Source organism: Acinonyx jubatus, chromosome B2 (assembly GCF_027475565.1).
Source record: "Acinonyx jubatus isolate Ajub_Pintada_27869175 chromosome B2, VMU_Ajub_asm_v1.0, whole genome shotgun sequence".
Classification (NCBI taxonomy): domain Eukaryota; kingdom Metazoa; phylum Chordata; class Mammalia; order Carnivora; family Felidae; genus Acinonyx; species Acinonyx jubatus.
The window spans coordinates 93,973,185-94,038,188 of record NC_069385.1 but is presented as its reverse complement, the minus strand read 5'-3'; the positions used below and the strand labels follow the sequence as shown (position 1 = coordinate 94,038,188).

The 65,004-nt window shown below is 35.9% G+C and overlaps 1 long non-coding RNA gene and 1 pseudogene across 1 annotated transcript; both read right to left on the bottom strand.

The window, feature by feature from the left end:
- Positions 1-4,934: 4,934 nt before the first annotated feature.
- LOC113598513 (uncharacterized) lies at positions 4,935-30,547 on the bottom strand. The gene is made up of 3 exons (XR_003419138.2): positions 30,425-30,547; positions 23,662-23,764; positions 4,935-5,016 (listed from the first exon to the last, which is right to left on the bottom strand). It is a non-coding gene; the product is annotated as an uncharacterized LOC113598513 (long non-coding RNA).
- Positions 30,548-53,846: 23,299 nt separating this feature from the next.
- On the bottom strand, positions 53,847-55,501 carry LOC106984240 (transmembrane protein 184C-like; annotated as a pseudogene).
- Positions 55,502-65,004: the final 9,503 nt, after the last annotated feature.

Sequence of the window (65,004 nt, the reverse complement as noted above, 5' to 3'; positions counted from 1 at the left end):
ATTTTTATTTAAAGTGAAAATATTACTACCCTATACTTCTAATCCTAACAAAAGGAATCAGGTATCTTTTTGGTGTTCTTGGATGAATTCGACCATGACGATGTGTTCCCCACCCTACTCCAAGCAATTTTCAAACGCCAGTAGGTATTCAAGAATTCAACTCATTTCTGGCACAGTCTACTAGGAAATAACATCAAATTCCACAGGTTAAGGGTTCAGTCCTACAAGACTTGCCTCTACTTCCCGTTTTCAGATACCAGTTGCAATTGCAGGTAGTTACCCACACTTCTGACTGATTAGCTGTAAATCAGAGGTTCCCATGATCCCCTCTTTGGGTTCAATTAATTTGCTAGAGTGGCTCACAAACTCAAGAGACTTGCTTACTCACTAAGTTACTGGTTCATTATGAAAGAATATCACTCAGGAATAGATGTATAGGGCATGGCAAGAGGAAAGGGCTCTAGGCTTCCATACCTTCTCCAGGTGCACAACTCTCCCAGCATCTCCACGTGTTTACCTACCCAGAAGCTCTCCGAACCCAGTCCTTTTGAGGATTTATGCAGGCTTCATTACATAGTCAAGATTAATTAAATCGCTGACCATTGATGATTGATTCAATTTTCAGGCCCTCTTTTTGGCGGTCAAGGAGATGGGACTGAAAGTTCCAACCCTTGAATCACATGGTTGGTTCTCCTGAAGATCAGCCCCATCCTTAAGTGACCTAGAAGCATTCTGAAACTCACTCATCAACATAACAAAAGACACCTTTATCAGTCTCATCACTTAAGAAATTCAGGGGTTTTGGGAGCTCTGTATCAGAAATGGGAATGAAGGAAATATATATAATTCTAATGAATCACAATATCCCAAATTATCTTATATAAAGTGTTATTCAAGTGTAAATATGAATAAAGAATACAGATGATAAAATACATAAATGCCAGATCAAATACTTTTCTTAATGTTTACTAAGAAATACATTTAATTCTCCTGTTTTTAAATGATCAGTGTTCATATTTGTTTTTAAAGATATGAAGTCGACATCATAACTATGAAGATGAATAAAGCAGTACCTTGTCCTCAAAGAACTCACTTCTAAGGACAAAAAATGCATTTAGGTGGTAGGCTGAACTTTAAAATTCAAACATGTCTAGTTAAACAGGTCAAGGAGAAAGAAGTTCCTCTGTCCTTCAAGGTCCTTCTAGTTGGACTAAGAATCAAATTGACAAGAGACGGATAAATAGGAGAAAACAAAATTTAATTTTGTCCACACAGGGAATCCACACAGAAATCCCAAAGTTAGTCAGTCAAAATGAGGTATTTTGATCTAAGGAGGAGGACTTCAAAAGGAAGCTATGCAATTTACAGGAAGTGGAAAAAGAGTAAATGTTTGGCAAACAAATGTTTGCTGCCATTCAGAAACAATAGGACATAGAAGACTGATCAGATAGGCTTTGCTAGGTTCCTCTGTGTTTACCATACCTAGTTCTTATCATAATGTAGTTATTTCTGGTAATAACTGATCTCTTTCTGATCAGGTCCCCTGTCTAAATTATTTTTAGGTGTGGAGGGGGAAGTAAGGAGCTTTTCCTAAATCTACTGAGTTTTGATTGCCTTAATTCAAAATAATAATCTTCATGCCAAAGTGACCCATCTTGGGGCAGCCTGACCTTGTTGCCTACACATTCAAAGTAGATTTTTTCCCCAAAAACCTTATCATTGATATTTTGAATGGATATTTAAACTTAAAAGCATACTTTAAAAGAGAAAATTAATGAAAGTTCATCTCTAGCATGGCCTATATTCTTAATGAATAGAAATTAAGAATTGTTATGGAAAGGAGACATATAAATACTCAATCCTAAATGCTAAAAGAAAGTAACTATATTGTAAAAGTGCTGATGGTAAGATAGTAAAATGGAAACTAATTTTTATTAACTAAAACATTGACTTCATTTCAGTAGCTTCTATACCTTGAATCTAATGCATGAACAGAGAAAGAGTTATAAGCATAAATGTATTAGCAAATAAAACTATGCATGGTTTAAATGATTTTTAGCATTTCTTTACTGAGACTGGCCCATATGTTCCAAAGATAGATCAGCCTTATTGTTTTAATCACTACTAGAATATCCTCACAGAGCAAGGACTCAAACTTGAATGGATACTTGCAGCACTCTAGTGGCCACTCTTTATAAGTGCAAAGACACTTTGTAGCAAAATAAATCACAGTGGATGACACAGATGTTCTTGAAAAGACAGTCTATGCTCATAAACCAGCATTGAAATTAAATCTGTTATTCTTACACTGTACATAATTAAATTTAAATTAGCAAATTTATCCTGTTAATTTTCCTCTTTTCTCCATGCTACACATTTTGGAGAATAACACTTGAGGGATGCCGAAGTGCAAAGTGATTAAGGAGGTGAGGAAATACAAAGGCTCAGGAGCTCATTCAAGTCAAAGACCATAGAGGGATCAGTCTGGAAATATTTTGTGGAGAATAATATTAATTAGAGTTGCAAATGAAGGTAGATTAATAACTTCACATGCTTAGAGTGTAAATCAATTTTGTGTCTGTAACAAATAATTTTGTTTAGCTAAGGTAGAGGTCCTCAAACTTATAAGAGAAAAAGTGAGTTGGCGGGAATACCACCTATCAGTTCAAACTGTTTACCAAAGTTTTTATTTGGCATAATGTGTGAGCATTATAAGGACAGGGAAGGACAAGCAGGGGTTTTGGGGAATAAATTATACAAGGAACCAATTGGGGAGAAGTCGTATTGAACATGATAATGAATTAAATAAAAAGAATTCAGACTTAGAGATGTGAATGCAAGTCCAGCTACAAGATAAATCAACATAAATCTTTGAAGTCATGTATTTATCTATTAAAATGATGTTTTTGGTTAACTTGTAATTATTTTCTTCCATTTTATCAATGACTGACTTTAGAATTCCCGAAAAATAATAATTCTAGAAAAATATGTTTTAAATAATTCATCATCTGAACATAAAAATGTCACTCTTGCCATTTGATAAAAATTTGGTAATAAAATGTAAGCTGACAGTTGGGTAAACGAAATAGTGTTTAGATAAGCTTATCTGTTCTTCAGCAGAAATATATGCATAGAGTTGTCTTTACTTCATAAATGATATACATGTCTTTTAAAAATTCACTTAGCTGAAAAAGAGCTTCATAGATACCAGAAAAAATAAGATAGCATTTTATTTTAAATAGTTTTGTTTTCAGTCTATTCATGAAAATTTTTAAAAATAGAGTTTAAAAAGATTATTTTACCCTTAAGAATTCCCTTTATTAGCATCTGCATGTGTATACATGCACAATTCAAATGTTGAAAACAATAATTCTAATGCCAAGGCATTTAAAAAAAATGAATCAAAGGTCTTCATCTGACATATACAAACACAGTTCAGATGAGATAATACTGAACTGATCCTCTACCTAAACAGTTTCCGAGATGTTTTTTTAATACAATAAGAGAAAAAGATGTAATGTTAAAATCTTTCCAAATAGTTGCCAAGATATAAATAAGTGGTTAAGGGAGTAAAATGTTGAAGTAAATGTGACTATATTCACGCTCAGTAATATATTCATTATTTTTGACATTTAGGTAAGCCTTGTCTGTATATGATCAGATAAATGGAACAGTAGTCAGAACATGTGTTAAAAAATAATTTCTCAATTTGATTTCAGCACTCAGAAACAGGGAATTGGTTAGATTCAGTGGTTCATACTTTATCTATTACAAATTGTTGAGTTCAGATTAAATATGGACACACAAATCATATATGATGTGTTTTAAAGCCACTTGTATTAGGTATTTACCTTATGTTACATTAATTTTCATAGTAATAGAAAATATGCTATTTAAAACAAAGGAAATATTTTGTAATCTTAAATCTCATGATTTGGATTATTAAACCCTCTACATTTTCAAGGGAGAGAATGGAAATGAAGCAGTAGGTAGAAGAGTTGCTGAAAGGCAATCGCTCATGTTAAAGAAAAAATTATTCTGACACTTATTAAAATGGCAAAAAAAGACCTCATTCACAACTATTGCAATAGGTGTCAAGGCTATTGCAATAAAGGTGAGAAATAGGGCTCAACTCCAAATGCAACAAAGTCAGCTGGGGATTATAGCTAAAGAGCATAACGGGATCATTGGATAAAAAAATTACTAAGAGGAGACATCAAAGGTACAGGTACTCTTTATTATTATTATTATTATTATTATTATTATTATTTAGTATTTATTTGCTTTTTAAAAAAAATTTTTTTAACGTTTATTTATTTTGAAAAAAGAGGGAGACAGAGCATGAATGGGGAAGGGTCAGAGAGAGGGAGACACAGAATCTGAAACAGGCTCCAGGCTCTGAGTTGTCAGCACAGAGCCCGACGCGGGGCTCGAACTCACGGACCATAAGATCATGACCTGAGCCGAAGTCGGATGCTTAACCGACTGAGCCACCCAGGCACCCCTTTATTTACTTTTGAGAAAGAGACAGAGAGAGTGACAGAGCATGAGCTGGGGAGGCAGAGAGAGAAGCAGGCTCCAGGTTCCGAGGGAGCTATCAGCACAGAGCCTAACACAGGACTTGAACCCAAGAACCACAAGATCATGACCTGAGCAAAAGTCTGATGCTTACCACTGAAGCACCTGAACCACCCAGGCGCCCAAAAGGTATGGGTATTCTTGATAAGCTCACTTCACAGGATTCCTGCTGAAGGCAGGCCAGGGTGATCAGCTATCAAGAGTGTGAGATTCTTGCTAAACTGACTAGAAGCATTCTTGATACACTGAGCTAGGCAGGCTGAAGACAGGGCCCAGTGATGAAGAAGAACAAATGGACTTGGGAGCAACACTTTGACTAACACATGGAAGAAAACAAAGACGACTGCTGACAGAAGGCCCCACTTACCTCAAAATGCTGAATTCCTGATGTCACTTTACTTCAGCCATCCAAATCTCTTGAGATATGAGAAGAGGATCCTAAAAGCATGCAGAGGGACACTCTTAGAATTCAAGAAAATACCAATAGACATCTTACCATTCAAGGCATGGACAATAGAAAGGAGAGGTTATTAGGGAAAAAAATAAACAACAATAAAAATAACATTTGAAATAGAAGACAAGCACAGTTTTGATAAGCCTTAATAAAATAAGAAATCCATTTCAAGTATTATGTGCTATGTGATCTCTGTCAAATTAAAAAAACATGGATTTTATGAAGAATGCAATGAAAGGATGATAAAATATTTTACCTAGATAAAATGTCATTTAAAAGGAAAACTGAATGACATAAGAAAAATTGTAACCACAAGTTATAGTGGTCCAATGCAAAACTTCTTTTTGTACTAATAAAGACAGAGCCGACACTGTGAAAAATAAAATACTTTATATGGGAATAAAACTGAGCAAATGACTGAAAGAAAATGACAAATAGATGAAAACAGTTGAAGGTGATAGCTGTGAAGAAGGGGGGAGAAAAAACCTAATGAAGTGTTAACTAAGAACCTAAATTATCTAAGTTATCTAAGAAAGAAAAAATGGGATAGAAATGGAAAGTTTTTATAACGAGAAAAGTAATTTTTCCTTACTAAAGACTTAATTCTATACATCTGAAAAAAATCCCTCAAATACTACAAAGTTCCAAAAAGAATATAAACTCTTAATTAAATCCTGCTGAAACTATTCATTTATAAGGTAGAAGAAAATATACTGCATAAGCATATAGATAGAATTTTTCATTAAAGAAAAATGTTACTGACTTGCTTTCCTTTCTTCTTATTATTCAACAGTAGAAGATAATGGAGAGATTAGTGGTGGAAACAAATTCACACCTCCCAAGACACGTAGGAATGCCAAGAGGGTTTAAGATGTGTGGTATCTATTCAGTCTATTCAAATGACAAATGAATTAAAAAAATTTCAAGAATGTAAATTTGTGGTCTAAAAAGATGGGGAATGTAATCATTACCTAAATAAGTGTTAAAAATATGCTTACACATTGGATGAAATTAATTGTTGCAAAGTAAGGAATATACAACAACAAAAAAAAAAAAGAAAGGGAAACAAATCAGTTCTAAAAGACTGGGATGTGTAAAGTAGGCAATGGGGATTAAGGAGTGTACTTGTCATGATGAGCACTGGGTGATGTATGGAATTGTTCAATCACTATATTGTATACCTGAAACTAATATAATACTGTATGCTAACTATATTGGAATTTAAAATAAAATACAAATATCAAACTATACAAGCACAAATTTAAAAATTTTAATTATAAGTATTAATCCTTAGAAACTAACCAGATTCACATATAAAAATGTTTTATAAAACTATTTATTGCAAATTTATCATAATAATAAAAGAAAAACAAATGAAATGTTCTATTATATATTGATTAAATTGTCTTATCAAAATATTTAATAAAATGTGAATATATTCATAATATTTGTTTATGACAAAGGTCGTAATACTAGTAACACTCTATTACAGTAGAGTATACCTGAAATTATTTCACTGACGAGTAAATGGCAAATTTCATACAGAGTCCATAAATATATTTTCACAGATAAACCTGGAAACATTTACATTGGTAAATATGATTTTCTTGAGGACTGAAAATATATTAAGTTTTCCCCAGAGGAGTTAAAAAGGTAATGATGAGGGGTGTGTGGGTGGCTCAGTTGGTTAACCATTAGACTTGGTTTCGGCTCAGGTCACGATCTCACAGTTCTTGAGTTTAAGCCCCACATCCATTTCTGCACTGACAGTGCAGAGCCTGCTTGGGATTCTCTCTCTCTCTCTCTCTCTCTCTCTCTCTCTCTCTCTGCCCCTCCCCTGCTCATGCTTTCTCTCTCCCTCTCTCTCTCTCTCTCTCTCAAAATAAATATATAAAACTTTTTTTAAAAAGGTAATATTGAAAAACATAGGTGCAAGTATATATAGCTAAAGTCAGAAATCAAGTAAGTTTTCATATTGTAAATCAATATTTAATTTTCCCCTTAGATTGAGCTTACCTACTGTTGATGAATAACTATTATTGTTAATATTTATAATATTGTACCAGAATTCTATTGTAATGATTAATAAGAAATATTATAAATCCATCAACTAGGTAATTAGCTCACCTATAAATATTTTAACCAAATAAGGAGTTCAAGAAAAATAAGATTATGTATTCACTCTAATAGTTGCTGTTTGTTTGCTATTATATGCATATTATATTAGGGAAAATGGTTAATCTTCTAAATGAATAAATATTTAACCTTGAGGTTCACCTTTTTCCACTTAAATTTATATTTTTAGTCTTGTAGCAAATTTATTTTTTGATAATGACTTTACAGTTTATTTGTTTTATTTTTTTAACCATGAAAAATGATTTCTATAGAGAAATACTAATGTGTTTTTCTTCCAATGGAAACATAACACTTAAATAGAAAGGCTACAAATGTGAAGCTATATCTACTACAATCATAAAGGCAGATGTTTTAACATCACATAATCTTCAATTATCTCTTAGCTATACCTATGCTCTAAGTATGTGATATTGAAGTGTTGAGTGCCTTTTATTCATTTCATATAAGTTTAATGGCATCATAATTGCTTCACCTTTTTTGATTCATATCATGTTAGTTTTGATGATGTTAGCATTCTACTGAATAAAAAAAATTCTTTTGTTTGTACAACAGGTTCTCCAGGAAGAATGAAAACTGCTGATGCAGCCTGTTAGCTCTCTCTGCTTTCTTGGGGGCTTTCACTGTGAGTTCATGTGTATCTAGCTATGCAACCAAATTAAACTATAATTCTCCATAAAATCTCAAAAATTTCACCTAGCAAGAAACATGAAGAGCATGCTAGGGCTTTCCACAATGCTAACTAAAATAAGCACCTAACTGCTAGACTCATCCCAATCTTTCCTTATGGTCCTATTTATCTCAGTTTGCAATTAACTGATTTTTGTGATTATGTGATAAACATCTGCCTTGAGTATTTTGAGTATGAGGAGAACAAAGACCACATTTGTTTTCTTCACCATACTACCCCCAACGCATAGGATAGGGCTTGACTGCAGAAAATACAGAAAACAGAGCTGCAACAGGAAAAGATAGGGTGTTGGATGAATGGGAATTTTTTGGCGGGGGGGTGGGGGGGAGGGTCTTGTTGCAGTGGACAAATCAGCTCAACTAATCGGTGTTTTTATGTCCTTTGACTATAGATTAAAATGCCCAGGAAAGAGAATCAAATCATTCTGGTCTGTGTCCTTTGCCTATTTCTTGGAAAATGAACACAGGCGTCTTGATTGATAACTACTGAAGTTGTGCAGCATGGAAGAGTAGAAATTCCCCATGGAAAATTCAGGTGACACTACCAGACCATGGTAAGGATAAATACAATGAAGGCAAAACTAAAAGATTTTCAGTATAAGGAATAAACAGATAGTCTATACTTGTCACAGTTTCTTATAACAGAAACACCAGAAGATATTAAAGAAGTTACTAAATTCCTTTTAATGCCTGTCCTTAGAATAACCAACAGCAAATTAATCTTCTATTAAGAGTTATTTTGCCAACACACATTTTGGAAGAGTTATTTTGGACTATATATCAAGAAGGCACATAGCTATAACTTTTTTTTTTTTTTTAAACATTAATTGTGAAGTGTTTTTTTTCAACTTAGATCGCTACTCCAAGAAGGCAGGAACTATGTCTGTTGTACATTTCTGTATTCCTGGCATATGCAAGAATCTGATACAAAATAGGTACTCAAGGGGTGCCTGGATGTCAGACTCTTGATTTTGGCTCAGGTCATGATCTCACATTTTGTGAGTTCAAGCTCCATGTTGGGCTCCACGCTGACCTACTTACTTGGGTTTCCCTGTTTCTTTCTCTCTCTCTGCCCTTCCCCTGTACTCTCTGTCTCAAAAATAAATAAATAAATAAATAAATAAATAAATAAATAAATAAATAAATAAACTTTAAAAAATAGGTACTCAAAAATTATCGAATAATAAACCAAGAAAGGACTATAACAGGTTTCTCATTTCTTTCTCTTATGAGAACTAAAAACAAGGCTGAAACTATTTTAAGAAGTGTTTACATACAAATATGGAATCCAAGAAAGCCAATCCTAGAGTTTCAAAAAGAAAATATCTCTATCACTTTTGGCTCAATTTGTGACTGTCACAAAAACATTTTAAAAACGCAGAAAATGATGTAAATTGAACTTGTGCTAGTTTATCCACGATCTAAAGCAGAAAAAGGAAACTCTGTGGATGGGTTTGAAGGCTTCAATTCCCACAAAATAATTCTAAAAGTATGAGGACTAGATCTTGACACTAATTCATCCAGTACAGTATTATTTTCCTGAAATAATCCTCTCTGGCAACCCGTCATTGGAATCTATCAGATGGACATATATCCTCATCTATTAAATCTTTCCCATTGACATCTCCATTAAGTGATATTATTCATTCTGTTCAAAAGTGTAATTCCTTCTTTGTTGTCCTATCTACTGAGGGCTGAGATATTCATACTGAATTTGGCTCACATTTATTTTCTGCTAACTATAGGATACAGTTTTCTTGAAAGCAAATAAGCTTTCCTGGCCTAATGCCTTGATGCACTGGTTTACTACTCTACAGATACTTCTTCAGCCAGGAATTGTTTGACTGCACTGTGTCCTTGGTCAGATGAAAACATGTTCAACCTTAGTGTTGTTAATCATATAGCACCTAGGTAATAAAAAGAGCACGGTCCGGAATTAAAATTCTGACCTGATATTTATTGGATGTGTGCCCTTTGGAAAAAAATATTATCTTTTCTAAATATTTGAACTTTTGTCTGTAAATGAGTGTAAAAATATAAATAGCAAGTCTGGTATGTGAAATGGGATAGCACATGAGAATGACTAGCATACTGACTCATGGCATTATTTGGAAAGGGTTCTTTTCTTCTTTATTTCTAAACAAGAGATGCCTACATTTTTTTTCTGACCTAGTATATCTACTAGTAACTGAAAAGTTTCCTTTCACTATAAGGTGCATATATGTTTTCTAATAAAGACACTGAGTGGTTAACCATTCATATAGAACATAAATGGAATGTTATATAGAAACCTAATGGAAATTTTACTTGTAGCTTCAATCAGGTGTTAACACATTAGTATGTCTTTGTTAATTCTATATCTGTAAATGGCTGCATTAGATCAGAAGAATTTTCTTTATCCTTATCTGGTATATATTGCCACTTGTAACTTGAATGGCAAGTTTAAAAACTATAAATATCATAAAGTCAGAAACATAACTATTTATGTAACTAGCATATAACCAGCAAGTAACACAGTGCCCAGCACCTACTGGATGTTCCATAAACATATATTGAATGAATTAATAATGAATGAGTAAATGAATGAACAAAAATATCACAAATTATGGGGATTTTTCTGTGTCCATAACAAAATATCTAAACATACTTTTAAAACCATTCTTTAGACAGGTTCTCACTGCTAACTAACCACATGCCAAAAGATTGTAGTCCCTTAAACCCAGGATTAAATCACTAGTACTAAGTATTTTGTTCAATATTGCCTACTTTTTAATAAAGTACGCCAATCATAAAATATAAATGTCACTTTATGGCATGTGGTATAAAATGCTATTATTCATTTTGTCTGATGTGTTAAAGATGTACGGTAAGATAACTAGCTTTATGTAAGATGTCTAAGACAAAACAAAACAAAATAGATCATTTTTATAGTTATCAATAAACTAATTTTGGAGAAATAAGGTTTGAATTTAACTTTAATGTGATCTTGTGAAAATGAACCTATCATCACATTTGCATTTGCCGACAGGCAAATGCAAAGGGCAGTGTGTAAGCCCAATGCTACAGAGCACAGAGAAGGGTATGAGACCCAAGATAGTCAACAAGAGGGTTGGAATAGGGTTATCCAGGCAAATGTTATAGATCAGGCAAAGCTGAATTACATACAAGAATTTTTCCAGGTAGAAAACATTTCAGACAGAGGAAGCCACATATACAAAAGCAAAAATGAAAAGAAAAACACACAGAAACAAATACAAGAGAATGTAAGACATATGAGAATTGTAAGGAGTTCAGTGTGGCTGGAGGGAAATTGAGTGATGAGCCAGACTCACAATAAGTCTGAACAGAGAAGCTAAGACATTTGGTTGCAAACAAATTAAAGAGAAGACATTGAGAATTTTGAGCAAAGAATGACATATTAGATCTATATTTTAGAAAGATCACTTTGGTAATGATACAGACAATGAATTTGGTTGGTAGTGGGGATAAAACACTAGGTATAGGGAAAGTACCCTCAAAGGCTAAAAATGATGAACTTGTGTAGTAAAAGAGAAGATGGGACAGGTGAGAGGGATTAGAATGATATTAAAAAGCTATTATCTGGAGATGAATTTGTCAAATTGAAGACAAGAAGGGGTGTCTTTTTCTTAGAGACTAAACAAAACAAAGGAATATTGTGACAAATTTGTTAACTTTGTTATTATGATTTTGAACTTGAAGGAGTTCACTGCTAATAAATTCAATTTAACCCATTCATTGAGAGTCAGAGAAAAAGCCAGAAAGTCTATCAAACATGAATGTAGTGTATGCTGTGAAACAGGCTTAAGAAAAGGGCAAAGTTTGCAGAGATGACTGAAGAATGACTGCAGCAAGCTAGGTAAGACATATAGGAATTTTCAAAGGTCACTGAGGATGCAGCTGAGGTTGAAGTCCAGATGTGCAATGGCATTGATCTACATGGCTATGCAATTCTCGGGCAGTTACTTAATCTTTTAGGTACAGTACCACCCCTACCCCATTTCTGGGGGTGATACATTTCAAGACCTGAGTGAATGCGTGAAACCAGAGATTGTTCTAAACCCTATATATCTAAACACATATATCTAAAATAAAGTTAATTTATAAATGAGGCACAGTAAGATATTAACAACAATAACTGATAATAAAATAGAACAATCATAACAATGCACTGCAGTAAAGTTATGTAAATAAGGTCTCTCTAAGTATCTTAGGGCACTGTATTCATCCTTCTCTGAATGATGTAAGATGATCAATGCCTACTCGAAGTGAAATGAGGTGAAAGACACAGGCATCGTGACAATGTTAGGCTTCTACTGACCTTCTGATGATATGTTAGAAGGAGGATCATCTGCTCTGGACTGCAGTTGACCATGGATCATTGAGACTGTGGGTAACTGAAACCGCAGAAAGTGAAACCGTGAATAAGAGGAGACTACCATACTGTATGTGTTGAAGGCAGACTATCAAGTCAATCCAGGCAGATTTTTCAAGTGAGTGCAGCAAGGTGAAGTGTGTGAGGTAGGTAGGTTTGAAGCACGAAAAAGAGCTGTGAAAGTGATCCAGGCAATGAAGGCAGGAAGAGAGGTAGGCAAGGTGAATAAACTAAGGGAAGATAACTAGGTTTATCAGAGAGAGAGCTAGTGATGGTGTAGGAGAGGTCAAATACAGAAGATAGCGATTCGAGTGCAAAATATTTGAGTGTACTCTTTCAGACATGAAGAAGTGTGAAGCCATATGGAACACTAAAGAATCAGGATACGGGGGCGCCTGGGTGGCTCAGTCGGTTAAGCATCCGACTTCGGCTCAGGTCATGATCTCACGGTCCGTGATTTCGAGCCCCGTGTCAGGCTCTGTGCTGACACCTCAGAGCCTGGAGCCTGTTTCGGATTCTGTGTCTCCCTCTCTCTCTGACCCTCCCCCGTTCATGCTGTCTCTCCCTGTCTCAAAAATAAATAAATATTTTTTAAAAAATTTAAAGAAAATAATAAATAAATAAATAAATAAATAAGAATCAGGAAACGATTCATTTATACAGGAGTGGTTAAAGTGGTTAAATAAGTGTTCAGAAGGGGAAGAGAGATTCATGTGGACTGAAAAAGTCTTGGAAGTCCTGGTGGAGAAGAGAAACCTGAGCCGGAAGGAAAAACTTAAAATTAACTTGGGCAGAAAAACAAACTGAGAGAATATCTCCCCCCTCCTTTTTCCCCACAGAACTTCAAGAAACAGCGGTGACAGCACATTTGTAAGACTAGAAGTTTTTGTTAAAGCAAAGGAATTCATGAGAGACAAATGGAAGAAAATGAAACAGGAAACATTGTTAAAGGCAGAATTCAAGAATTTGATTGCCAAGACAAAGAGTTTAGTCTTTGTTGCTTAGGCAGTGCTGTTAAGTTAAAGTCGTTTAGATTGATTAATAAAATATTTAACAAAAGCTGCTCAAATATTTTATCTGGCCTTTAATAAACCTATTTCTAAAAATATACAACAAAGTTGTCAATTCAAATATAAGATTTCCCTGAGTCTCTCAGGAACTAATTTCACTGTCAGTTGGATTACTTTGTGCTATTTATGTTAGACTCAGCATCAATGTGGCCTAAGGGCCAATTCATTGTTAGTAAATTGAGTACAAATTTATATTCATTATGATATTTCAATTGGAAAATTTTCCTAAGAAGATATTATCCATCTCATCCATCTAATTCTCTGGATGAATGTGCAGCTAAAGTGGTAATATTCTACAGGAATATCACATTATCTGATGGTATCTAATATAACTTTGCCAGTTGCTTTAAAGTTAAATATTTTTATTTTCTTGTTATAGATTATACCGCTATTTTGTAATATTTTACCAAGATTACATCTAATTAAAATTTATTTATAAAATAATATTTTAATTCATTTGGTAAATGATGTCTATTGAAGTTAAATATCATAAAGGTGTCATTTCTTTTGGTAAATATTGTAGTAGAAAGATATTAGATCATATTTATTATTTTGTCCTCTGTCTTAACTTAAAAGTACCAATATATCTTAATAATGTTTGAAGCAGACAAAAAACTAAAAACATAAAGATAACTTTAAATCTTTAAAATTAAAACAGAGATTCAAAACTAGAATAAATATCCACAGGGCAAAAGTAATAATTCAATAAAACTATGAAACCAACATTTTCTCAAATCACATGTAATGATATAATCAACACCAAGTAACCAAAGATTAATTACTATCATACTACTCTGAATCTAACTACACAAACATTGAGAATGCTCAAATTATACTGTATCTTAATAAATACTTTTGCTCTTATTTTTTGTGACGAATTTGGTATTCTCTCTGTCCTCAATTACTTTATACACTAGTTGGATAATTTTGTCAACTTGACTTAAAACAAAAATATTAGACAGAAATCTAGGTATAGTATGAGAAACATATTAAGTAATTTCTAATAGCACTGATGGCACTACTTTTTTCTAGGAGAAAAGGCACCATATAAAAAGGGGGAAAGGTGAGTTTTCTGAAGAAGAATTAGAAAATATGTCTTTCATTTTGCCTTATTTGGGGAAATTTCATATTAGGTAAGTACAAGTATATACCCTTGAATTCCCTTTGCTAGAGAAGGGGAACATTGACTTTCTGCTGTCCATGACTTCTAAATTAGCTAGAGTAATTAGGATAAGGGGGAAGCGGTTAATAAAAAAAATTCTTACCCATCTGAATAATTTCACTTTAATTCCAGGTATATGGATGGGGTGGGATTTAATACTGAACATCCAGTGTGACCCCAACTGCCCATCCTAGTTAATCATTCCTGGTCCCAGAGGAAAACTACTTCATAATCTGAGCCTTCTACTACAGGAATTTCTAGAGTTAGTGGATTCTTCTGTGTTTGAAATTATCCTCATTCGACCCCAGAGCTTCTGTTTGGGAGTGACAAGGTAGGGGAAGTTGTTCAGAGAAGAGTTAGAAAGATGTCACAGAAGATGATCAGTTAGCAGCAAATCTAGGTTTTGCGAAGCATGAAACTCCTACGATTTCCCATACTCTATTTAAGCAAAAGAACACATTAGGCACACGACTAAATATTTATTTACAATGAAAAAGAAGTCACAAATATAACAAATTTTAAAACTCACATGCATCAAAATCATTACGAAATTTAGAAAAAAGTTTAGTTTTAATATTTAACTGCCTAACCCATCCTATTAATCACACCTAATTTTTCTACATTTTGTTGGCTGCAAACTCTGATAGCTTGTTTGTAAGGTAACAAGTTGAGAGAATAAAAAAAAATAATTTTTCTCTAGCATAATGGGTCAAAATTTGTTGATTATTGATAGTTTAGAAAGTTACTTTAGCTTTACACGTCATTATCAATTATATTAGGTAAATACTTAGAATTGTCATCAAAATTACTTTCGCACATGATTCAGAAGGTGTTCTGATGATCCACTCCAGCTCCAAGCATTTCAAACTTGTTTCTCTTCTACTGCCTACATAATGAAAATAAGCATCTTTCTCTTGTAACGGACATAGATTATAATCATTTATACCTTTAGAAGAGAAAAAAAATTAAATGTTTACTTATTTATTTTGTGAAATACAGAGAGAAAGAGAGAGAGTCCCAAACAGGCTCTGCATTGTTAGCAGGGAACCAAACGTGGGGCACAAACTCACAAACCATGAGATCATGACCTGACCCAAAGTCAAGACTCAGATGCTCAACTGACTGTGAGCCACCCAGAAGCCACAGAAAAGTAAAATTTTTATCAATTACCTTGTACAGTAGGATATTAATTGAATTTTTTCAAAATAATATCACTTTTAAATAATTAAGACCAATAGAACTGGGTTTTCAAACTAATGTTTTGAATGAAGAATAAACAAACTTTAAGAAATGTTTTTTCTATTTATTTATCACAGGAAAATGAGAAAAACTAAAGGCAATATATACTAACCTTTGATTTAATTGAGGGAAAACATCCATGGACCATACTGTATACTCTTAATGTATGTTGAAAAGAAGCAGAATATAGCACCACAAAATATGCCATTTTGGCATATTGATTATCTTTTTTCCTTTAATTTATTTTAAAAAATTTAATGTTCATTTACTTTTGAGAGAAAGAGAGAGAAAGAGCACAAACAGGGTAGGGACAGAGAGAGAGGGAGACAGAATCTGAAACAGGCTCCATGCTCTGAGCTGTCAGCACAGAGCCTGATGTGGGGCTCAAACTCACAAACCATGAGATCATGACCTGAGCCAAAGTCAGACACTTAACCGACTGACCTACCCAGGCACCCCAACATATTGATTGTTTTGAATTAAAGTTAGCTAAGAAATGGCCAGTACAAGAAGGACACTCTGACCCTCCTTTCTCCCCTTGAAAGCAGAAAATAAATCTCCTTGTGAAAAGTATCCTTTCTGTACCAGCAGGACGGAAGGCATCCTTATCACCAGAAATATGAAATGTAGGGCTGAAAAAACTGGATAAACAAAACTTGTTACTTCCTCACTAATTACTTCCCCAAGCCCAAATTTCTTTGTCTTATCAATTCTTCACAAATATATAGTTTCTTTGTGTAAAAGGTATAAGAGGTGCCTGCTTTGTTCGCTTCTTTGTCTCATATTTTTCTGGGGTTCTGTAAATATAAAATTAAAAATTTATTTTCATTCTCTTAATCTGTTTTATATTAATTTATTAGAGCAGCCAAAGGAAAGTTTTCCACCCCATAATATCTTAGACTTCAGAGTACTTAACGCACTGCTATTGCTAACATAAAATGAGAATAATTTCATTTCAGACACTCAATATTGAAATGTATCAAATAGTATCTTAAGACATACTCCTTAAATTGTCTTCATTTTGACAATTTAATGAATGAATTAGATGAATTCATTGAATTAGATGAATTTCCTCTTTCTCAGCAAACAAAAAAAAATGTTTTTCTCCATGTCATCTATATAAATTTATTATATCAGATAAAAAATAGTTTAAAACATTTGGCTCTATTGGATTACTTTTTTAAAAAAAATTTTTTTTAACGTTTATCTATTTTTGAGACAGAGAGAGAGCATGAACAGGGGAGGGGCAGAGAGAGAAGGAGACACAGAATCTGAAACGGGCTCCAGGCTCTGAGCTGTCAGCACAGAGCCTGATGTGGGGCTCACACTCACAAACCATGAGATCATGACCTGAGCCGAAGTCGGCCGCTTAACCAACTGAGCCACCCAGGCGCCCCTGGATTACTGTATTTAAAAAAGAGAAAGTTATCATTAACTTTACTAAATTTAAATTATTGTCTTGTTAGTAGCAAAGCTTTCTTTAACATATAAATAACCTCAAGACTGAAATTCATGTTCTGTCTAGAAGCACATTTGGTAGCCAGGTTATCCTTAGATGTAATGAAAATACATACTTTGCAAGGGACAGGTCATACAACTGTAAAGAAAGGAATGCTTAGAGCCTCTTTAGCAGGCTGGTAGGGATGATGAGGACCAAAAATTAAAACTAGGGTAATAAGCCTTGCCGAGTGCAAATGGTAAATAATAGGATGTAAAGCTAAATTACAATCTCAATCTGGATGCATAGTAACAAAAAATATCTAAATGAGTCAGCTATAGTAATGGACACAGAGTAGCAGACTATGGTAATCTTTATTATCAAATTTAAAGTAATTGGGCTTTGGGGCTCCTAGATGGCTGAGTCAGTTAAGCGTCTGACTTTTGGTTTCGGCTTAGGTCATGATCTCACGATTCGTGAGATCAAGCCCCTGCTCGGGATTCTGTCTTCTTTCCCTACCCCTCCCTCTCATATTCTCTCTCTCTCTCTCTTTCTCTCAATAGATAAATAAACATTAAAATAATTACAGCAATTGGGTTTTTTAGTTTTTAATTGTCCTTCCAAATCCATTCTCTCCCTTTCCTCGTTTTGTTATGCGTAAGAGATGACTTCTATAAGCTGTATCACTCAGGCTCCATTCCCCTCTGTCTTCTCATGGGGAATGCCCAATAGAAAGCACCAACAGGAGATGGACATGTGGAAGTAGAGATATTGGAGTTTCTTTAACTCTCTCCGTGCATCTGAATTGTGTTGTCTGAGGGGAAAAGACCAGTGGAGGATCAGTGATTAAAGACTCAGGAGAGAGAGGAAATAATAGTGTAGGATCTACAGATGCATCCCATTGGATGGTCCCATTTCCAGGGCTTTTAGTTTTCTATAGGTTCCATTAAACAATTTCTTCTCTCGCTTCTTTTGTTTCATATTGTAATGGCTTCCTAATATTCTCATTCCAGTGTCCTTAAATTTATTAAAATTGGTTGTTTCTTAAAACTCTCCATACATTCATTATACTCTCCTCGGTTAATATCCTAGTTAATACCCTAGGATTAAGGGCACACTAAAATGTGCCATCTATCTCCTGCCAGAACCCTGCCTGAAACTTGGCAATCTGCCTGGTTTGAAGAGCCCACATGACCTAAGGGTGATTGAGCAGAGACTGACTTCTGGAGTAGAGTGAAGGGTATAGTGGTCTTATTCCCTAACAAAAACATTTAACTGGAGAAAATTATAAAACAAAAATAAAACAATTTGAAGTCTTTGAAATTTGAAAAAAAAAAAAGGACATTCAGATCATTAAGGGAAGATAAAAAATTATCTCTATATCCCTATATGCAAGTGACACAATTTCATATACAGAAAATCCGAAGGTGTCCCCTAAAAAATTATTGGCCCTAATAAATGAGTCCAAAAAGGTAGCAGAATAAAGGATCAATATACAATCAATTGCATCTGTATGCACTGGAAATGAACATTACAACTATAATATTTTTTAAACTGCTGTAACAATATCAAAAAAAGGATAAAATACACGTAAATCTAACAAAAGAAGTGCAAAACTTGTACAATGAAAATTTGGAAGAGATTTAAAAAGATGTAAATATATGGAAAGATACAAGCTCATGGATCAAAAAAATTGTGAAAATGGCAATATTCTCCAAACTTATCTACAAATTAAACACGAGCCCCATCAAAAATTAGTAAAATTTCCCAGGTGTTAGCAAAGTTTTGTGGAAATCCAAGGTATTCAGAACAGACAAAACAACTTTAATAAAGAAAAATAAAGTTAGAGTATTAACACTTTCCAATTTCAAAATTTATTACAAAGTTGCTGTAATCATTACAATGTTGTACTGGCATAAAGATAAATCTATAGATCAATGGAACAGAAATAAGCTCAGATATTTATGCTTTGGTTTTTGAAAAGGTGTCAATGAAGAAAGGAATAGTCCTTTCAACAAATGGTACTGAGAAACCAGATATCAACATACAAAGATGAAGTTGTACCCCTACTCCACACCATATACACATATTTACTCAAAATTAGTCATAGACATAAATATAAGAGCCAGAATGTTAAAACCCTTAGAAGAAAACTTAGGGGTAAATATCTTCATGAACATGCTTTCCTAGATATGGCATCAAAAGCATAAGCGATAATATATACCCAAAAAAACTGAAATCAGGATCTTGAAGAGATATCTATTTGTACCCTCATGTTCACTGCAGCATTATTCACAATAGCCAAGATATGGAAACAACCCAAATATCCTTACAGATGAATGGATAAAGAAAATGTGGGATACACATATGATGGAAATTATTCTGCCTTAAAAAAGGGAAATCCTGCCTTTTTGATAATACAAATGAACCTAGAGGACATTAAGTGAAATGACCCAATCACAGGAGAATAAATACAATGTGATTTCACTTATATGAGGTATCTAAAAAGGCCAAACTCATAGAAGCAGAAAAGAGGATGGCAGCTGCCAGTGGCTGAAAGGAAGGAGAAATAGGAAATTATTTTCAGTGGGTACAAGGTTTCTGTTATGCAAGATGAGCAAGTTCTACAGATTTGCTATACAACACAGTACCTGTAATTAATAATACAATAATTTGTACTTTAAAATATGTTGACAGGATAGATCTCATGTGAAGTGTTCCAAAAGAAAGAAAGAAAGAAAAAAAGAAAGAAAGAAAGAAAGATCCACAAAAGAACAGAAGGAAATTGCTAGAGGTGAAAGATGTGTTTATTATCTTGGTTGTGGTAATAGTATCACAAATATATGCATATGTCCAAACTCATCAAGAGCGTACATTAAATGTGTGCATTTTTAATATCAATCATACCTCAATAAAACTAAAAATAAGTGATTAGGACTAATGAAAAGAAAACCCATGCAATGGGAGAAAATATTTTCAATTCAAATATTCATAACAGACTGTATCCAAAATATAGAAAAAATCCTTATATCTCAGTAAAAATTCAAATCACCCAATAAAATATGGACAAAGGATTTGAATCAATATTACTCCAAAGAATTTATACAAGTATATACAAATGAAAAAGCACATGAAAAGATGCTAAACATCTTTAGGCAACAGGGAAATGCAAATCAAAACGCAGTGAGATGCCATTCTATATCCATTTAGATGGCAATAATAAGAAAGACTTATAATAATACTTCTTGGTGAAAATCTGGATAAACTAGAATCCTCATTCACTTGTGCGAATGTAAAAAACTATAGCCACTTTGGAAAAAAAATCTTGGCATTTCCTCAAATTTTGGTACATAACTATCATGTGACCAAGTAATTCCACTTCTAGGTATTTACCCAAGAGAAATAAAAGCATATGTTCATACAAAGATTTGTACACCAATATTTACAGCAACATCACTCACAATAATAGAAATCACCAGGGATCCTGGGTGACTCAGTCTGTTGAGCGTCCAGCTCTTGATTTCATGAGTTTCAGCCCAGCATAGGACTCTGTGCTGACATCACAGAGCCTGCTTGGGTTTCTAGGTCTCCCTCTTTTCCTGCCCCTCACCTGCTTGTTCTCTATCTCTCTGCCTCAAAATAAATAAATAAACATTTTAAAAAATCACCTAAAACTTTCCATAGAAGTTCTCTTCTCTTGAATCAGTGCTGACCCTATGAACTACTTTAATCAATACAGTATGGGGCTAAGTAATGCTCAGCTAATTCTGAATCTAAAGCTTAAAAGGCCGAGAAGCCTCTACTTTTATGCTCTTGGGACCTACTGCCATGATATGAAGTGGGATTAGAACCAGGCAGCCCCAGCTGAGCTCCCAGCCAATAGCCAACATCAAATGTCAGCTTACATGAGTGAGCGACCTTGGTTGGACATCTGGGCCCAGGAGAGCTTCCTGATGACTGCTGCTCCAGATTGCGGAGCAGAAGACTTCCCAATCAAGTCCATTCAATTCATAGGATCACGGCATATAATAAAATGGTTGCTGCTTTAATTTACTAAGATTTAGGGTGTCAAACAGATACTTAAAATAGGGAGTTTGGCATATCTCAGACCTACTTGGTAGTGGGGATGAGGAGGGTCCTAGCTCATTCCATGTTCTGTGTTCTGCTCAAATATGAAACAGATAAATTTGCAGTTGATAAAGAAGTTGGTTACTGGTTATCTATTCAATAATATACGGCATGTACCTTTGGGTTCTAAATGAAAATATTCAGGTAATTATTGAAAAGGTTCAAAATCCATGTTTCTTTTTGATAAAAATAAGAAAAATATCAGGTATACCTTTATTCACTTAGTTAAAAAAAAATCTATGAAATTCTTGTTTTGTCCTGGGCAATGTGCTAAGAACAGAATACAAATTTGAACTAAAAAGGACAATGTCATTGACTATACAGAGCTCCTGGCTTTGGAGGTTTTGATAATCCTTATGAGCTGTGTTGTGCCCTGATTTTGGTAGAAAATAGCATGGGAGATGGAAAAGATAGATTTGAGAGATGTGTAACTTGGAGATGATATAAAAGTTTCTGTTTAACTAGATCTGGCATGTGGGATAGAAGGAGAAATCAAGGTTAGCTCTTAGGTTTTCAGCTGGGAAAAGTAGTAGAATTGGAAGTGAGTTGATTTTTTCTGTTTTGTTGACTTTAGGATTTCCTTAGGATAGCTAAGGTAGATATTTAGAATGAAGCTGGAAGTATAAGCCTGAAGCTTAGAAAAGAAACATGGGCTAGAATTACAATTTGCAGTCATAAGAATATACATGTGCACAAATCTATGGGAAAAGCTGTTTGTTCAGATATTTCAAGTGGGAAGACAAGATGGTATGAAAGAGAAACATGGACATTTTAAGACCTGGCAGAGGAAGAAAGACCACTTAAGAGGATAAGGAGTGGACAGGAGATGAACTGGAGAAATATTACATTACAAACTGTCAAATGCATCTGAGAGAATATATAAGATAAGGACTATAAAATACCAATTGGATTTATAAATTATTCAATTATTGGTGACTGGAAAAAGTCAATTCCATAGCATAGCATGACTTCTATGAGGAAGCAAATACATTGAGCATGGAAAATACTTTCAAGATGTTTGGTTTAAATATTTATTACTTTTTAAAATTTGTTTTGAAAGAGAGTGTGCACACATGAGCAGAGGAGGGGCGGAAAGAGAGAGAGAGAGAGAGAGAATCTCAGGCAGGCTTTGAGCTGTCAGCACAGAGCCCAACACAGGGCTCTGTCTCAATAACTGCAAGACCATGACCTGAGCCGAAATCAAGAGTTGGATGCTTAATTGATTGTGCCACCCAGGTGCCCCTTAAGATGTTTTGTTTAGAGGGAAAGCAAGAAACAGGGGAATAGAGGCAGTGGTATAAAGGGGTAGTAGGCAGGGAAGGTGGGTGTTTTCTGCCAACATGCCTGTGATAAGACTTTGCATTATCTCTACAGAATTGTAAAACAATAATAAATTGACTAAATAAACACCTGTCTGTGTTTATTATCACCATGCATAGGCAATTCAACGATAAAATATTCTTCTTAGAGCAGATAACACATCTTCATCATTTCCTCCTTAAATCACTTCATAGCAAAAGAGAATAAGGGGTCAAAGAAAGATTTATGATCTATTTGTTTGTTTATTGTTTTAAGAGAAATACTTGTGCACATTTAGATAGCCATAGCATTTCTCCCAGTTTAATTAAACTTTAGGCAGGTTTCTTCCACCTCTAGGCCTCTCTTTTCTTAGAGAATTTACTTAAAAAAAGTTATACCTGCAAATTCTTTCTCTGTACCCTTTGACATATAAATCTTTCAAAAAGCCTCTTGCTAGTTTTATAACCATGGACCTTCTTTTTTTTCTCTTCTTTTTTTTTTCTTCTCTTCTTTCTTTTTTTCTTTTCTTTTTTATTTATTTATTTATTTATTTATTTATTTATTTATTTATTTATTTTTATTTATTTATTTAGAGACAGAGAGGATGTAAGTGGTGGAAGGGTAGAAGGGGAGGGAGAATCCCAAGCAGGCACATGGTTGTCAGCACAGAGCCTGATGTGGGACTCAAACTCACAAAAAACTGGGAGACTATGACTTGAGCCAAAATCAAAACCTGGACTCTTAACCATCTGAGCCACCCAGGCACCTCTGGACTGTTTTTCTCAAGAACCTGGGAATGTCCTTAAGAATGTAATCATCAAGGAAGGTAGCACCCTATCTCCCAGTGTCTGCTGAATGGTCTATCTGATGGGCACTGCTTCAAGTTGTAAAAGTACCTCCTGTCATGAAGGTATCAAAAAGTTTTTCCTTTGGGTAAGGTCAATCAGCAAACCCCAATGGCCTACAATCCCTCCACTCCAGTTACTAGAAACTATGGTGCCTTTTTTTTTTAGCAGAGTTAACTGTGTTCTGCTCTCTGTCCTCTATTTCGATAGCCTTGAATAAAGTTTTTCTTACCTGTTTAACTTTGTGGGTGCAATTTTTACTTCGACAGTCAGGAAGGAATAAGCAGAATTTGTAGATTCAGGTGAGTGAAGAGATAATCAATAGAACAGAGTTTCTGAAAAAAAAAAATAAGAAGATGAAAGATTTGATTTAGCCTAGAGCACAGCCATCTCATGGCTCATAATCTACACAATATTCTTCCAAATGACACCAGACTGAAGTGTATTGGCTTTCTGTTTGGGAGTGGGTAATGACACTCTTATTCTTTGACAAGAAAGTGACTATTTTGACATCTTTATGTTGGATATCTAAAATTAACCAACAGTACATACTGGGTATGTATAAGATTTTCAGTCACAAGTTTTACTGTCACCCTAAATCTCTTCAAGGTTTAAGTTAGACAATAACTGAAAGGAAACACTAATTGATTGTTTCTCTTCTTACCTCTCACTCTTAGCTCAATTATTTTTGCATACTTCACAGCATTTTTTACATAGGCATACTTGGTATTCGTTTCATTCAATTGAATTCCTACTTGTAGTTGAAATATCATGAAGTGAAGTACCAATACCATTTTGTCTCTGAATAGCAAAGAAACTCATTGAATTCAGATTTAATGTCATGTTCTTTATTCTTTAATAATAGTCAATAAAAGACTTGTTCATTTACACATCTGCTCAATAAAAGGAAGAATTTTTTAATAATTAGGCTTTCCAACAATCCAAATAATGGGATTGTTTGCCTTTATTTTCTTTCTTTCTTTCTTTTTTAATATAATTTATTGTCAAATTGACTAACATACAGTGTATAGAGCGTGCTCTTGGTTTTGGGGGTAGATTCCCGTGATTCATCACTTACATGCAATACCCAGTGCTCATCCCAACAAGTGCCCTCCTCAATGCCCATCATCCATTTTCCCCTCCCCCTGCCATCTACCCTCAGTTTGTTCTCTGTATTTAAGAGTCTCTTATGGTTTGCCTCCCTCACTCTGTTTGTAACTATTTTTTCCCCTTCTGTTCCCCCATGGTCTTCCGTTAAGTTTCTCAAGTTCCACCCACATATGAGTGAAAACATATATGTCTTTCTCTGACTTATTTCACTTAACATAATACCCTCCAGTTCTATCCATGTTGCTGCAAATGGCAGGATTTCATTCTTTTTCATTACCATTGTATATATAAACCACATCTTCTTTATCCATTCATCAGTTGATGGGCATTTAGGGTTTTTCCATACTTTGCCTATTGTTGAAAGCATTGCTATAAACATTGGGGTCCATATGCCCCTATGAATCAGCAATCCTGTATCCTTTAGATAAATTTCTAGTAGTGCTATTGCTGGGTCATAGGGTAGTTTTATCTTTAATTTTTTGAGAAACCTCCACACTGTTTTCCAGAGCGGCTGCACCAGTTTGCATTCCCACCGACAGTGCAAGAGGGTTCCCATTTCTCCACATCCTTGCCAGCATCTCGCCTTGCCTCTTGTTTCCTGCGTTGTTAATTTTAGCCACTCTGACCGGTGTGAGGTGGTATCTCAGTGTGGTTTTGATTTGTACTTCCCTGATGATGAGTGACATTGAGCATCTTTTCATATGTCTTTTGGCCATCTAGCTGTCTTCTTTGGAAATGTGTCTCTTCAAGTCTTCTGTCCATTTCTTCACTGGAGTATTTGTCTTTCGGGTGTTGAGTTTGGTAAGTTCTTTATAGAATTTAGATGCTAACACTTTATCCGATGTCATTTGCAAATATCTTTTCCCATTTTGTCAGTTGCCTTTTAGTTTTCTTGATGGTTTCCTTTGCAGTGCAGAAGTTTTTATCTTGATGAAGTCCCAATAGTTCATTTTTGCTTTTAATTGCCTTGCCTTTGGAGACATGTCGAGCAAGAAATTGCTGAGGTCAAAGAGGTTTTTTCCTGCTTTCTTCTCTAGGGTTTTGATGGCTTCCTGTCTCACATTCAGGTCCTTCATCCATTGTGAGTTTATTTTTGTGAATGGTGTAGGAAAATGGTACAGTTTCATTCTTCTGCATGTTGCTGTCCAGTTCTCCCAGCACCTTTTGTTAAAGAGACTGTCTTTTTTCCCATTGGATACTCTTTCCTGCTTTGTCAAAGTTTAGTTGGCCATACATTTGTAGGTCCAATTCTGGGGTCTCTATTCTATTCCATTGGTCTATGTGTCTGTTTTGTGCCAATACCATACTGTCTTGATGATTACAGGTTTGTAGTAGAGGCTAAATTCTGGAATTGTGATGACTCCTGCTTTGGTTTTCTGCTTCAATATTACTTTGGCTATTTGGGGTCTTTTGTGGTTCCACACAAATTTTAGGATTGTTTGCTCTAGCTTTGGGAAGAATACCGGTGCAATTTTGATTGGGATTGCATTGAATGTGTAGATTGCTTTGGGTAGTATTGACATTTTAACAATATTTATTCTTCCAGTCCATGAGCATGGAAAGTTTTTCCATTTCTTTGTGTCTTCTTCAATTTCTTTCACAAGTTTTCTATAGTTCTCAGCATACAGATCTTTTACATCCTTGGTTAAGTTTATTCCTAGGTATTTTATGATTCTTGGTGCAATTGTAAATGGGATCAATTTCTAGATTTCTCTTTCTGTTGCTTCATTACTGGTGTATAGAAATTCAACCAATCTGTACATTGATTTTGCATACTGTAACTTTGCTGAATTTATGTACCAGTTCTAGCAGCTTTTTGGTGGAGTCTCTTGGGTTTTCCATGTAGAGTATCATGTCGTCTGCAAAAGTGAAAGTGTGACTTCTTCTTTGCCAATTGTGATGTCTTTGATTTCATTTTGTTGTCTGATTGCTGATGCTAGGACTTTCAATGCTATGTTAAACAACCGTGGTGAGAGTGGACATCCCTGTCGTGTTCCTGATCTCAGGGGGAAAGCTCTCACTTTTTCCCCATTGAGGATTATTTAGCTGTGGGCTTTGTTAAACAACCATGGTGAGAGTGGACATCCCTGTCATGTTCCTGATCTCAGGGGGAAAGCTCTCACTTTTTTCCCATTGAGGATTATTTAGCTGTGGGCTTTTCATATATGGCTTTTATGATGTTTAGGTATGTTCCTTCTATCCTGACTTTCTTGAGGGTTTCATTAAGAAAGGATGCTGTATTTTGTCAAATGCTTTTTCTGCATCAATTGACAGGATCATATGGTTATTATCCTTTATTTTATTAATGTGATGTATCACATTGATTGATTTTCAAATATTAAACCAGCCCTGCAGCCCAGGAATGAATCTCACTTGATCATGGTGAATATTTTTTTTTATATGCTGTTGAATTTGATTTGCTAGTATCTTATTGAGAATTTTTGCATCCATGTTTGCCTGTAATTCTCCTTTATGGTGTGGTCTCTGTCTGGTTTGAGAATCAAGGTAGTGCTGGTTTCATAAAATGAGTCTGGAAGCTTTCCTTCCATTTCTATTTTTTGGGGAACAGCTTGAGAAGGATAGGTATTAACTCTGCTTTAAATGTTTGGTAGAATTCCCCAGGGAAGCCATCTATCTGGTCCAGGACTCTTATTTGTTGGGAGATTTTTGATAACTGATTCAATTTCTTCACTAGCTATGGGTCTGTTCAAATTTTCTATTTCTTCCCATTTGAGTTTTCGTAGTGTGTGCATGTCTAGGAATTTGTACATTTCTTCCAGGTTGTCCAGTTTGTTGGCATATAATTTTTCATAGTATTGTTTGTGTTTCTAAGGGGTTGGTTGTGATAAGTCCAATTTCATTCATGATTTTACCTATTTGGGTCCTTTCTCTTTTGTTTTTGAGAAGTTTGACTAGGGGTTTATCAATTTTGTTTATTTTTTGAAAAAAAAAAGCTCTTAGTTTCATTGATCTATTCTGTTTTTTTTTAATTCTATATTGTTTATTTCTCTAATCTTTATTGTTTCTCTTCTTCTGATGGCCTGGGGTTTCTTTGCTGTTCTGCTTCTAGGTTCTTTAGGTGTGCTGTTAGATTCTGTGATTTTTCTTGTTTCTTGAGATAGGCCTGGATTGCAATGTATTTTCCTCTTAGGACTGCCTTTGTTACATCCCAAAGGGTTTGGACTTTCAGGTTTTCATTTTCATTTGTTTCCATATATTTGTTAATTGAATTGAATTGATTTTTAATTTCTGGTTGACCCATTCATTCTTTAGTAGGATGTTCTTTAACCTCCATGCATTTGGAGGTTTTCCAAACTTTTTCCTATGATTGATTTCAAGTTTCATAGCATTGTGATCTGAAAATGTACATGGTATGATCTCAATTCTTTTATATTAATTGAGGGCTGTTTTGTGACCCTGTATGTGATCTATCTTGGAGAATGCTCCATAAAAACTCAAGAAAAATATGTTTTCTGCTGCTTTTAGATGAAAAGTTCTGAATATATCTGTCAAATCCATCTGGTCCAGTGTATCATTCAGGGCCATTGTTTTGGGTTTTTTTTTTTTTTTTTTTTATTGATTTTCTGCCTAGATGATCTATCCATTGTTGTAAGTGGAGTAGTTATAGTCACCTGCAATTACTTCATTCTTATCAATAAGAATGCTTATGTTTGTGATTGTTTTATGTATTTGGGTGCTCCTAAACTGAGTGCATAAACACTCATAGTTGTTAGCTCTTCTTGATGGATAGGTCCCATAATTATGACATATGATATAATGCCCTTCCTCATCACTTATTAAAGCCTGTAGTTTAAAATCTAGTTTGTCTGTCAGCTTTCTTTTGACTTCCAGTAACATGATACATGGGTCTTCATCCCCTCACTTGCAATCTGAAGGTGTCCTCAGGTCTAAAATAGGTCTCTCTCTTTTTTTTTAACTTGTAACATTTATTTATTTTTGAGACAGAGCATGAGCAGAGGAGGGGCGGAGAGAGAAGAAGACACAGAATCTGAAGCAGGCTCCAGGCTCTGCACTGACAGGCTTACAGCAGTGAGCCTGATGTGGGGCTCGAACCCACAAACTGTAAGATTATGACCTGAGCTGAAGTCAAACACTCAACCGACTGAGCCACCCAGGGGCCCCTTGTAGACAGCAAATAGAGGGGTCTTGTTTTTTTAATCCATTCTGATACCCTATGTCTTTTGATTGGAGCATTTAGTCCATTTACATTCAATATTATTATTGAAAGATATGGATTTAGTGTCATTTTACTATCTGTAGGTTTCGTGCTTGTAGTGATGTCACTGGTCCTTAGTAGTTTTTGCAACATTCCACTCACAGTCTCCCTTAGGATCTCTTGTAGGGCTGGTTTAGTGGTGATGAACTCCTTCCGTTTTATCTGTCTGGGAAAGCCTTTATTGCTCCTTCTATTCTGAATGACATTCTTGCTGGATATAGGATTCTTGGCTGCATATTTTTCCAATTCAGAACATTGAATATTTTCTGCCACTCCTTTCTGGCCTGCCAAGTTTTAGTAGATAGGTCTGCTACTACCCTTAGCTCTTTCAGAAATCTCTCTTTATCTTTGTATTTTGCCAGCTTCACTATGATGTATCATGAAGAAGATTGATTCCTATTACATCTGAAACGTGTTCTCTGTGCCTGCTGGGTTTCAGTGTCTGTTTCCTTCCCCAGATTGGGGAAGTCTCAGCTATGATTTGTTCAAGTACATCTTCTGTCCCTTTCTCTCTCTCCTCTGCTTCTGGAACTCCTATGATATGGGTATTATTACATTTCATTGAATCATTTAGTTCTCTAATTCTCCCCTCGTGGTCTAGAATATTTTTATCTCTCTTTTTTCTCAGCTTCATCATTTCACAAAATTTTATCTTCTATTTCACTTATTCTCCCCTCTGCCTCTTCCATCTTCATTGCCACTGCATCTAGTTTATTTCCCACCTCATTCACAACATTTTTTAATTCCTCATGACCAGTTTTTAGTTTCTTGATCCCTGAAACAATAGATTCTCTCCTGTCTTCTATGCTTTTTTCAAGCCCAGTGATTAATCTTATGACTATTTTTATAAATTCTTGATCAGATATACTGTTTATATCTGTTTTGAGCAATTCTTTAGCTGTCATTTCTTCCTAGAATTTCTTTTGAGGAGAATTCTTCCATTTCATCATTTGGCAAGTTTTCTGTCCCTTATGTGTTTTAAAAGCTTGTGATGTGTCCTGCACCTGCGAGCACTACTGTATTAAAGAGCAGTAATACACTGCCCAGGGCCTGGCACCTTCAGGAGGTGCTCTCTGTTGTGATTCTGGTTGCTTTAACTCCCTACTTGTAGTGATGTTTTGGACCCTCCACCAAATGTGCTTTCATTTGTTCGTTGAAGTAGCTCTGGGAAAAAAAAAAAAAAAAAAAAAACGAGGGGGGCAGTGGTGGTGGAAGAGGACTTATCCCATACAAACAGAGAAATGACAGGGGCAGGGAAAAAGAAAAGAAAAGAAAATTGGCCAGGCAGAAAAACTATATGGCTTAATGGGGGGGGGGGGGGGGGGAATAAAGGAGATATAGAACAGGTATAAAGAGAATAAATACGTCTGTTTAAACAAATCAACAACCAGAATAACCAGACTAAAGGAAAGAAGAAATAAGAAGGAGAAAAGGAAGAGGGAAAAAATATACCTATATGCACATTTTATATATGTATAAAATAAGAATTCTCCAAGAATTAACCAACGGCAGTGCTGGTCTGGAGGAGGGGCTGTCTGGTTGGTCAGCCTCTATCTCCAGAAGCTACCAGGTACCAGACATGGAGGGGTATGGTTTGCTATAGGTTCCACCTCCCCTGTGGGCCTGCTTTCCCTTACCTGAAGCCCACCTTGTTGGTGATGGGGAGAAAAATGGTGAAACCCGTCTCTCCTCCCCAGACTGGGTGTCTGAAACCACTTTGTTCAGGCAGTCCTTGTAGTGCTGCACGGGCGCCGTCCCTGCCCCCAGCTCCACAGTCTCCCGCAGTGCCTCCCTGGAGCTCATATGGGATTCAAGCCCAGGTGTCTTAAAGGGCCCCACTCCAAGTGCCCTGATTCCCCGGAAGTGCCAATCCCTCCCAACAAGGAAGGGCCTCCTCATATCCTCAGGTAGCTGCGCGCTGGTGTGAAAGATGCAGTTTGTCCCTCTCTGCCTCCTGTCGCGCATCCCTGGCGCAAGGCTGGGATTTCAAACCCTGATGTCTTAAAGGGTCCTGCTCCATCTGCCCCGTACCCGGGGAAATGCGTGCCGCACCACCGATATATGTCCTCTGGCTGGCGGGTGCAGGCGGTCTTTGTCCTCTGAAAGGTTATATACCTTCTTCCCACAGCACTCCAGGGAGGGGATTGCTTACTCCCACTGCGAACTGTGCCTCTGAACTAGTTACTGAGCCCGGGGCTGGTTCCCCTCCTCCCCAGGTGCGTGAACAGGGCAGCCGGCCCCAGTCCGGAGATAGCGCCACAGTTAGAGACTGGATCTTTCTCCGTCCCTGTTTGTGGTTTTTCTCTTGTTCAAATACAGCCCTACACTTCTACAGCCTCTCCTTTCTCTTCCCTTTGTGCAGAAGGGGATCCCCACCTCTGTTCCTCTGCCGCCCGTTGTATCTCTCCCAGTTTGCAATCACGCACCTATGGCCTGTCAGGTAGGTTGTCCCAGTGGGTCCCGGGAGGCGTCTCTGTCACTTTGCCACCCGGACTCTTGGAGTTCGAAGTCCTCTGACCTCAAGACTGCTGTGTTTGACGGAGGAGGGAACTTCGGTCGCCTCTTCTCCGCCATGTTGGATCTCCTCTGTTTGCCTTTCAAAGGAAGGAAATATCTATCCCTGGAAGTGCTCACCCAGCTAATGAAAGATCAGGATATGCTAGACCCTTATATTGACTGTGGCAATTTTTTTTCCTTCACAGTGCTGCTGCAAGTCCACCCACCCTGACCTCATGCCCCCTGGCATCCCCGTGGGGGCAAAATAGCTGAAACCTGCTGTCTAAGTCCGAACTCACGCTGTGGCTGAAGCTGGCAAGGCCCTTCCTGCCAGTTCTGCTGAGTCCCGAGAGGGCACCTGGTTCTAGAGCTTTCTACAGCTTTCTAGATGTGTGAATCAAATCTATTACCTACATTTACTGGGCCATAGGTACCCCATGACTTTGGTCATAGGTAATTTTTAACATACTGTAAAGTTCAAATAAGCTACAAATACCTTATTTTGAAAATAATATAAATATATTTATATATTTACATATATATTTATATATATATCATAAGTGTACATATAAACAGTAAGTATTTAATCAGTAGCTTTCACTGTAAGTTTGTTTATGCAAATAGACTATTTTATATGCTTACATTAGGCAGTACCCTAAGCATGATACCTGGCTTTCAAAAGATGCATGATGTGTATTTCTAACAACTACTGATGCCAGATACTGAGTGTGGAAGTTGGAGAGTGCTATCAAGTACTCATCCTCAACTTCTTTTCCAGTACTTTCTGAAAGTGCAGTCAAGTCAGGTTTTCAAGGGTTGCTGGGTTCTGTCATCAGTTGGTGTTATTTCTGCAATCTTACACATACTATTCAGGGTTGACTTGAAGCAAGAGAGGGTATAGGTGGCCTCTTGCTTCTGAGAACAAGTTTTTCATCGCTGAGAGTGGAAGTGCTCGCTGAAAGCAATAAAAGCTCATAGAAACAATGATGGGTTCATGCATTCTAATACATATTCTAGGTTTTTACTTTGAAAACATACCACAATCTCTAAATAATTGGATTTCCCAGTCATGCTTTTGAATTAGGAATATGCAATTCTGGCAGGAGAGCATGAGTAAGGATTTTCCTTCTCTTAGTGCGGAAAGCATAGTATTGTTAAATTATTTCCACTGAAACTGTATATCCTTTCCACAATAGACACAAAACATGCTAAGACATTCAATTAGAAATAGTAGTTGAGAGATCTTAGCCTTATGAAAATTCCAGGTGTTTGGTATTGGACACTCAAATAGTGTTGAAAGAGATGATCTAGTACAGTAAGAGAGGAGGAAAATAACTTGCTGAAGGATAAAATGTCCAACAGCCATTTTGTCCTTCAGGAGGAAGGTAACCATAAAAATTAATTACACTTTGGAGATCCAGGTGCATTAGATAACATATCTTAAAACCGAAGCTTGCAACTATATTTAAAGCCTTGTAATGAAGGACCAATTGTCTCACTTCTTTCCCCTTTGCTTCTTAGCTCTGAAATTTAAGGTGTGCTCGGCTGGTTTGGGTTCTAAAAACACTGGAACTCTAAAACGAAGTCTGATGGATGACAATCTGTGTTGAGGTAAATTCTGCTACATATCTCTAATGTAGCCATTTATGGATCCTATATGGCTATAAGCTCTTATGGATATTCTGTTCTTCCTTGCAAAGTAGTCACTAGGTGTGACCATACACTTGTTTCAATAATGGTACATCTTTAAATTTCCCTTATATACTTTGGTGGTTATAGTAAGAGGGGCATAATGTCCTGGGGTAAGTGCTAATGTTAACTTTGTAAAATAACACATTTGGAGGTAATTTCTCAAGTGTAAAAAAAAAGGAAGAATGTTAATATTGATGGATTTTATGAAGAAAAATTAAATAGATATTGTAATATCTAGTAATATCTTCTAATATCTAGTCTTAGTTCCCATTTATTTGAGAAACCAAGTAACCTAAAAATCAGAGACTGTTGAGTTTGGAAAATTAATATTGATATCAAATAAACAACACTGTTCTTTTATTCCAAATATATATCTCTTTTATTCCCATTTTTGCTATGTTATGAGTCTACTCTGGTAGATATTTTCTTATAAGCTATTTGCAAATATATATTCTAGGCTTGCTTTCTGCTGTATTTAAATGCATGATTGAATTATTTTATGAGTATACAATCACTTCCAAAACTTTTTATTATGCTAATTTAAGACATTACTTTCTATTTAAATTGTGTAATTTGATACCAAATAGTCCTTGTCTTCTGTTTATTGGAGAGGGGAACTAGTAAGGAATATAAGATAGAATCCAAACTGGGATATGGTGCTCAAGAAAAATTTGAAACATTTTTAAATGAAGGCACAAATTTCAATCCAGTTCACTATTTAAATGGCCTCATGAGCTTTGAAAGAGTCATCTCATATTAAGAGAGAGAAGAAGTACTATGGGAAGACTCTTGAATATGCAAATTAACCAGTATTAATTAGCTCCAGCAGCCATATATTTTAAGTTTAAGTGTTAGAACTTAGCTAAGGCAATAAGACCAAATCAGGTCTTAGTAATTTACATTTTTATAGTTCTTCCTAAAGCAATCCAGGATTGACTATTATTGCCAAGAGAGGGCATCAACTAGTATGTAAAATGCACTGCACTCTAGGCTATGCGTTTAAGTATGATCCCTCGTCGATTTCTGAAGATTTCTGCTTAAATGGGTAATATTTTAATAAGGCATACTCTTTTCTAAGTTGTTAAATGATGGTAAATAGGATCTGTGAAATCAAGTGGCATTTAAGAGTGACGAGAGTATTTCATTTCCTTTGGAAAATGTTCATTTTCTCTAGCTGTTTTCATTTTTATCCTTGCTGTCCCCTTAAGGCACACCAGAGTATCCTTTAAAAGCATTTTAAAATCAGCTCCAACATCAAAGCAAACAAGGAGCCAGGACTGAAACCAGCTTTAAATGGGTCTTCATATTTGTTTTTTGAGCCATGTTGCTCAGAAGTTCTTAGTACGTCTCCCTCAGTCATCTCTGATGTCATGGTATCCTGTATGTAGAGTTTGAAGCCACTGAAAATAGTATTTTGCTCTTCACTTTGGCTATTTCAAGGATTTAGAGAGAACTTACTTGAAGAAATTCATTTCACAAAGGTAAAAAGTTCTGCCTCATTCAGTCCTACTGCATGATTGTACAATGTTTCATTTTCTTCTAGAGAATCCTGATGATTATACAGGGGCAATAATCAGCTATTACTTACCTCAAAAAGAGTGTTAAGAGGCTACACTGCTCTGTTCCAGACAGGCAATTTTCAGGAGTATAAGTTCCTTGTGGAGATTTCAAAGGATGGAGTTTTAAAAAGTGTATCTTGAAAAGGCTTATTTCATCTCACATTATTTTTTATCATACTTTAAAGCACACTCCTTATATCCGAGGCCCCCGTAAATGTGGGCTCATTTCTCATACATTCAGTCCAATTTATTGCTGATGGGATAAGGGTAAGCCAACGAGATTTCATAGAAGTGGACTGCCAAGGATTAAAATTAGTCATCAAAACAGAACCACAATTCTAGAAGTGATATAGAAAAGGAATTAGCAATGAGCCATGACTTCCATGTATTACATTATGCAGATTGTGGATTATGCTAACAAAATTACCAGGTAATTTCTTCTCAACATGCACATTTGAAACATACAATAGAGAGACCTTTTCTACTCTTCAACCCACATTGGAGTTTTTCAGTGTCCTATTACTCTTCTTTCCCAAGAAGGGATTTTTTTTTAATGGCTCAGATTACCATTGCATCTGGTTCTTTCCTAGTTAATATTGCTTTTCTCCCTCTTACTTAGGTAGGACAGACTGTTAGAAACTTCCTAATGGCTATTACAAAATTGGCAGAGCATTGAGAGAATATGAACCAGGAGGTCCATTAGGATGGTGAACTTGCAGGGAGTGAAGCTTTGCTTCTGCTTTGATACTAGGTAGGTGAAGGCATCATGTTCTAAATCCAGTCATAGTAAAAACTGTCATTTATTGGCTATTCTAAAGCCAGTTGCAATATTCCATTCCCAATTGTTAGAATACGCTAAGGGCACCTTGGTGGCTCAGCTGGTTAAGCACTCAAGTGTTGATTTCTGCTCAGGTGATGATTTCATAGTCATGAGATTCAGCCCTGCACCGTGCTAGGCCTGGAGCCTGCTTGGGATTCTCTCTCCATCCTCTTTACCCCTTCCCCACTTTTGCTTGTGCTGTCTCTCAAATAAATAAATAAATAAATGCATACATACACTTAATGGGAATGGGAAACTGAGATAGGAAAGAGAAGGCAGCCAATAAAGACATTTTTGCTTTATTATAAAGAAAACATGTCTCATACTTCAGCATAATAAGAGGTAAATAAATAATCCAACCATGTCTCTTAAGAAGAAATGATCATTATTTACTAAGAGGGACTCTGAGTACTAGTCTCAAAATTCAGTAATAGCTTTAAAATGTAAATACACATTCCTTTTTGGAATAAATATCTGCCTATTTTTCTCCAAACCAGAGGTTTCTGTATAGGAGCAATCATTTTTTTTCACCATAAGCTAAGAAAGCCTTAAGAATTTTAATTATTAAACTCCTTTTTAAAAAGTTTGCCTGTAAATAGGGCAACATTATTTATTTTTCTAAAAGCAGGTGGAGATTTTCTAAAATAATAAAATGAGGAAGATAAGTCATCTGTTAGAATCCAGTTACTTCATTTATTTATGAACACAATGAGACAATTCCTATATATTTTCCTTTTGCTAGTATAAGAGTCTAAAACGTAGATGTGTCTTTTTTAAAAAGCTCCTTTGAGTACCATACCCTCTCTCCAACATGATCGCTAGACTACTGGTTTGTGTCAAAAAAGTGAGCTGCTTCTCTTCACATTTTCTTTCAACCAGATTCAAATGTGATTTACTTGCATCATCTCTGACTTAGAACATAATTTCTGTTGCCAAAGTCTCTGTTAGGGGCACCTGGGTGGCTCAGTCCATTAAATGTCTGACTCTTGATTTCAGCTCTGGTCATGATCTCAGGGTTTGTGGGTTTGAGCCCTGCATCTGGTGTCCATGCAGAGCCTGCTAGGATTCTTTCTCCCTGTCTCTCTGCCCCTCCCCCTTTCATGCTCACACTCTCTTGCTCTCTCTCAAAACAAATAAACTTAAAAAAAAAAAGACTCTGTTAACATAATACTTTGTAACTGACCTGTGGATTCTAACACCAACATTCTAAATAGAGGCCCTGAGAATGATCTTACTTAGTCTTCCATCACTTTCTGTCCATATTCTCTCTGTCCCCACCTGCTTCATTTCACTGGCTTGTAGTACTAGTATCAGAAGGCAGGTCACCTCAGTTGCCAAGTATACATTCAGCTAGAAGCTGGATATATTTTCTTATTTACGTATGATACAAAGGAGGGTGAGGTGGTCTGATCTATGGAGGGCAGCTAGGTCTGTGACGTTCAACAAAGAATCTTGAATGGCAAGTAAGGGTTCCTAATAGTTTTCCTCCTTCCATTCATGGACATTCCAAAAAAAATTCCTATTGTATTTCCATTGCTTCCTCTCCACTTAGTCACATGACTACTTTACAGTTTACCATTAGACTTAAAATTTGACAGCTGAAAAAAACTCTCTTCTGGCCAATAATCACCTGAAAATTGTCAACTTTTGCTCCTTTCCCAACAAAGTCCTTACTGTTTATTTGCAAACTTTCTGCTATTTTGGTTTGGGTTCTTCTGGAGGTAGGTCTTGAGATAAGGATTTGAGTGCAAGTGACTTAGGTGGAAAGTGGAGGTAACACTAGCAGAGGAATGGGAAACTGGGGTAGGAAGGAAAAGGCAGCCAATAAAACCTACATTACTAACTCAGCTAACACTGTGGCAGTAACTCAAAAACATGGGGAAATTCTGAGAAGTAGCATCGAACACATGTCTTGGGGTTGTTCACCCAAGGGGTGAAAGAACTGGCATATTTATACACCAATCCACCAGCAGGTGTTGATTGAGGACGGCTAATCGAGGAACCAAGAGAAGTGTTAATTCTGGAATTCTTCAGCCTATTATGAACACATGGAGAGTGGCTTAGGTGAAAGACTGTGGCATTGGAAATTCTCCAGCGGACACTGAAGTGACTATGGCTCAAAGATGTGGGCAGAGCCCATAAAAGTTTTATATCTGCAACTGATATCACTCCTGTAACAGGGAGAAACTTAGTACATCTGGCTCCATATTGCCTCTGTTTGCCTTGCTGCTGTGACCTATAGCTTAGAAACTTCTATTTAGCCCTGCACATGGGCATGTTACAGCTAAGCTTTGCACGAACCACTCTTTATCCCAAAACTACCTCACCTGAGGAGAACAGGAAGTAGATACAGAAATGACTATGCTATGATTAGCATATGACTATGCTAAGATTTACAGAACAACCTGACCATATTCCTGTGTGCAAAGATCAACTGACCAAGAACAAAGAAGTTATATGACCTTCCTCAGATCTAGAGATGTCAGTCATCTTTACACTCCAACACCCTTCTGCTGAAAAAAGAAGCTGGAATTTCATGCCAAGGGGAGATGGTTCTTTAGGACAATATTCCATCATCTCCTTGGATTACTGGCTTTCCGAAAAAAGTAGCTTTCCTTACCCCAACATCTTGCTCTTGACATACTGGCTTCTGGCTTGTCCTGTGGCAAACAGAATGAGTTTGTACCTGGTCACAATTTTGGTGACCCATCCAGAATCAATAGTATGTAACCAGCCGCCAGCTGGCTCACCCCAGGATTCTTCCAGTAAGTCCTGAGGAGTTGTGGGGTCGGGGCAGGGAAGCGGGACCGTTTTTCCTGGGGACTTGCTCTGTGACTTCCTGGAGCTGCTGGCTGACCCTGTGCTGGGTCCTGGGGTAGACCTCTGAGAGTTCACTGAATTGAAAGCAGGGTGAGTCACTCTGTGTGTTCAACTTGGAAATCCCTCCTGTCCATTTGGACTTTTCTTGGGGAGAAGCCACATTGTTTCCTTTTGTGTCAGGTACCCTGTTGGAGAGGGCAATAGTTGTTGGACTAGCCAGTTCATTTGAATTTGGTCTGTTTGTTGCTGCCACTGTGGTAACTTTCGACAACACTGGCTGTGTTCGATTTGTTTCATAAAAGGGAGCTTTTGCAAGTTGGAACCTTAATGTTCTCTCTACAAATATTAGTGGCTCTTAGCTTTCTTCTTCCCATTTGGTTGCCACCAAATAGGGGGTTTTGGTTTGACTCTGTTAGCTTGTCTAGGAAGCTGTTTGGTCCCGTGAAACTCCTACTTTTGGGGAGGAACAGGGCTCACAGAGGTACTCTGGGAATTATTTCATTATACTTTTGTTTCTTCTGTGTTCTTTCTGTGAACTTTTGCCTGGGAAGATAGGGAACATTCCTTTTATTCCCCCCAAAAAAGTCCCTTAGGAATTCTATTATGAATAAATGGTGCAGAGGGCTGATGAGTAACAGAGAAAAGGCCTATTTTGCAGGACGGATAGACAGAAAATGGAGATGGAAGAATGTTAGTCCAAACTTCGAACCCCTGCCAGCTTTGCCTCCACCACCCCCTCCTGTTCCTGCACTGCCACTGGTACTGCCTATGCAACTGGTTTCTACACCGTGGGCGATGCCTCAGTGCCCTGGGCTCCTGCTCCTCCTACCCTTAGTATCAAGGAGCCAAAAGTACTCCCCCTTCTGAGCTTCAAACTGAAGTACCTCCCAAATCAGCATGAATCAACTCCCTTGGACTTAAACTGCTCACTTCAGATTTCCCCTCAGAAGCCCCACGTAAAATTAACACCGGGGAACAAACTGATTGCCTTTTTAGTGGCCACAGGTGCAACATTTTGATATTAAAGCTAATTTAAGATTGCTGGCTTAATTAAAATAGAGTTTTTAGAGTTATCAGCATTAAATATAAAGCTTATTCCTCCAAGGTTTACTAAAAGTCAAATAAGCTCATGTTGTCTCTATTGCAGTTTGTCAGAGAAAATGACTTAAAGTGGTGGTTAATTTTGTCTCAGAAGGTTTTCCTGCATAATTATTAAGAGCAAGTAGGTTAAATAATTAAAAAGGTTTATAGGTAAACTTTAAAACAGTGTTCAAAATCTTTGGCAACCTAAAACTTTGAAGGTTTGCTCAGTTAAATGATAAATCGGGCTAAATTCATTGAATACCTAAGTCTTTTCCCAAAAAAAAAGAGAAAATACTGAAACATTAATACTAAAATTGGTTTGTGTGCCTTTGTCTTGTTACAAAGAAACTAAAAATACCTTGGTCTGTTAGTAAAACATGTATTATGTTTTGTTGGAAGTTGTACTATAAAAAACATGTTTCTAAATATTATGAAATATATTTATAAGTTTGCCAACCTAAAGAATTCTGGTATAAAAGTTCACAATTGGTTACTACTTAGTTTTCACTGGAGACTAAGGTTTCTTAAAAGTTTAAATTCTGAAAACATAATTAAGACTGTTAGAAATGATAAAGAAAACAAGATGTGTTTTTGGTTAAGACAGGTATGAGGAATGAGAATACATTGTTGTTGAGGGGAAAAAAAATTTTTTTGTCCTGAAATGAGACTGGTTGTTTACAAAGGGAAAACATAGGACAAAATCTGAATGAAAAAAGAAAGTTGTAGAAGATTTGGAAAATAATTTTACACATGGTCAGGACTGAGATTGGAATAATGAATATACTTCGAAAGTAAACTGGTTTAATATTGGAATTTGGTTTTCTCTCTGTTAAGCAAAGTTTTCTTAGATTGTTGGACTGCTCTTAATAAGAAATTACAAATAAGTTTTTTTTTCTTTATCATCCCAGGAAAACCAATGTTTCTGTTTTGTCTTCATCAAGGCTTTAAACATTAAAAAATTTAAAACTTCTCAAAATTAAAGGAGCTAAATTTTGTTAACAACTATATAACCTTATGTAGAATATCTTTTTGCCACTTTGGTTAAATAGGAAAATTAAATATTAAGTTTTATAATAATTTATTATCAATCCTATTTACATATGTGCCTTAGAACCTTCTGAGATTTTTAACAGAATTCCCCCAAATTAAAATTCTAAATGAAGTCTTTTTGATTAATTAGGTTTTTTGACTAAATAAACAAATGATGATAAGCCTTCTTAGGTTATATTGTGTAGGTGAATGCTTATATTCTGTTCCAGAAATTACAATTCTGTTCCAGAAATTATACAAAATTCCTAAAGTTTTAATATGTCCTGGTATAATGTGATCATATGTAATTCTTATTATTGAAATGTTGTGTGTCACAAAAATAACCAGATTTCCTTGTCAACTGCATTATAATGAGCCCTTATCAGATTTTTACCCATAGTCATTTATGAGTCTTTTGTTGTCATTTACAGTTATTATTTCACTCTGATACTTTTGCAAATGTGTTTAGCTGCAAGGAGATACATGAAAAGGACTTTTGACAAATACAGGTTTCTGCTATCTTTAAGATCATAAAACCGAACTAAGGATTTCAGGAACTAATGGAAAACCTGCATTCAAACAAAACAAGAATTAGTTACATGGAACTAAATAAGTTGAGAAAGATGATTATAGTTTTTATGACTTTTGTTTGAAACATTGCTGATTTTCTAATGTTTGCCCTTCCAGATTTAAGGAAACTTTTTCTCTCAAGCTATCTATGACTTACAGAAATTTGATAAAATGTTCCTTTGTGCACAAATTGAAACATTTATCTTTTCTTTACCTGAACTCTCCAGAATTCAGAAAGTCTCAGTGAGTATTCTTTCTTTCATGACAATTATAACTATTTGCATAAGTTAATAATCTGTTCTTGTAACAGGACATCATTGAAAACATTGGTTATATTACCAGAACTTTGACTGGAATGCCATATTTGAGAGAGACATGCATAGACTCAGAGATGACCAGACAGCTTTAAAGAACTAAGATGGACTTTATGCAGCCAATGAAGCTCCTTGGAAAAAAATCAGCCCGATACCTTGCTTACAGAGTTCCCAGCAGCCTTACCAGGTGAGTAAAGAATGTCACTTCCTGGCAGGTCCAGGGACCTCAGGATATTTAGGGGACCTCAAGAAGAGAGGAATCCACCCAAATCTACAGGTATTGCAGGAAAATCTGATGGCAAATATTTGGCTTGCTTGTTGGCTTTAAAAGGCTGTTAGAAGTCCAATCTGAAGTTCCTTGTAAAGAGTTCCAGCAAGGCAGATTTGAAAGAACCTGTATGGTCAATCACTATTCTTGCTGCATTTATGTAAATAATTAGATCAAATCTGTTAAAACTGCACTTATTTTGCAAACAAATTCGTCCTAATTTGGTTATCTCTGATCAAAATAATGGTGATTTCAGAGTGAAATTATGTTTCAGAAACACACCTTTGTGGATACTAGATTCTAGTTCTGATTGTCTTTAAGTATTGTTTGTTTATAAAACTAGTCTGGATCCTGAATTCCTGTTTTCCTCAATTATCTGATTAACTCTCCAAATTAAGTTTACAATTTTTTTCACATTCTCTTCACTTGAAATCATTGAGAACTAAAACTGCCCTTTTTCCTAAAGCACTGAAAACTGAAGTTAGTCAATTGGAGGTAAACTTTAGAGAAACTGCCACAATAGCTCATACATAAACAATCTTCTTGCCTTTCGTACAGGCCATTCAAAAAGATCACCAGAGACATTTGAACTACAAACTAGAAAAATCTATCAGATTATTGCTGCCTGCCCTCACTCCATCTGTGGATGCTTTGAGCCCAAGATCTAAAAATCTTCTCACTGGCAACACTTGGGAATCAGGTACTAGGGTTTATAATTTGCTTCAACCATTAACCTGTGTTTTTCTACTATATCCATAGAAATGCAAAAAAAAAAAAAAAAAAAAAAAGTCTTACTTCTAAGACTCCAATACCAAAAAGAGGCACTGAGAAACATTTCATAAGTCAGGGGCGCCTGGGTGACTCAGCCAGGTGAGTGCCTAACTTTAGCTCAGGTCATGATCTTGTGGTTCATGAGTTCGAGCCCCGCGTCTGGCTCTGTGCTGTCAGCTAAGAGCCTGGAGCCTGCTTGGGATTCTGTGTCTCCCTCTCTCTCTGTCCCTCCGCCGCTCATGCTCTGTCTCTCTCTATGTCTCAAAAATGAATAAACATTAAAAAAATTTAAAAATTTTTGAGAAATATTTCATAAGTCAAGCCAAATTGTTCTATTCCACAATAGCCCCTTGTTGACCCTGTTTCAGCAGTAAATAGTCAGATGAGAGATGATGTCCCCTTGTCCCTGATTCCACATGATTATAGAATGGACCTTTTACATTGGGGAATTATAACGGAGAAATTAGGACATCTGGCTCCATATTGTTTCTGTTTCCCTTGCTCATGTGACATGTAGCTTAGAAACTTCTGCTTAGCCCTGCACACAGGTATGTTACAGCTAAAATTTGCAAAAACTGCCTTTTTTTTTTTTTAAAGTTTATTTACTTATTTTGAGTGGGGAGGGGCAGAAATGGAGAGAGAGAATCCCAAGCAGGCTCTGCACTGACAGCACAAAGCCTGACACCAGGCTCAAAATCATGAACCCATTAGATTGTGAGTCAGATGCCTAACCAGGTACAGAAATGACTATGCTGTTTAAAATTTACAGAAAGGACATGACCAGACCCTTGCACACAAAGATCTATTGATCAAGGACAAAGAAGTCTTATGACCTTCCTCAGATGTCTAGAGATGTCAGTCATCTTTTGATTCCAACCCCACCCATTTCCCCCTTTTGCTAACATAAAAGAAGCTGGAATTTCATGTTAAGGGGTGGAGTATTGTCCACCATCTCTTTAGATTTCTGGCTTTCCAAATAAAGTTACTTCCCTTACCCCAGCATCTTGCTTCTTGATTTATTAGCTTGTCCTGTGGTGGGCAGGAGCTTGGACTTGGTTACACTCTGTGTTAGGTGGTCTGTTTTTCTTCCACAAAAGAATATTTTTCTGATTTTCTATATGTAACTTCCTTAGGGGTTCTTGATTTTGAGATTATCTAGGTTTTCATGTTTGGCTGTCCTCTTTCTGTACTCTCCTTTGGCAGGACCCATTATCTCTTCATCACAGGGGAGTTCCCAAATTTTATCAATGTCCCAGCTTAAATGACGCTTCTGGCATGACAGTTCCTCTAGTGTTTACTCTCCTTTCATTAAGGAACTCATGTTTTTCAGCTTACAAGGGACTTTGCTATATTCTTTATATGTATATCACTCTCTGTGGTGATTTCTGAAACAGATAAACTTTAAAGTAAGATAAGTATCATTAGCTCATTTTCATGGGAACAAATTTTTTTTCAGAATGATGTAAATTGCTGTGCTTGTTATCAGCAACCATTTAAACACAATGATTGTTTTAGTTAAAAAAAATACACTGCGACATGATGATAAATATATTTTCATAGTACCTTGCAGGTTTTTGATTTTTGCTTTGCAATAGTGATGTTATACCTATTTTCTAGTTTCTAATTAGGTAAATAGCAAAAGTTAATTTATGAAAAAATTGAATATGTAGTAAAAAGAGAAAGTAAAATTCACATGAGATCTTAGCAGCTAGAGATAACTACCATTAACGTATTGAATGACCACAATCTTATATACATATTTATGTATATAATAATATGCATTTAAATAATTGACATCAATGGTATAGCATATATACTTTCCTTGATGATATCTTTTAAATAGTCTCTTTTCACGCTCTGCAAATCTTACAAGTATGTAATTATGCTTAAGTAGAATGTAAACTTTTTCTCAGATATCCTATTATAAATGATATCCTATTACAATTGTATTTTCAGTTTAATTATGGTAATAAAAACACAGCTAGTTTCATATATTTTTTTTCCTTCAGTAAACTTACTTAACTATTAATTTCTCAGTTATGAATTCCAATAATTTATTTTTAGGCTTTTTGTATTTTATATGTAAATAGCCAAAATGTCCGCAAATAATGAGAGCCTTTGGTTTCAATCCTTGTTTATCCCCTTTTTTTTAGACTTCCCAGGTTGGATAAAAGTGAGGATAGTAGGCTTTTATTATTTTATTGATAATATTTCCAAAGGTTTTTAGTATATTTAAGTGATCGTATTCGCCTGTTAGAGTGGGAATGATGTATTTATTGTGGGACTGACATTTCCTAATTTGCTAGTACTAGACTGCTGAGTTTCTGCGTTAATTAAACTTTATCATGGTATACTATCTCTATTAGATATGCGTGGGTTCTATAAATGAATGCCTCAAGATTTTTGCATTTATGTTCATTAGTCATGTTTTTCTTTTCTGTATCATTTTATCTGGTTTGGAATCAAGGTTAGATGAGTCATATGCAATAAATTGTGAGAATATTTGCATGTTTGGTCCTAAACAGTGATAAGCTCCTGTGGTTTGGATCCCCTTTGACGATCTGATGAAATCTATCTAGAACTTCCCAGTTGGTAAACACACGAAAGTACTGGGAAAGTCAGCCACCCAGAGAGATCATGGAAGCTCCATGCCCCTTCCCACACATTTTGCCCTATGCATCTCTACCATCTGGCTGTTCCTGAGTTGTATCCGTTTATAGAAAATTGGTAATCCTGTAAAAAAAAAAAAAGAAAGAAAGAAAGAATAAAAAAATTTATCTGTGCTCTCCCCAGGGGAGAGAGAGAAAAACAAACAACGACAACAACAAAAAAACAAGCATATGAACAAACACAAATATTTTCATACATTTTTGAGAGAATTTATTGGCCTGCTAGAGAGCATCCACTGGCCCTAAAGAGTGCCTATCATAATCCTAGAGAATTTTCTAGATTCGGGGATATAAAAGTAAAAGTTTGGTCTAAATTTTCCAGAGTTCATCATTATTATTAATGTCTGGCAATAAATGAATATTAAGCTTTAATTTTTCATTCATCATTGAATATCATGAGCTCCACAAATAGTTTAGGAAAACAAATTCTAACTAAAGACTAAACTAAAACTAAAGATAATTCTTAAAAAATCAATAAGAGCAAAGTTAACAGCATTGTAGAAAAATATCCTAAAAATTAAAAAAAATAGGAAAGAAAAGATGGCTAATAAAAATACTGAATCACAGGAAAATGCAAAGTAATACAAGATAATATTGTCATGACCTTAGGATACTGAAGAGTTCTACAGTAGTCAGTGCTGCGAAGAGAATGGCAAACAGTACCATTGAGGCTAACGATGAAATTGAAATAAGTTATCTTTTCGAAGTCAGATTTTCAATATCTATCAAAGCTTTTGAAACTGCAATTCACCTATACTAAAAGATGTAGGAAGCAGCAGTTCATTGCATCCAAGTTTGTATAGTAAAACTTGCATATAACTTAAATTTTTCTCAGTGGACAATGATGAAATATATGTTATATCTGTAGAATAGAATATTGACCAATAATTTTAAGAGAAGGCATATAGAAAGAAATATTTCATGGCTATAAGGATATGTATGGTGTGGATATATTATTAAGTAAAAAGGTACTCTTCACTTTAATATTTAGTAGTTTTCATTAGGGGAAAATGTGTGAAACAAATATATACATATATACATACACAAATATTCATAAATAAAAGTTTATAACAATTAAGAAGGTCTGGAAAAACAAAAACAAACATATTAACTATGTTTATATCTGGAAAAAGAAATAACGTAGATGTGGGGCTAAGGTGAAGGCAGGCTTTCTCTTGTATATGTTCTGTACAATTTTACATTTTTAACAAGTACAAATTTAGCTATAATTTGTGTAATTCAAAACACATTAAAAAGTGAAAAAACTAGATAAACCTCACTTTATTAAGTTATAAGTCATCTTCTGCATTGTTCACATTTACTCTTGTTTAGACTGATGGTTTGACTTGTATACAACCGTGTCTACAAGTAAATCTAAGTTAATGAACCTAATAACATTAAGGCTGTAGAACACCACTACCATGGTTTTCAAACTACAATCTTTAATTTGCAAGTTACTTGAAATATTAAACATACTTTATATATTGATAACAAAACATTGTTGAAAAACATGGCTATCTAAATTAGAGAAAAGTATTCTTTTTAAACACTTTTAACACCTTTTAGAGAAAAGGTCTTCATTTTCTTTAATGTGCTCTCAGGGAAAAATCTCTAACTTTAAGAATATTATTTTTCTATATTAGAACAACTTAGCCTTTCTGTTTCATTGCTCTGCAGTTGTGTGTGTGTGTATGAATAAGTATGACTCTGGGCATAAAGTATAAAATTCAAGATAAGCAAAGGCTCTGCTTTGCAACATACTTTAGCAATCTGACCCAAATTCAGGCTCTCAATTCTTTTTTAAAATTAGCCAAAATCTCAGAAGCAGATTGGCCTAAATCTGAAAAAGTAAAGGTTTCAGGTCATTGACACATGGAGGTGTATTTATTTAATATTGCTCAATAGAACAGCTTTCTGCATTAAAAATTAATTAGCAAATGCAGTTAATTTTTCAGAATCTATTTTAAGACTTAATTAAGTCTTCATCTTTGTTTTCAATACTACTTTGTCTTTGAAAATAAAGTTACGGAAAGATTAGTCTCTCTCTAAGATTATTATGAATGTGAATAATTAGCTCTGCCATCATGTATTATATACATGTTGGACTTTTCCTTAATTGAATTTTTAACCATTACTGTAAATACTCTAATTTAATTTGCTCTAAAGTGTCTTATTAAATAGCCCAAAGGTGTTGACTTATTATAGAGGTGAATCAGATGTTTAAACTGTAGTTTAGTTCAAGGGAAGAAAATAAAAGCAGCATAAAATATTTTTCTTTGCTTTTAGTTCCTCTTTCTTTTTATGTAATTTCAAGCTTATGGAGAAATTGCAAGAATGGAATAAGGAAATTTAAATAACCTATGCATCAATTGGCCAGTTGTTTATATTTTGTCTTATTTGATATCCTCTTCTCACTCTCTCTTTCTCTGTGTCTCTCATCTTTGGGAATTCTAATTGCATATGTATTTGACTGCTTGATGTTGCCTGACAGGTAGGCTCTATTCACTGCTTAAAAATTTTTTTTGTTTTTGGGGCACCTGGGTTGCTCAGTCAGTTAAGTGTCCAACTTCAGCTCAGGTCATGATCTCACAGCTCGAGTTCAAGTCCTGTGTTGGGTTCTGTGCTGACAGCTCAGAGCCTGGAGCCTACTTCAGCTTCTGTGTCTCCCTCCCTCTCTGTCCTTCCCCTGCTCATCCTCTGTCTCTGTCTCTCAAAAATAAACATTAAAAAATTTTTTTTAATAAAATTTTTTTTTGTTTTCCTTTGTGGTCTTCAGGTAGCATAATTTTTTTCTTAATTTATTTATTTAAATTCAAGTTAGTTAACATACAGCGTAGTATTGGTTTCAAGAGTAGAACCCAGTGATTCATCACTTACATACAACATCCAAACCAGAGTGATGTGCTGAGCAAAATAAGTCAGAGAAAGACAAATATCATGTGATTTCACTCACATGTGGATTTTAAGGTAGTATAATTTCCATTGCTCTGTCTCAGGCTCACCATGTTTGTTGGCATCTCCACTCTGCTTATTAAGGCTATTGAGGGATACTTGATTTCTTTTAATATACTTTATTTTTTAATTTTAGAATATCTATTAGTTTTTTAATGCTTTATAATTCTGTTTCAAGATTCTCCATCTGTTTCTTTTTTATGACAATATTTTCCTTTAAGTCTAAATATTTTTTAAATGGCTGCTGGGCATTGTGACTATTACATTGTAGACACTGAATTCAGATAGCTTCCTCTGAAGATGTTGAGTTTTGTTCTTTTGGGTAATTTTGTTGGACTTAAATTCTAAACTCTACCTCACCTTCAGTAAGGGAACATTTGAAATCCCTGCTCAGTGCTTCGGTTTTTCATCTATTGCTATCTGTAGGTCACCTTCAATACTCCTCTACATATACATAATGTATAGAAGAATCAAGTGTATAGGGAAAGTTTATAGACTGGTTTTGGACGATCCTCTCTGTGGATATTCCTTTTGCCAATATTCCCCTCATGTTTTAATTTCTCTGGTATTCCTGAACTATGGTCTCACCTTTTCAAAGTAGTTAGACTCTGACTTTGCACTTATATTCAGGCTACCCAACACTGTATGGAGAGAAAATCTGTATAAATTCAGATACCACCTAGTGAACATTGTTTTTCCAGAGATCATCTACCCTCCAGTTCTGCCTGATTTAGATTGTTTTCCAATATCTCATCGAAAGTTACTTTTTCAAATTTTTCAGTGTTTAATTTCTGTATGTGAGAGGATGAGTCTCCTACACATCACTACAGTGTTATCAAGAGTAGAAATGCTTTGTCATTAATTAATCATATTTGTTTTCAACTGTGCGTGCATTGCCATTTGAGGCATAGAATACTGATTCTGTAAATATTACACACAAGATTTTATCTTAATATTTAAATTATAAATCATCTTTAAATCCTTTTACCTACCCGCTCCTCAAATAGTAAAATAGAAGTTTAACATAGGAATCATTATTGCATTATTCACTTTGAAATCATTAGCAAGAACCCTATGAGGGGAGTACTAATATTTTAATCATGAGCAATTGAGGCTCAGGAGTTGGAAATTTTGTACAAGGTCATAAAATTGTTAGACTCTACCAAAAAACAATTAATTCAGAATTCCAGAATAACCTAAACATGCTAAAACTTCATTAAAAAAAATAGTTCTTTGAGAAGTACAACTTTATTTATTTAATGGTAACTATACCTCAAAACTAAAATCCTTTAAAAATTCTAAACAAAAACATTGTTATTGACTAATAAATAAATACATAAATATTTATTGACTAATAAATAAAGAAATGCTATAGTTTTTGTTTCTGTTTTTAATCAGAACACTGTGGAAGTCATATGATATATCCTGTGGCATTAAAATCAATGACCAAAAATACACCGTTCTTAATTCAGGATAAAGTTTTTATTCTTCTAAATTCAGTCTAAAGCAGCCCACAGCTTAAGTCATCTTTTTTTAATGCTTATAATATTGGTGTCAAAGTGAAAAAAAAAATTAATGAGTTGACTCATTACCAAATAGTTCTTAGGCTAATTCTTATCAAAGTATTCAGAATTAATTGTGACTTACTTGAACAACAGTTTTGTTGAACATTTGAACCAAATCTCCTTATATCAGCATATATAGGATATGGCTAACAACAATCTCTAGATTTGCACACCTGCTTAGCACAGGAAAGTTACCATTATAGACGTCAACAAAGACATGCTTTCAGAAGATCAAGTTATCACCTATCTCTTCTATGTGAGCAAGCAGAATTGTTCGTAGTTAGAAAAGTTTAAATTTGAACATCTCCCACCTCAACTCAAATCTCTTTTATTATATTGGAGATGAGGGCTCGATGGAATGATAACTAATTTTATTATCTTTTTCTCATTTATTTTCTCTCTCTCCCTCCTCCATCTCTCTTTCCCTTCCTGTAGTACTCTTCCTTCGCACTGGACACTTGATCTCTCCTCCACTACCTCCTCTTCTTGCCATACCCTCCAGTGCTTTCCCAAAGCGTGCATGCACACACGCGCCTGCATACACACACATTCATGCTACACAGTGTCATATAAGATATATGCATTTAATTCCATTATCAAAGAAATCAGAGGAGGTAGTAATTCATTTTACCTGCCAATATCACTAAAGTAACATTGAAATGAATTTTTTAGTTTATTTTTTTAATAAAAGACTCTTTTTTTTTTTTAAATGTTTATCCTTGAGAGATAGAGCGTGAACGGGAGAGGGGCAGAGAGGGAGGGAGACACAGAATCTGAAGCAGGCTCCAGGCTTGGAGCCTGTCAGCACACAGCCCGACCCTGGGCTCGAACTCTTGAACCATGAGATCATGACCTGAGCTGAAGTTGGATACTTAACCGACTGAGACACTCAGGCAGCCCTTAAATAAACTTTATAAAATGAAGGGGTGGATACTCATTAAAGGAAAGAACATTTATTCTATGCAGAAAGAACGACATGAAAAACGGCATGAAGTTATCAATAAACCATCAAAATTTGGAGTCAGTTCTTTGCCTGATACAAAGTATGTGAAGCAGATAAGGCAGGCACTAATGCTGGGAATATGAAATGGGATGGTGTTGTAAAGAGCCTGGAATGCTACACTAAAGAGTTTACAGTTTTTCTCAGAAGCATGGGACACCATCTCAGTATAGACTTGCTATTATTTTCCAAAATGGAGAAAGGCTTATAGTTGGTGTTTCCAATTGTAAGTGTGATCCATACTTTAGGTTGAAACATAAAATATGGTAAAATATAAACAAGAAATATATGTTATCTAAAATCCCACTTGACAGAGATAACAACAGCTAATACTTTGCAGTATGCCTTCTATGTATGTTTGCACTTACTGAGAATATCTATATAAAGCAGTTTTACAAACCCTTTCAGTTCTTGTTAAATATGTAATAGGTTTTATAGGCAAATGATAAAAAATTTAAGAGAAAAGTAAGTCTCATCCTACTATTTCCTCAAGTTCACTGTCTAAAAATTACAAATTCTAATACATGATTTCAGAAATGGCTGTGCATATACAAGAGTATGTATATAATTATAACTTAAATATATAATTTTAAAATATACTATAGCATATTATGTTATAAAATGTGAAAACATGCAAAGTAAAACACTATATTACACCTTGCTCTTCCATGTCATAATTTATCCTGAAAAATATTAAATGTTAAAACATGTTTTAAAGATAGAAAGTGAGAAGTAATAGAAGTATATAAATTAATTCATTTTTTCTTGTCTTACTGATTTTCTGTTGTTATAACAACAACAATTTGTTGTTATATTACATTATAAACAAAGCATAATGTTTCTAGAATTTTTACTGTTTTGAATTATTGAGCATTTTTTGTCAAATACTGTGACTGTTTTATGTGTACATAGAAAATGTAACTTCTTTGCTCATTTGAGTTATATCATTTAGATCAATATAAGTAATAAAGTTATTTAGCTCTTTTCTTTCTAATTCAATCTATTATAGGTTGAGAGTGGCCCATACTAATGAATTTGTCTTCTTGATTTTGCTGAAATTACTTTGTATATAGATCATGATAATAAAATTTTCATTGTGGATCAGTGTTTATTTTATAAAGTATTTTTGATTCAGTTTTTTTAGAACTATGTATTATCTGATAATATGCTGAGAAATTTTAAATCTTCAATTTCCTTTGTCTTCTCTTTTGTTTCAATCTTGCTGTGTTATTTTATTTTTTATCTCCTATATATGACAAGTAGTTGGGTTTTACTTGATTAATCAATGTGAGCATATTTTTTTCTTTTCATAGGTAAACAAACCTTATTTATTTATTTATTTATTTATTTATTTATTTATTTATAAATGTCTTTATTTTTGACAGAGAGACAGAGCAAGAGCAGAGGAGGAGCAGAGAGAGAGGGAGACACAGAATCCAAAGTAGGCTCCAGGCTCTAAGCTGACAGCACAGAATCCTATGTGGGGTTTGTACTCGTGAACGGTGAGATCATGACCTGAGCCAAAGTCTGACACTCAACTGACTGACTCACCTAGGTGCTCCAAACCTCATTTATATTTATGGAGATAAAATTAATGCTTGTTTTAATTTTGTCATCTTAATTTATGTTATTTTTTTTAGATTTTATATTTTATTTATTTTCTTTCTCAATAAGGTCTGTGTTCCCTTTACTGTGTATGTTTACCTTTGTTAATTTTAAAAACTTATGCTCTCTAAATGTTATTGTGGTCCTTTATAATTGTGATTTTCTCAGTGGAATTAATCTATTTTTTTACCAGTGCCTATTCATTTCCTACTGCAAGTAATGTTGAAATTTCTATCCATCTTTCTACCACCTCTTTACTCTCCATTATTCCATAGTGTTCTGAATATTATATAATCCCTGGCTTTGCTAGAGGTTATCTCCATACACTTAAACACACATATATCTCTTAATTGATTTTCAAGCCATTCATGGTACATCTTGCCCCCAGCACGTGCTTTCTTTAGCTGAAAACTGCTTCCCACCCACAGGGTTTCTTCCACTTTGCCATGCAGGTGCAAAGATGGTGGATTTTCTCAGCTTCCCTTGCAAGATCCTAGTATGAAGTAAATGTGAGGGAAATTTCGGCAGCAGTTCTCATCCTTGAAGCAAATCTTTTTCAAGTAAGAGATCATTGGCCTTACCACTTACGGTAGTCCTCTACCCTTGAAAAGCCGGTATCCCAACCCTTTTGCATGAAATCTGCACCAGCAGGCATGCTTTTAGGCATTCATCCTCATCCCTGTGTTATTTTTTACTATTATGGGAAGTATATATATATGCATATATATATTTGTTCTATATCTATTTTTTCGGTCATCAAGACATATTTCCATTTCTCTTTCTCATTTCTTTTGTTATCTATTAGAGTTAGACAAGAAAAGAGGGAGGTATCTTTTTTCTGTCTTAAAGCCAACAGTCCACTTAAAGATTTAGGGTTGAGTGTTGTCATACACATGATTGGATTTTAAAAAGATAACCACAAGAATATAAAATCATTACCATGGATATTAACTCAGTTGTGATTTTTTTTAACATCTACAAGTACTTCAGATATCTGAGTTTATCTAAAGACCCTTCTGTCACAAAACACCTAACAATACGTAATTCAATTGTGTATTTCACACGATAATTGACTTAAGAAATCCAAGAATGATAACCTAAAAACCCATGAAATCACCGCATGTTTTGTCAATACCTGAGCTTCTACTTTTAGAACTTAACAACCTATGCTTATTATTTGGATTATTTTTAATCTAAAGATTATCACTGTTACTAATAACCCTGTAACTGACAGTCATTTATTCACACCTTAGTATTAATAAAAAAAATTTTTTAATGATGAATTCGTATTTATTGAAAGACATCCAGTTGAGAAATAGAGAAATAATTGGCACATGATTGGCACATGATTATGATTAAGTTCTACTAATTCATATTTCCAAATTATACTTTCTGCTAAATTCCAGAGCATTCTATTCATGCAGCAATGGTAGGAAGCATTGACTTTTTTTTATTGTCCATCCTCTTGATAAAGCAATGCAACACCAGGAACATTTAGTAAAGTCATTTTCTACCATTTGAACATGTGATAGTCTAATGTTAAGAAATCAAGTCAGGGGCGCCTGGGTGGTGCAGTCGGTTAAGCGTCCGACTTCAGCCAGGTCACGATCTCGCGGTCCATGTGTTCGAGCCCCGCGTCGGGCTCTGGGCTGATGACTCAGAGCCTGGAGCCTGTTTCCGGTTCTTTGTCTCCCTCTCTCTCTGCCCCTCCCCCGTTCATGCTCTGTCTCTCTCTGTCCCAAAAATAAAAATAAAAAAGAAATTAAAAAAAAAAAAAAAGAAATCAAGTCAAAGTCTAGGATATTTAGACTGATTATTTGTGATATACAAAACTCAGTTAAATCCAGTAGCTGTACCTGGCTTTCTCACCTTCTTTGTGTTGAAACCTTCCATCATTTATGGCTTGTCCCAAGCACAAAATCCTGAGCAATGGGATACGAGGTGATGAAATAACATGGTAGAAGGAGCACAGTTTGCTTCTGCACACTTGTTCAGGAGGCCACAGATTTATCTGAAAGTTCATTTTTCTCTCCTGTAGTGTCATTATACATTTCATCAGGTATGTTATCCATAGGAGGCGTACTCTGGGGAGTCACAGTGTGTCCAAACCCTTGGTAGTGACCCATGGGTGAAGGTGGTACAGAAGAGGCAACAGAAATTGCATCTTGTGATGATGATGGTAACAAGCTTGTATGTTCATTTTGATCTTGGTCCTCAGGAAAGAACTTCTCCCTAGAATGTCCCATGACTGTCCATCCAACATGCCTTACTTGCTCAGAAATATCATACCTAATATCTGAACCATCCCACATGGCAAGAAAGGAATCAAAGCATGACCCTCTTCTGCTTCTTAGACCTGTGGTTTATATGAGAAAGTGTAGTGATGAGCAATAGTAGCAAGGAACATCTCAATACAGATGATAAAGTCCTGGAGTCCTGTAGCCACAGCTTCTACAGTTTGCAATTCCCATGTATGCTTTTCAGAAATAACGCCAACTTTAACCAACAAAGCGATAACGACTGCTTGCCAAAAGGAAACAAAAGCCACCAGCTTTACACAAAGAAATTTGCCAACAGGTTGAATTGGACCCAACTCTTCCTTCAGTACTTTATAAAATAGCAGCAGAAGATACATGGCAAAGAATTGTGACATGTTGTTTATTATAACCAAGTAAGTCCAAGCATTTGAAAAGCTAGTTTCCTTCATCATATATACCAAGCAGCTCACAGATTAAAGCAACAATGGTGGTGAATGGTCTGATAACTGTATACTGCAGTACACCCAGTTTGCACCGAAACAGCAATACTTTTCCCATAGTCCATGGTGGGCCACAACATAAAGGAGGGAAATGTTTCTGCTGATCTTTGGCTTCAAGAATTAATACCCGATTTGGATACCGGTAGTTAGATAATTGGTAAGGAATCCCATAAAGTTGTAAATGACATAAGCTTCATAACATTCTCTGCAGGTATCTACATATTGCAATGCTGAGATATTTCAAAGATATTTCATAGCTTTGAAATATGTAAAGTGTATATGGGTACCATCCAAAGAATCCTTTTTATTGGTTTCTGTAATTCAGGTTGTGTCTAATGCACTAAATGTTGTAATATCACCCAGAGTGATATAGGTACAGTCAACAGCAAAAAAAAAATGCCAGCAATAAACCAAGCCTTTGTGTGTATTCCAACCTCCAGCTTCTGTAATTTCCACACGCACAGAGGAACCGCAACCGCTATGGACACCAGGTAGATGACCACAGCTAAAGGTCGAATCCACTGTCTCCAGTTCCTCCAGGTACAAGTGCAAGGCATGTTTCCGCATAAATGAGCTCCAGATGGCAAGGAAAAAGAGCTCGATGGGGATTGTAACGGGGAGCCCTGTTCTTTGGTTGTTTTGTCAACTCGCATGCGACAGAGAAACAGCTGTTGGGGGACATTACCAGCAGTTCGAGCCGCCCCCTCCGCCCGCGTTGTGCTTTCTGCTGCTACTGCTGCGGCAACTGCAGCCGCTCAGGTGCTACCAGGGAGAAGTGGCGGCAGCATCCTTTCTTCCCCACCCGGCATCTACCCAGTTCAGGGATGGAATACCCTGGCGGAGCCGCTGCCCTCACCTGGGTATCGCCCAGAGCACCGCCTGCACCATGGCCTTGAGGTGAGCGGCGCCGACCAGGACCGGCCTCTATAGACCCGGCAGACAGTTCGGTTCTGCCCCGCCGCTGCCTGCCCACTTGCTCTTTTCTTGGGCGGTAGAGCTTTCTCCCTCCCGCGTCTGCAGGCGTCTCTTCCCCTGATTTCGCTGGCAGATTGGAGATGAGGACTCAAACCTGTCGGCCCCAGGATTTTCTCACTCACTCCCACGGGGCATCCCCACAAAGGAATCCCTTAATAAAAAACTAAAAACAATTTTTTTTTGGAAAGGAATCGATTAAACAGAAGAAGGATATGTATTCTGGGTAATAAGAGGCATTAAGATGCATACTGAAGTGTACATTTTGCAAGTTCATGTTTGAAGGAAACCACCAGCTATAAGCACACAGAGAAGTTAGACTGCAACTAGAACTAAGAATAAGGAAAACTTCACTTATTTTAGACATGATATTTTAATATTAAATTGTACCTAAGATGTTTCAAGATTGTTAAGACTTATTTAAAGACAGTGAATTTCAGGCTGAGGAAAAGAAATGCTTTAGTTCTCACAATGTGTTGAAAATATGAAGTATGAGGACGCTTAAACACAATGCAAAAATGGTTGGGTAGCAAGACACCTATAGGTGGGTTTATCTGTCAGACACTTAGGATGCCAATGACAGAAATTCAATTTAGAAAAGGTAACTCTTAAAAGGAGAATGTGTCATCTTTTAGATTTAAAACACAAGGTCAAGAGTGAAGCTGGCCTCAGAGTCAACAAGAATAACCCTGCTTAGGCAAGAATTTTGTTCTTGGTTCAGATAGCTTCGCTGAGGTTAGATTGTAGGTGTCAGTCACCAAAGGAAAAAGTGAAGGTACTATTTTCAGTTATGAATGGGACTATGAATTAGCCTCCCTGCCATGTCAGGGCAGCAGGATGGGACCCAGGGACTGTAGGACTCATTGTTTGGGGGACCTGAATCCATCAAGAAGAGTGTGCTGAATTCCCTGATCAGGTGAAGCCACTGGTTTTGCTAGGTAGAAAAACCATCCACCCAGTTTCGCTGTGTGCTCTGGAGGCTGTATTCAGTAGTAGGAAGGAGTATGGATTAGTTTCTCTGTCCCACTACAGTGTGAGAAGCAGCTCTAAGGCTGGTAGTGCCGTTTGTTGTCTTAACTCAAACTGACTTGCACCCCAAGTTCCTTGCTTGAACAGGCCCACTGGCGTTGCTCTGCAAATTATCAGCTCTGCCAGCCCTTCTCTGGGCTTGAGTGTTACCAGGCTAGACTGGTCAGATGTGGCTGGGAGACACTCTCTACAACTGTGGGGCTATGACTCAGCTCCTTCCTAGGGTGTGTGCCAACCCGGTTCTAGGACTGGCTAAATTCTTCATTTGAGGATCCAAATCAAGCAGATCTTCACCTTGTCGAGTTCCCCGGTCAGAGTGCACCACTGACTTGGTTCTACAGATGAGCAAAGCTGATGGTTGGGATTACCATTTGGGTACTGCAGGCATGAAGTCAGTCTGCCAAGATAGGAGTGCTGGTTGTTGTAAGCCCCACCTCCCTCCTCCATCATGATAAGATTCCCAGGGGCTAGGTTCCACAGATTACTCTGCAATCTCAGTGGATGAGATCAGTCTGGTGCTTCCCACAAAGAGACAGACCCACATTGCTGGGGATGGGGTGCTGGTTGTCCCAGTTCCAACTGGTTTTCTTTTCCCAGTAGAGAAGCCAAATGCTTAGGGAAGACCTCTCCTTATGGTGCTGTGCTGGCCTGATGGAGGGTCAACATGTAGCCACTTCTCTTACCCTTCTAATGCAGTCTGCCTTGATCTCTGTGTTATAGGATGGTGCTTCAGCCAGATCCCTGTGTTCTAGAACTCTCTAGGACCTCTCAGAGATGTCCTATTATTGACTAGTTGTTAGTTGTTCTTCTTGTTAGGGGTAGAAATTCAAGAATGACATGTTACATCTTGGTTGTCTTTTCTAGATTTGAGGGATGCATTCCTTGCATTATTTGGCTCATGGTCCTTTCCTCCATCTTCAGATCCACAAATATCTGCTCCATTTTTACTTCACCTCCTGTGTCTTAGATCCATTGCCTCCCTCTTATACGTCCTTGTGATGATACCAGTTCTACGTGGATAATCCAGGATAATCTACCCACTCAAAATATCCATCTTAACCAAGTTCCTGTTGCCATATAAGGTAGCATTCACAGGTTCTAGGAATTAGGACATGGACATTTTGGGGAGCTATTATTCAGCACCACATATAGTTTATGCTTTTAAACTGTGTATACTACGGTTAACTGAATAAAGTTTAAGTAACCTCACTTGAAAAAGATGTATTTTTTCAATGAGAGAACACTGAAAAGCTTAATATAACTTTGCAGTCACCAAATATATGACATATAATTATTAGTTTTCCTCTGAAACCAAATGGTCAGGTAATTAACATGATACAAACATCAATATATTAATCTGCCATTAATATTTATCAGTCATTAAAGAGCTTATTGACTGTTTATAGAGTAGTTAGCATTCCAATATAGTTTTAATATAAATTTTATTTTATTTTTTATTTTATTTTTTTGTTTTGTTTTTAAGTTTATTTATTTTGAGAGAATGAGAGAGAGACAGAGAGAGAGAGGGAACAAGCAGGGGAGGGGCAGAGAGAGAGAGGTGGGGGACAGAGGATCCGACACGGGGCTCCAACTCACAAACCATAAGATCATGACCTGGGCGGAAGTCAGACACTTAGCTGACTGAGCCAACCAGGTACCCCTATAAAATTTATTTTAAATATAGTATTTACAAGTATTAGGCAATCTAAAACTTAGATTTATTTTTAGAAAATTATGTCATTGGGATTGAAGTTGATTGGCTGTGCTTGGTTCATGATTTCCTACACTTCCTTGAAGCCTCAATGTTGGGGAAACAAGAGGATGCAAAGCCTATAACATTGGGGAAACGTGCCAATTCTTAGAAGGAATTATCTTCTGCTACAACACAGATGTAAAATTTATAGTAACTAAGTCATGACTACAAGACAACTGTGTCACATTTTCCAAGAATAGCACTATCTAGTATCTTCTGAGAAAATCCAATTGTCAGATAATGCTCAAAATAGGGAGTGGCACAAAGCCACACTACTAAACCCATGCCTGATGACCTATCCCCATAATCTAGAAATAATTTTCACAGCTTAGAAGACCAAAGGTGTTAGATTGAGAAAATTACCAGTGACATATATTTTTTACTTTTCCAAGAGCTATGCTAGCTTTCTCAACAAAAGTTAAGAGGATACACTATAAATTCCCTATTCTCTAATCCCTGACCCAAATATTGCATCTGGCATGTGAATAACATTTTTTTTTAAAGAATTTGAAGTATGTTAGTAACACCAGCAACTTTCTATGCTTTACAACATTCTGGAAAATCATTGGCAGATAGTTGGGAGAGTGATCTAGTAAATCAGTGCTTCCCAAACATAAAGTCAGTGCTCAAAATTTAAGTGCTAAATGAATGAATGGATGTATTTATTGTCATTATAAGTGAAACATTCTTGTAGAAATAGAAGGAAATGGTCCTCAAGCAATATGTAACCATTAGGACTTCATTCAGCTTAAAATGTAAGAAAACCCAACTTACAGTGTTTTTTTTTTAAATAGGAGTTATTTTTCTTGTAAAGGAAAAAATTCAGGAGTCAGACTCCAGTGCCTCTTATGCCAGGGACCAGGCTTCAGGTAGATTTTCAATCTGTCCTCTCATTTTGTGGCTTTCATTTCTAATGCTTTGTGGTAACACTCATCCCAACATGGCCATTACACTTGCATACTTTGCATCTACATTCAAGAACAATCAAAAGGAAAGACCAATCCTATGTGACCCTTTATTTGAAATGCAGAAACGTTCCCAGAAATCCTTGCAACAGACTTGTCATTAGGTTTCATTGGCCAGAACTGGGTATAGGTGAGCATCAGATTTTACAAACACAAATATAAGGCATATAGTTACACTTGAATTTTAGGTAAACTATTACTAATTTTTACTCTATGTCCAATGCAATATTTGGGACACAAAAATTAGTCATTGTTCATCTGAGAGTCAAATTAACTGGATGTCTTGTACTCCATCTGGCAACCCTAACTGGGTCACACAGCTACCCTACTACCAGGGAAGTTGGGAAATCAGTTAATACAGTCATGACTATCTTTTTTTTTTTATAAAACTTTTTTAATGTTTATTTATTTTTGAGACAGAGAGAGACATAGCATGAACGGGGGAGGGTCAGAGAGAGAGGGAGACACAGAATCTGAAGCAGGCTCCAGGCTCTGAGCTGTCAGCACAGAGCCCAACGCGGGGCTCGAACTCATGGACCCTGAGATCATTGACCTGAGCCGAAGTCGGATGGTTAACCGTACAGTCATGACTATCTTAAGCCAATTTGATATATAATTTAGGCCTCAGCACATTGCCTGTATGTAAAAAATAATAATAATTTTTTTTTTTGCAAGAAAAAGAGAGGAAATGGAAAACAATTAACAGTGGCTGACAGAGGCCACCGCAATGTATTTCTCATCAGTTCTAAGAATTGGAATAGCATAGAGGGTGAATTTCAGAGGATTTGGATTCAGATAATTTAATCTGCTGTCCTAATATAGATCTACACACAGCCAAGTGCGTGCACAATGACTAAAACAAAAAGAAAGAAATCCAATAACCTACCTTTTGATCTATTAAAGAAAATACAGAATTACATTTGTTTTCATTTTATTTTTTACAAAATAAAAATATAAATGAATATTTAACTGATGTTGAGGTAGGGGAGATGTCCCTTCAATTAAAATCAATAGGAAAAGTTACAAAGTACCAGAGCAATAGGTTTAACAAAATATGTAACTTTAACAGATTAAAAACAATACTTAAAGTAGAAAGACAAACTGGGAAACATTTTGCAACAAATAAGACAAAGGTTCTCTTTAAAGAATTTCTACAAATTAATAATTAAAAATATCACTAATATCCTAGAAAACATGAGCAAACACACAAATCAGTGAGACATAGAAGAAAATGTGCACGGCTAAAAACATGCTTAGATGAAATTCAACAAATTGATAATGAAAAAAACAAATATCAGGTGAATAAAATGTAATTTTTACCTATCATATCATCAGTCTATGATAGCATTTTATTTATTAAATTTTTTTTAATGTTTATTTTTGATAGAGAGAGGGAGAGACAGAGAGAGAGAGAGAGAGAGAGAGCACAAGCGGGGAAGGGGCAGAGAGAGAAGAAAACAGAGAATCCGAAGCAGGCTCCAGGCTCTGAGCTGTCAGCACAGAGCCCAAAGGAGGGCTTGAACTCACAAGCCATAGGATCATGCCCTGAGCCAAAGTCAGATGCTTAACCGACTGAACCACCCAGGCGCCCAGCAAAGCATTTTCTTATTGAACAGCCTTGTACACTAATGGTAGAGGCAAAGATTGATGCCGAACTCCTGAAAGCAATTTGAAATACATATGGAACAATTAAAAAGTATGCCCACTGAATAAGCAATCCTGAATCCAGAAATCACTTCTTAGAAAATAATCATTTTGCAGATAAATAATTTTGTGAAAACCTCACTTCTTAATTTGAAACAATATGAAAACATTTAAGATGGAAATAAAAATTGTGTCACCCATTTACTTGATATTCTGGAAAAGGCAAAGCTGTAGGAGCAGAGAGCAGATTAGTGGCTGCCAGGGATTAGGGATAGGAAGAGAGTCTGAGTGCAAAGAAGTAGGAAGAGGGAATTCTTTGGGGTGTTGGAATTGTTCTGTGTTCTTTTGGTGATGGTAGTTACCAGAATCTCTGCATGAGTTAAAGTTCATAGAACTGTATATCAAAAGAAGCAAAAGGAGGATAGGGAGGAAGAAGAGGAGGAGAAAGTGGAGGAGGGAAGGGAGAGGAGAATGACTTCCTTCACTGTGTGCATATTTTACAAAGTATTGTCATCAACATGCATAATATATGCATGTTGAAAAAAATTAGAAAAGAAATTTCAAAACACTTACTTCTTAGTACTCCTTGCTCAAGATAGCACAAATAGCTGTTAACAGCTAGATTAATTTTAAAAAGGCTTTACCCTCTATTTGTGTATCTTTTTAAAAATTTTTTAATGTTTATTTTATTTTTGAGAGAGAGAGAGAGAGTGCACGCGAGTGGGGGAGGGGCAGAGACAGAGGGAGACACAGAATCTGAAGCAGGCTCCAGGTTCTGAGCTGTCAGCACAGAGCCCAATGCGGGGCTCAAACTCATGAACCTTGAGATCATGACCTGAGCTGAAGTCGGATGCTTAACTGACTGAGCCATCCAGGAGCCCCATATATTTGTGTATCTTTATCTATAAATGACATATATATTTGGAGTATGCTATATTTGTATCTTGCTTTATCATTTATAAGATAAGCATTTTTCTATGTAATTACATATTTTATATGCACATTGTGGAATAACATCTGCCACTTAATTTAGTTAACCATTTTTATATTACTGAATAATATAATGATTAAATATGATCTTTATATATTATATTTTTATATACACAATAAATACACATATACATACAAAACTTTTAATCAAAATGAGATATAAATATATATTTTTTTATTTTATTTTTTTATTTTTAAAATATTTACATCCAAATTAGCATATAGTGAAACAATGATTTCAGAAGTAGATTCCTTAGTGCCCCTTACCCATTTAGCCCATCCCCCCTCCCACAACCCCTCTGGTAACCCTCAGTTTGTTCTCCATATTTATGAGTCTCTTCTGTTTTGTCCCCCTCCCTGTTTTTATATTATTTGTGTTTCTCTTCCCTTATGTTCATCTGTTTTGTCTCTTAAAGTCCTCATATGAGTGAAGTCATATGATTTTTGTCTTTCTCTGACTAATTTCACTTAGCATAATACCCTCCCGTTCCATCCACATAGTTGCAAATGGCAAGATTTCATTCTTTTTGATTGCCGAGGAATACTCCATTGTATATATATATACCACATCTTCTTTATCCATTCATCCATCAGTGGACATTTGAGCTGTTTCCATACTTTGGCTATTGTTGATAGTGCTGCTATAAACATGAGAGTGCATGTGTCCCTTCGAAACAGCACACCTGTATACCGTGGATAAATACCTAGTAGTGCAATTGCTGGGTCGTAGGGTAGTTATTATTTTTAGTTTTTTGAGGAAGCTCCATACTGTTTTCCAGAGTGGCTGCACCCAATACAAAAGAGATCCTCTTTTCTCCGCATCCTTGCCAACATCTGTTGTTGCCTGTGTTCTTAATGTTAGCCATTCTGACAGGTGTGAGGTGGTATCTAATTGTGTTTTTGACTTGTATTTCCCTGATGATGGGTGATGTTGAGCATTTTTTTATGTGTCAGTTGGCCATCTGGATGTCTTCTTTGGAGAACTGTCTATTCATGACTTTTGCCCATTTCTTCACTGGATTCTTTGTTTTTTGGGTGTTGAGTTTGATAAGTTCTTTATAGATTTTGGGTACTAACCCTTTATCTGATATGTTGTTTGCAAATATATTCTCCCATTCTGTCTTTTGCCTCTTAGTTTTGTTGATTGTTTCCTTCACCGTGCAGAAGGTTTTTATTTTGATGAGGTCCCAGTAGTTCATTTTTGCTTTTGTTTCCCTTGCCTCTGGAGACGTGTTGAGTAAGAAGTTGCTGTGGCCAAGATCAAGGAGGTTTTCGCCTGCTTTCTCCTCGAGGATTTTGATGGCTTCCTGTCTTTCATCCATTTTGAGTTTATTTTTGTGTACAGTCTAAGAGAGTGGTCCAGGTTCATTCTTCTGCATGTCGCTGTCCAGTTTTCCCAGCACCACTTGCTGAAGAGACTGTCATGATTCCATTGGATATTCTTTCCTGCTTTGTCAAAGATTAGTTGGCCATCTGTTTGTGGGTCCATTTCTGGGTTCTCTATTCTGTTCCATTTATTTGGTCTTGTGCCAGTACCGTACTGTCTTGATGGTTACAGCTTTGTAGTATAGCTTGAAGTCTGGGATTGTGATGCCTCCTGCTTTGATTTTCTTTTTCAAGATCACTTTAGCTATTCGGGGTCTTTTGTGGTGCCATACAAATTTTAGGATTATGTGTTCTAGCTCTGTGAAGAGTGCTGGTGTTACTTTGATAGGGATTGCATTGAATATGTAGCTTGGTTTGGGTAGTATTGACATTTTAACAATATTTGTTCTTCCTATCCAGGAGCATGGAATGTCTTTTTGTGTCTTTTTCAATTTCTTTCATAAGCTTTCTATAGTTTTCAGCGTATAGATTTTTCGCCTCTTTGGTTAGATTTATTCCTAGGTATTTTATGTTTTTTGGTGCAAGTGTAAATTGGATTGATGCTTTGATTTCTCTTTCTGTTGCTTCATTGTTGGTGTAATAGGAATGCAACTGATTTCTGTGCGTTGATTTTGTATCCTGCAACTTTGCTGAATTCATGAATCAATTCTAGAGGTTTTTGGTGGAATCTTTTGGGTTTTCCATATAGAGTATCGTGTCATCTGCAAAGAGTGAAAGTTTGACCTCTTCTTGGCCGATTTGGATGCCTTTTATTTCTTAGTGTTGTCTGATTGCAGAGGCTAAGACTTCCAATACTATGTTGAATAACAGTGGCGAGAGTGGACATCCCTGTCTTGTTCCTGACCTTAGGGGGAAAGCTCTCAGTTTTCCCCATTGAGGATGATATTAGCGTTGGGTAGTTCATACATGGCTTTTTATGATCTTGAGGTATGCTTCTTCTATCCCTACTTTCTTGAGGGTTTTTATCAAGAAACGATGCTGTATTTTGTCAAATGCTTTCTCTACATCTATTGAGAGGATCATATGGTTCTTGTCCTTTCTTTTATTGATGTGATGAATCATGTTAATTGTTTTGCAGATATTGAACCAGCCCTGTATAAATCCCACTTGGTCGTGGTGAATAATTTTTTTAATGTATTGTTGGAGGTTGGCTAATATCTTGCTGAGGGCTTTCGCATCCATGTTCATCAGGGAAATTGGTCTATAGTTCTCCTTTTTAGTGGGCTCTCTGTCTGGTTTTAGAATCAAGGTAATGTTGGTTTCATAGAAAGAGTTTGGAAGTTTTCCTTCTATTTCTATTTTTTGGACACTTTCAAGAGAATAGGTGTTAACTCTTCCTTAAGTTTTTGATAGAATTCCCCTGGAAAGCCATATGGCCCTGGACACTTGTTTTTTGGGAGATTTTTGATTACAAATTCGATTTCCTTACTGGTTATGGGTCTATTCAAATTTTCTATTTCTTCCTGTTTCAGTTTTGGTAGTGTGTATGTTTCTAGGAATTTGTCAATTTCTTCCAGA